Here is a 72,089-nt window from a genome sequence, read left to right on the forward strand (position 1 = left end):
TCTAAGAATGCCTGAGACCAGCATTAGCTGTAAACAATTGCTACAGAAAAGATATATGCACTTTGTCCCTTGTATAAGGGCACAATTTCTTTTATTGAAAAGTCATAGATTTACTGAAGAACGTTTCTGCTTTGGGAGATAATTAAATTTTCAAGTAAACATATCCACTCCAATAAGAAGTCCATTCTTGTAGTAGTAGTAGTGGGATGTTATTACTTGCCAGTAGTTTATCTGTACTATCGAGGTTGAGAACTTTGTAGGAAGATTCTGTGTTGTATGATACTAGAGTGCTTAGATCAAACCATAGATCTCAAAGTTGGTCTTCTCAGCATTTGAGATTATTTCATGTGGAAATTATTTTGAAAAGAGAACAATAAAGAGATTATTTCACATGCAAATTATTTTGAGAATAACCTCCCTGGCCCTCCCTGGTGGCTCAGCGGGTTACAGCACAGTACTGAGAAACTAAAACCACTTCCACATGAGTTTGATTCCAGCCTGCCCCGGAGGTGACCACATGGCATGGCAGACCTCTCCTGACCCGCCGGCTGCTCCCCTCAGCAGTGTACTTCTTCGATCTGCCTGTTCTGCTCCCCACTCTGTCTATGGTGAATCCTCTCGCCGCCCCTGAGCCTCTGGCCTGTACCCCAGTTCTGAATGCACAAATGAATAAATCTTTAAAAAAAAAAGAAAAAAAAAAGAGAATAGCCTCCCTAGAGGCTAAGGAGAAACTCTTGCCTTTCCTTTAATCCTTCTGTTGCTCCCCTAAAAGAAGGAATACCTCTGTTCTCTCTCTCTCTCTCTCTTTTTTTTTTAACTAGAACAATGTAGTACTACACACGTTGTAGGCTGTGTGTAAACATGTACTTTGTGAAAATCATCTTTACTTTCATAGTAAAGATTAAGTCTTCCTCTCCAATTTATATAAAATCACTGTCTTCCCTCCTTGGCCCCTGGGTCTCCTATTTTGTTCCTTGGTTTGGAATTTAAACCCTGCTACCCCCTGACTGAAATAGGGTCGGTATAATTACTGTAGCTTCCCCTTGCATACATTATTAAATTGATCTTTTCATCTGCCAACCCTTTCTAATAATATTTTGATTAGTCAGTCAACATGAGGAGAACTCTGAGGGGTTGGGGAATTTCTCCCTGTGTTCAGACACAGGCTGGACCTGGTTCCTAGGTGCTGAGGAGGGATGGGGATAGTTTCTTGGAAGGCCAGCTGTTCTTAAGGCTGCTGTAAAGAATTCATAACAGGGTGTCTGTATTGCCCCCACCCATCTGGTTTGATTGACAACCATTATTTCCTAATTTCTTGATGTCTATCATGTCCTGTTTTTTATGACTTATTATAATGGGGAATACAGTGGAATACTGGAATGTGAATGCTCCTGTTGCTATTTCTTCCTCACCCACCTAGTGAATTGTCCTTCACCAAAGCACACAATGTTATGGCCTGAGATTGTGTGTATAGGGGAATTAGTCCTATCTGAGACCCATGCAATCTGTGTTGGAAACTTATAATTAGGTAATAGAAAAGTGATATTTAAATAAACACTCTGAAAGATTTCCCTAACATCAAACATTTTCTTCTACCTATCTGCCAAGAATCTTTCACAATGAAGGTATTCAAAAACCCCATATTAAAAAATAAGTGCCTTTTGGGGGTGAAGGATTTAGGTATTTATGATAGGGTCAAAACACTTATGAGTATTGGAGTCTCCCTGGTAGTAAATCCTCCTGTTCTGCTCCCCACTCTTGTCTTTGGGAATCCTCTCACTGCCCATACCCCTAACTCTACATATACCTCAGCTTTTATATGCATACATAAATAAAATAAATCTTTTAAAAAATCCTTACCAGGCCCTCCCTGGTGGCGCATCAGGTTAAAGCACTCAACGAAGAAGCTTAAGCCACTTTCGCATGAGTTCGATCCCCGCCTGCACCGGAGGTGATCCACATGGCGCAGCAGACCTCTCCTGACCCGCCCGCTGCTCCCCTCAGCAGTGTACTTCGTTGATCTGCCTGTTCTGCTCCCCACTCTGTCCCTGGGGAATCCTCCCACCCTCTGCATCTCTTTATTCTGTATGAATAAACAAATCTTAAAAAAAAAATCCTTACCAGTTTTATTTCCCCTTTGGAATCTTAGAAATTAAAGTAGAGGGATGTATGAGGTCACCCTGTTCAGATGTCCACCTAAGGACAATATCTAATAATTACTGGAGGTTATTCATCCAGTTTTAGTACAAACACAGTGAAGACCTAGGAATTAACCACTTAAGGAAGCATTTTTTTTTTCAAAATCATATCAGAATACTGGTATTTATTTTAACAATTGGGCTATATGACTTCACTATACTTTAACGCCTATAATATCTCAATTATTCAAGAAAGTTGCTTTGAGACATAATCTGAGTTGTCTGCCTCCATGCAGTTTTTATCTTTTGATCTTACTTGCTCAAAGCAGCACATAAAATGTGACTTCCATGAACATTCTTCATGTTAAAGATCACTCTTAAGTGCTCTGAGGCTACACTGCAGTAGAAACTTCCCTAAGTATAAAGCAGAAAGACCTGCTGACCTACTGCCAAAAAATAAGTAGTTAGGGGAAAAAAAGGAAAAAAAAAACTCCATATGTATATGATTTTCTTAAATTTGAATAGAAAAATAAAATGATAACTTAGATGATTATTATTCAGAGATTAGAAATAAATATTGTATACATATATTACATGATAAGATATAACTATTATAAATGATGATGTAATGATACATGTTGACAGGAAAGACATTCATGGATTATTGAGTGAAAGAAACACAGAAAACAATTCCATTTTGCAAAATTATAAACATATTTATATACATATTTATTAAAAGATAACCAATAGATGGTTTAGATAGTTAATATTGATTCTATTTGGAGAGTGGGATCTGTAAGATTTTAAAACATTTTTCTTTATTGTTTCAGCATGGACTTTTACATTTTTTCTAAAAGCAGTTTAGCCATTTCTAATAAATCAAGAATAAATGGCTGCTTAGTGCATGGTTGGTATTCAGCACATGTTTGTTGAATTGAAACTTGAAGATTAAAGATGAAACATTGCTTAAGGCCTTTATGATCTGAGAGAGAGCTGTGAAGTATGTACATTTGCTCATACATATACGTGTGTGTGAAAAGACAGAAAGTAAAGGAAAATGATTTCAGGGTGGTCTAAAAGAAGAAAAGGAAACAAATTAAGAAAAAGGTCAAACTGAATTTAAAAAATGTCAAATTCCCCAATGAGAGATACCCTGGATGGTGGAATGGAACCACAAGTAAAGTGTCTATTAGTTGAGTCATGCCGGAAAAAAAAAAAAAAAAAGCAACAGTTCTTTGTGTGTCTTTTGTAGTTTCAATAATTGACCTTTCAGGGACCCATCTCGGTTTCTTCTTTTCATGATGAGAAAATTGAAAAAGGGTGAAAATTATATGTTAGATTTCTCTGAGGTGATTTAAACTTTACTGTGAAGTGTCTCAGTGCTAAAGACTGACCACTTCCTGGCTTATCTGTCAACAGCACGCAGGGACTTTTAACATGTTCTTTATAAAATTCTGCCTGAGGTCCTTGCAGCTGGCTGGGTGCCAGCTTCGTAGATACCTCATGGAAAATGAAGGCCTGTATTGGCCACACGTGGGCTGTATTTACACAGTATGTTATGGCCTCCTGCCTGTGTGTAGGTTTTGAGAAGGTCACAGCACATCTGGTTCGAGTCTACCCTCACAGTTTGAGCAGGATGTAAGCAGGCTCTGAAGAGACTGATTCTAACAAGTTAGAAAGGATTTGGGACTGTCTTTTACAATAAAATAGAGCACACAGATTATTTTAGCATTTCATTTTTCTCCTTATTTGAACTGGTATGTGAAACTCATCATTTTATGGCCTCAAGTATGAAACCAAAAATCAGAATACACCATAGAAGCCGTTATGGCACTCATCAGAGAAATTCGAATACTGATTTCGAAAATATGTAGTCTTCACTCCAAGTTCAAAAGTTTTCTGAAAGCCCAAGAGTCTCAAGTCCTCAAATAAGCCATTTCACTTGACCCTGCTGTCTCTGCAGCTGCAATCTCCTTTACACCTTCTAGCTTCTGCCCCTGCTCCTTTTTTACTGAGATTTACCTCCAACACTTTTAGCTATTTCCATCCACCTTCAACTGCTATGATGTAATTATCAAATTAACATCGTTGAATGTTATGGCTCCATACAATCTAATTCTCAGATTTCACATCCTTGACATCAGCAAAACGTTTGAATGTGGGATCCCCCCACTTCCTAAAACTATTCCATCTCTGTTTCCACAGCAATGCACCTTCTCACTTCTGCTCCTACTTTTCTTCCTATTGTTTTGCTCTGCTTTCATAGCATTTTTCTTCTTCTTTTTTTACTAAAGACCTTTCATATCTTGTTTGCTTTTTCCTGTCACTCTAATCCCCTCAGAGAACTAGCCATACAGACGACCACTCTACCACTCACGCTATGGACTAAATGCACAGAGCTGAGTGTCCCATGGCCATCACAAATACAACTCATCCAAATAAAATTTGGGTTTCCTCATCTGAATCTAATTAAAAATGACAAATGCATTCCCATGTACTTGCTCTGTTCCTACTTTCTCCATCTTGAAGTCTAGAAGTTTTGCATACACCTTATTTTTCTCTTCATATGTCCCTATTTTCATCATCATTGCCTTCTATCTTTGCAATCTGAATCACTATATTGCTGTAGCTGTGGGTTATTCCAAATATATCTTTCCTACACACAATTCAACTGGTACACGGCCATCAGAAATTTCTCTAGAAATGTTACATGTATTGGATTATTCTATTTCTCAAAAACAGTTTTACAGCTGCTGAGTGGAAAACACTAAATTTTCAGTCTAAGTTTCAAGTCTTTCCAAAACCAAATCCTATTTCAATATTTCAGACTTTTACTTTCAGTCCACTACCCCACCACAGAAATTAAGGAAGAGTTGAGTCTAAGGAAAGAATATTTCTTCCTTGTTTTTTTTTTTTGCAAGGCTTTAAAGTCAATAGCTACAGTGAGAAGGAATTTTACTATGAACTGAAGAAAATAATTCTAAATAGGGAATGAAATGTTTTCACCTTACTTTTTGCCTGAAGCATTCGTATATAAATCACTGAAAAAATTTTATATGAATAAAGCATTTCCTTCCTCACATCTGAATTCACATTGACTTTAAAATGAAACTAACAGTAGTAAATGTGAGTTGTTGGAGAAAAAAAACCAATTCAAGGAGTTTTAATAATAATGTCTCTACTCATTTATATTCTCAGCAGGGAGTGAGTATAATAAACACTTTCTGCTTTTATCCTTGAAAAGTATTCTCCATTGCTAGGTCAACCTCAAGGGGACTTTATATATATATATATATATGTATGTATGTATGTATGTATGTATATGTATATATGTATGTATGTATGTATATGTATATATGTATGTATGTATGTATGTATATATAAAACTTTCTGTTTAGAAACCAAATATAATGCCAAACCTCATCTCACTTAGGTTTTAATAAGCATTCAACATTGTGATAACAGAAAAGTGGAAATTTTCTTTGCTTTTGAAAGTCTGGTTGATAAAAGAAAAAGTAAATATTTTAAAGCTAGATATTTTAAGGTTGTTTCACAAGTTGGCAACAGTTTTGACATTGCATTCATTGAACTTTAAAATTTCATGTTAATGATTAAAGGCTCTTTTTAGAAGATAGTAATTACTTATTAAAAACACTCTTGGCTCACAAATGGATTTGAGATGGCAAGTAAGGATGCTTCACAAAGTGAGACACAATCTGGGCAATCTTTCATCTTTTTGTTCTAACTAAATGGTTTCATAGAACATTGCTAGCTAACCCAAACTATTTCCTTCACTCCCAGGAATATCTAAAATTAAGGATGACTAGTTCTACTTCACAAATCTTTGATGAAGGTTAAATAACAGAAAATAGTATATAAAGCACTTTAAATACTACATTAACAAAAATTATGGGTCACATTTTTCATCATACTTTATTCCCTCTTCCTTCTATTACTTTATGAAATATGTTATATGTGCAGAAGAGTGTATAAAATATGTATATGCATATATACAGTTATGAGAATAAACAATAGACATGTGTGAATTGATCTCCAAATTAAAAAAATGAGCATTATCACAAACTAGTAAGCTTATTCGATCCCACATTGTTCTTTCTGGCCTGAGAGGAAGTGCCTCTTGTTCTGCATGTCCTGTTTATGTAAAATTGCTTCTGGAAATCACCTAATAAAGCCTTTATTGGCATCCCCAGCTAACCTGCCTTTATCTGTACTGGTAGAGCATAGACTCTCGTTATTTCCTATTTTGCTTCTAAAAATCTGAATCTGTTTTGTTACTATCCCAGGAAACAGCATAATCAAGTTGGGAAATCTGATTATGAGAGAAACTTTCATTTTTATAAATATCTGAGTACGAGTTAAGAATAGCAATACAGAATTGTAGACTAGAGCCAATGTTAAATTTTAAAAATTCTTTTAATTGTGGTAACATCAGTATTCTCTCTGTCAGATTATTCACCACCAGACCACCCACATTCCACCACCATAGTATATTGTGCTTCCTCCCACCATTGTTGCTATTGCTCTCCTAAGTCCTGCCCACTTTGGATGCTTCAGTTCTATAGTCTGTTATTAAGTTGCCAAGGGTTAGCTTTTAAAGTTGTCTTTCTCTAGTTATAAGCTTGATTCTCTGTATTCTAAGTATACTTAGTGATACTACCTGGTATTTCTCTTTCTCCTTCTGAGGCAATTTACTTAGTATTATCACTCCCATTCCATCCATGTTGCTGAAAATGGCACAAATTTATCTTTTTGACTGCTGAGTAGTATTCCATTATGAATATACAATATGCTCAAAATTCATTCATCTGATTTTTGGCACAGAGGAACTAAATAGCCATTTCTCCAAGGAAGACACACAAATGGTCAAAAGGCACATGAAAAGTGTTCATAATCACTTATCAACAGAGAAATGCAAGTCAAGATCACATTGAGATAACCTCTTACACCACTGAGCATGGTCCATATCAAAAAGACTGGAAATAGTAAATGAAATGGAGGATGTGGAAGAAAAGGAATACTGCTACATTACTGGTAAGAAAGTAATCAGTATGGAATGTTAACCCTTATGGAAAACAGTATGAGCTTCTCAAAATACTTCAAATGTATCTGCCATATGATGTAGCAGTTCCACTCCTTGGTTTCCAATCAAAGAACACAAAATTACAAAATCAAAAGGTAACCAGCACTGTCCTATTCATTGTTTACAATAGCACTGTTTACAATAGCCATATATGGAAATGCCTAAATGCTAAAAAAATCTCAAACTTTTAAAATTTACTTAACTTAGTGATTTACTACATTTGAAGACTCTAGATAGATTCTTTCCTCTTTCTCTAGTGATTATTTCCATTTTGTTGTTGTTGATAATATTTTGAACTCCCTTTGCAATGCAAAATTCTCTACTACTCCAATGCTTTTTCTTTTTTTCCCTAAATAAAGTAGAATAGCACTCTCCACGTGTGGTAAACATGATAGGTTTTTGCAGTGTGATTTGAAACGCGTATTTCATTTGATGTGTGTTTTGACCACAAATTTCCTTGCACTTGAGGGTATTGGGTTGCTTTGTAAAGTTTGTTTATATGGGTATGGTTAAAAAATTGGAGAACTGCTGTGCCATACAATGTCTGCAGAGTTCTGTACATTAAGTTTAAAAGGAACAAAGAAAGAGGTAGATCCTTTCCCACTAATGACTCAGATTCATCTGTGTTCTCCTCCAATAAACCTTCCATGCCTCCTGAGATATTGGGCTCCACTTTCATCTAAAGCAAAATGTGTATTTTCTTCACATCTATCTAGTTTGAGGAAATGATACCAGAGACTAACAGGCACAACAACCCCCCATCGATTGATTAGTGGTGACAAATGTATGAATGTTCTTTCATTCCAAAATATCCTGATGTTTGGATGACACTTAGAGGTCATGCTACTTCATTCCAATTCCTTTTTAGAAAATTAACATTCATTGTCTTCTCTGGCTCTATATTAAAAATAAAGAATGCTTTATATTAAAAATAAAGAATATAAAAATAAATCACAATATATTTTCATACCTAGAGATACTTGGTAATAAAATTTTAGCTTATAGCTCTAGTAAGTTGCCTATGTTTATCATCTTTTACAAAAAAAATAGGAATCACACTTTTTGGAAACCTGTGTTTTGCACTCAACATATTATGAACATATTCCCACATTTATAGTGTTTTGAGAATGTGATGTTAATTTCTATACAATAAATATTCCATCATAAAGATGTACTTTAGTTTCACAAGGCATCTATTGTTAAAAAGCTAGGGTGTTTCCAAATTGTCACTGCAATGAACACTTTCAATAGTATCTTTGTATATCTATTTTAAACAAAACTACAATCAAAGAGACAGAAACAGATTAATGTTTACCAGAGGGTTGAAGGAGCCTGGGCAAAATGATTAAAGAGATGATGAAGTACAAACTTCTGGTAACAAACTACATATTATTGGAATTGGTATTTTGTTTCAAAAAAAAAAAGATCTTTTAAAGATGACTCATACTTACTATCTCTTTAATTTTTATAATAAAGTGAGAAAACTCTGAATGTTCATTAAGTGGAGACGGCATTATTTTTACACTTGCCAATTTGGGAAGTTAAAGTTTTTTTAGTGATCACATTGGTTTATTAGCAAGGTTGAAAACATTTCCAAAAAGTTTATTGGTTATTAGCATATCTTCTTTTGTGAAATGCCCATTTTTATATACCATTTACCCACTTTTGTTTTATATTTTAATATTAGTTTCTTATGCATGAAAACCACGAATCTTTTGCCCATTTTATGTTCCAACTATAAAATACTGGGCTTTACAGACAAGGGTCTGTGTCACAAACAGACATCAGGAACTGTGGTAAAGCAACTAGTCAATGTTTGGGGAAAATTCTGCAGATACAAGAGCTTACTAAAAAGGACCTTTTATGAAGTTCATGCTTATAAGCAAAGGCAGCCATTCACACTGCTATAGTTGAACTTTGCCTTATCTGTTCCTTGACCCAGAAGTTGAAATGTTATGGTCCCTTTGTACTGGCTTACATCTGTCTCTGTCCTTATTTTCAACTAATCACTACAGTCTTCAAGAGACAGCAGAAGAAAACAATTTCCCCTGGAGTTGCATAGTAACCAAATAGTCTTCTCTGATAGTTTATGATTCTGACACGTCATATTAACAAAGAGTTTCCCACACCACAGCAGAACAGTTTCTCTTAAAACTTTAGATAAGCATCTCAACAAATCATGCTAATCTGACACAAGCAATCTGACAACTCAAGTGTCTACTTAAATGCGATACAAAATAGATAACTTGGAATGTGTAGAACAACTTATTTTAGTAGAAACCATGGTTTCCTAAAAAATATTTTCATAATAGTTTTGATCATTCATGCCTTTCCAGAAGTATATGGATTGCTGAGAAATGTTTGGATGTATGAACCTTGGGGCTTCACTTGATTTTGTAGCATTATTACTCAAAAAAAAGATCTACCATAGAAACTTGATACAATTACTTAGTTTTGGTCTCGTTGTTTCAAAAGCAAAATATTATTAAATTGTTTAGCTCTCTGAAAGAAGAAGGTCAGAAGATAGATTTTCTCTAGATCCTTTCTCAAAAGCTTATTAAATTAACTCTCTACTTTCAACCTTCTATGAAGTTCTTATGTCACTCTATTGCTGAGTCAGGATCCAGCTGGAGTAGATAACTGAACCACAAGACTCCTTACATCTTATAATTGTAGCAGAACACTTTAAATCTCTTTATTTTTGTTTAATAATATGCAAAGCCATCATCTAACCCACTATTACAAAGGTATAAAAATGCTAATGTAATCTTTATAAGTCTGTTATTGCTTCTCTGGGAGGAATATGAAGTAAATCAAACCTACAGTGATACAGCAAAATCCAAGGCTTTTTAACAGGAGTTTATTTTCCTTTGTTTTCACAAACAATAATGGTTGTAAACAGCATATGCCAAACATCTGTATCCTATATTCTGAAGAGACTGTCTTACCTTCCATTTCTAATTTTTCTTCCCAAAGTGAGTTTGTTAGCTTTCACATAGAAGTTATGCTTTTAATAACTGCTATCCATAATTAGCACAGAATTAACATACACATTATTTATATGACTCACTTTACAGAAATACAATGTAGTTAGCCCTTTTACTCTTTTGCTTATAAATGTGAACACTGAGAATGTATGAAATGCACAGCATTTCTCTTTACTTTCTTAAAGTATTTGTTTTCCAAAAATGTCAGTAATTTTAATCTTGAATTAAAAATGTCTCATAGCTTTTTATTCTTCTCATTTTCAAAAAAATAGTGTCTAATTTTATATGAAAACTTTATTTTCATGTAACTCTGTATCAGAAAGTTACTCTGATATTCAATGGTATGATAACATTAATAAAAGTGATCATGTTTATTGAACCATACTAAATATTAAGGAATCTGACTGGTCTTTATCCTTAGATCCTTGGAAGAAACTCGAAATCATTGAAATTTGCCAAGTGATAAGAGTGTGTTTGTCATTCACAGTAGAACCTAGGATTGTACATGGGATTATGCTAATTAGATAACTCAGAGACAGCCCTTCAAATGTTTCAAGATGGGCTGGACATGTAGGTAAAATAAACCATGTGACTAAATGGGTGGAGCTTTTAGTCACTGAGGTTCTGACCTGGGAAGAGGGAAGGGGGAACAGAGATCAATCACATAGCCAATGATGCAATCAATTGTACTAATGCAATGAAATCCAGTAAAAACTCTAAACATCAAAACTTGATTGAGGGGCCTTCCTGATGGTTAAGTCTCAACACTGAGAAGCTATCCACTGCCACTGAAACATGAGTTTGATTCCTGGTTAAGGAGCTAATCCACATATGGCTCAGTAGACCTCTCTCGTCTAATTTGTTGCTCCCTTCAGCAGTGTATTGCAATCAATTCACCTGTTCTGTTCTGCTACCCACTCTGTCTCTGGTGAATCCTCTAACCATACCTCTGGTCTATACCTCATTCCCATTCCCCAGTTCTTGCATGCATAAATAAATTGAAAATATCTTTAAAAAATGTTTGATTGAGCTTCCTGATGGGTGAGTGTAGGGAGAGATTACTTGCCCATTTCAAGAGAGAGAAAAAGGTATTAACAAACTTGAAATAGGAGAAGCCATATTTTTTTTCTATCAAGTGGTCAGTCTTGTCTACATTTCCCAGACCCTTTTTCCTGAGCTGATATCCACTCTGTCTTACCATCCGCAATTCAATCATATCAGTAAGAGAGACTTAATGATGATGAAACCTTTTAATCTTAAAATTACTGTGATGTGGCCCTCCCTGGTGGCGCAGTGGGATAAAGCACAGCACTGGGAGGCTGAGGCCACTTCCGCATGAGTTCGATCCCCGCCTGCCCTGGAGGTGACCACATGGCGTGGCAGACCTCTCCTGGCCCGCCCGCTGCTCTCCTCAGCAGTGTACCTTGTCAACCTGCCTGTTCTGCTCCCCACTCTCTCTGGTGAAGCCTCTCGCTGCCCCTGAGCCTCTGGCCTATACCCCAGTTCTGTATGCACAAATAAATAAATCTTTTAAAAAAAATTACTGTGATGTGAGAAGAGAACTTGGCAATATATAAATTACATGCAGATGATAGAGAACGTGCAAATTAAAAATTTGGAAACAAAAGGTCACATACAACCAACATTTTCTAAATAAAGAATAAAATCACTATTTATTTTCCAGGTTGAGAGAGTTATAGTCAGCAGTTTGACCTGGGTAATTCTCAGATGAATGTGTTGACCTTTAAAGCCCTTGAAAAAAGATATTTTATATGTTAATAAAATCATGAGTATTGTAGTTTTACCTACTAATCATGCAATACCAGGAGTTCTGGCACCTCTGAATAGCATCCATATGATCCAACAGTCAGATATTAGAAAATTTCATAATACAGATTAATCTCAAAATGACAGATGAGCAATTTTTCACTCAGGAGTAGCATCACAGGAAATCACCAAGATACCAAATAGGAAATATTAAATTGATCAAATTTGTAAAAGTTTGAAGGGTAGTTCACTAAATCTGAAGAAATAAGCAGTAATGTACTAAGAAGGAGAGAAGCTATAATTTGAGTAAAATTAATGTATAGTTATTATATAACTGAACTTCCAACAAACATCACTGCCAAGTGCAAACTGTTCTTTAAAATAGCTGCATTTGAAAACAAATTATGCAACAGATCTAACCAACAAACTCAGTTTATGATCATGGTCCTTTTAATATGTTGACCTCAAAGAAGAACAATTAGCTAATTCAAGAACAAGCAGTTTATTCAGAACCTAAACAACAAAAGAGAGAGCAGACTGTATTCATGAAGAGATCAACAAACACTTCGATGAATCCAAGGTTATGAACCCCTTACATCACCTCTAGAGGACCACCTCTTAGTTCTACCAGAGTGGGGAACAGTGGGAAATGCAAGGCATGCTGGGTCATGTAGTTTACTGATCTATGCATGTGTGGGCACTTTCTTTGTGGCCTCTAGGCCTTACTTAAATAGGGATGGAATTATTAATATTCACAAGTGATATCCTTATATGTATGGACTTGCCAACTAAGTGCAACTTGGAGCATAAAACCCAGAGTTTGTACTGTAACTTTTTTTTTTTTAAGATATATTTATTTATGTATGCAGAACTGGGGTACAGGCGCAGTGAGAGGATTCACCAGAGACAGAGTGGGAAGCAGAACAGGCTGACTGATGAAGTGCACTGCTGAGAGGAGCAGTGGGCGGGTCAGGAGAGGTCAGCCGCGCCATGTGGTCACCTCCAGGGCAGGCGGGATCGAACTGATGCGGAATTGTCTTCAGCTTCTTAGTGCTGTGCTTTAACCCACTGCGCTACCAGGGAGGGCCCTGTACTGTAACTCTTAAAGACCTCATTAATTCAGAACAACTAGTGAAAGGACCTAGCTTAAGTTTCAGTTACAGAAATTAAAGTTGGTGACCTGCATTAGGCTATGTCAGTGCACATGTTTTTAAGTTTATAGGGAGCCTTCTATACAGAACATCTGAGAGGAACATCTGAGAGGAAATTCTTCATCAGAAATTTTAGAAGAAATAACTTCATCTTAATTCTCCAAAAATAGATTCTTTAAAGTAAGTAAATTTGCATGACTTCAAGCAAGCTCAAGTAGTTTTCATAACATAGCTTCACCTGAATAATTTAAAATGCTACCCGTTCTTTTTGCAAATATTTTCTTTTTTTTATTTCTGACAGGCTTTTAAATTATTGTTCTCTACCCATATGCAATAGGTAATCAGTTTTGATTCCAAACTTCTTACACCCTGATTCTGATTGGAATTGTCCCCCCACCTCCACCCCCACCCTCCTAATTTAGAATCTGCATAAACTTTAACTCTCCAGTTACTCATCTTGGTGAATTTTTTCCTGGCTATAGTCCATGCAATTTTCCTTGAATTCTTTGTGGCTCTCAGCTAGACTGATAAAACTGATAAATTATGTAAACTCTACTTCCATCTATTTTATCTATTTTCAAGTCAATTATGTTACTTCTTACTTCCATTTAATGCAAATACCAGATCTTAAGCTTCTTTGCTTCCTCCACATAAATTGAGGAGAAGACTGCTGGGGATATGACATTGCAAACAATTAACAACTTCTATAGGATTTCACATAGTATCAAAGACATACTATTAATAATTGACAATTAGAATAGAATTAGCCTAAGATGTTGAAAAAGTCAAGACTAACTATTTGTAAGAATGACGGGGAACAGGGGTAGGGAGACAGGTCCTATGAGACCACGCCGTATTCTTCCAGGTGAGCAGAAAGATGCATTAATGCGTGCAGCACAATGCAACCCAGGTCTGAACAAAAGAAGAAAAAGTGATATCGCCAAGTTTTCCAATGACATGATTTATAGAGGCCACTTGAAACTTGGCACAAGAGGTCGGAATAGTGGCACCAAGGCTCCAGCAGAACAATAATGCGCTTGCCTCTCTCAAGCAGGATTAAACCAAAAGTCCCAGAGAGGGAAATACAGGATTTCCCCTTGTCGTCAGGACAGTGAGTCAGCGTTGCCTGCCCTAAACAAAGGATGGACACACAGCCACGTAGAGACTATTCATCTTCATCCATTTATAGCAAAGCCTGGGCTGTATTTTTCATAGGTAGAACCACTTATGTCTCAGCCTACATGACTATTTGCCCAATCATTTGTTAAACCAGAAACCTGCAACATTCATTTCAGTAACTGGAAGGGGTCAGCTGTTACCCAAAACTAAGGCAAAAAAGCAAAACATTTTAACTCAGTTTGGTCTTTCAGAAACTCAGTAAACTTAATGGGGACATGTAAAGTAATACCTGGAAAAATTTACCTAAGCAATCTAAATTTTATCAAAAGACCATGCCCTGGATCGCTTACCTCAAAAAGAAATAGGTTGGTCCTCCTGGTGGCGAACAGCTTAGGACGCAGCACTGCAAAGGAGCCGCAAAGGCTTCAGTTTGAGTTCTATCTGGGGAGCTGACCCACATGGTGTGGCAGTCCTCTCCTAACCCTCCCACTGCTCCCCTCAGCAGTGTACTTCATTGATCTGCCTGTTCTGCTCCCCACTCTGTCTCTGGCGGATTCTCTCACCAACCCTGTACCCAGTTCTGTATGCATAAATAAATAAATCTCTTTTTTTTTAAGATTTTTATTTTAATTTATGCATACAGAGCTGGGGGATAGGTCAGAAGTGCAGAGGCTGCTAGAGGCTTCACCAGAGACAGTGATCTGCAGAACAGGAAGATCTGTGAAGTACACTGCTGAGGGGAGCAGCGGGAGGGCCAGGGAGCAGCACCATGTGGGTCACCTCTGGGGCTGGGAATCAAATTGGTGCTGCAGTGGCTTTAGCTTCTCAGTGCTGTGCTTTAACATGCTGCACCACCATGGAGGGCCCTAAATAAATCTTAAAAAGAAAGAAAGAAAGAAAGAAAGATAGGTGTGGCATGGTTTTCAGCATGCATTTTTCTTTATAAACTCAGAATAAAAAGAAGAGAAAACTAATTCTTACTTCTTTGGACTGTGATTAGCCATTAGCAACTAACAATTATCATTAAATCCACACATCAGAATAGTCCAGTTCCCATATTCTGTATTATAACTTACCACCTTCATTTCCTAGCAAAGACAGAAAGATGTGAATAAATTCCACACATGGACCAGCTAGAGATTTCTGAGTTTCATTTAGGAATTGTATTTGACAACTAGTAATTGTATTCAAAGCTCAACAACATGAACAATTCAGGGCTTATTTATTTTTCTCCACTGAAGATAGACCACCCAGTGTTGTATAGAGACTTCACAATTTCAGCAGGAAGTGAATGTCCTTTAGCTTTGTGCTCTTCCATTCTTAGAGTGGAAGCCTTCTCCTCATGCTCTCAAATGTCCTCAAGAGCCATCGTGAAGAAGAAGGGAGGAAAATAGTATGCCAAGGGTGTTAGTTCCTTTTTTTTTTTAAAGATTTATTTATTGATGCATACAGAGCTGGGGTACAGGCCAGAGGTGCAGGGGCCGTGAGAGGATTCATCAGAGACAGAGTGGGGAGCAGAACAGGCAGATCGACGAAGTACACTGCTGAAGGGAGCAGTGGGCAAGACAGGAGAGGTCTGCTGTACCAAGTGGGTCACCTCTGGGGCTGGGGATCAAACTCATGCTGAAGTGGCTTTAGCTTCTCAGTGCTGTGCTTTAACCCGCTGCGCCACCAGGGAGGGCACTGGTGTTAGTTCCTTTAAAGAGTTTTCTAAGAAGTCCTTCTTAGTGACTTCCATTTACAGCATTGCACACTTTATTATTAGCAAAGCTTGGAGTACACTATCTCAGTTTCTGTTAGAAAGAGAAGGAATAGCTATTTTATAGTTAGGGGTCCTTTGTTATGAAAATATGCCTGGCAATGGTCAGAGCCTGCCTAGGCAGAGGCAGAAGAGCCTCTACAGGTCCTCTCTGTTCACAGCAGTATTGCTCAACTCACAAATGGGGTGAAAGTCTTAGAAACTGTCGTGTATTGAACATCATGTACGACTTCATGTGTTCTATTCTTAAATTTTGTAATAATTCCTCACTTACACAACTCTTTCAACTATTCATAAAAGTCATCATTTTAGTATCAGAAGGACATGAAAGTATCTGCATTACAGCATTTCTTTGTTGCCTTATGTTCAGCGTTCCATGCTGCATTTGGAAGGATTGTCAGAAACTTGATTACAGACTGATGGGTTTAAATATAATGACACTTTCATGTCTGGACTGAAATTTACTAGGCCACTTCAAGATGTCACCGTAAGGACATTTCTATTTGTTGTTGTTTGTTTGTTTTATGCCTTTTCCAAAAGCAAGATCCAGATTCCCTGTGGTTTTGCCCCACTAAATAATCAATATTTCTCTCTTTAAAAATGGCTATCTGATGGTTCATACCATTCCAGGGACACTTCAGCAATCACTAAAAAATATTGCACGTAACTTTCCTCAAAAAACCTCATTGCTGTTTCACTTGTCAAGTTACCATTCTATAATTTCCATTAGGTTTTAATGATATACCTACTTCTTTATTTTTTAGATTTCTCACCTCTGTGGTTAAGCCTTTCACATTTAACAATAAAACCCATTTACTAGGAAACATGTTTTGGAATCATTTGTAATCACTTCCTCATGAACCCATGTTGATGCATAATAAGTGTGATTATAAATATGAGGCATTCAACTCACTTTGCCTACTAAAATTAGTATATAGAGGGTTCATTCTCTTCATTCATGGATTCTGTATTTGTAAATTTGCCTAATGGATAAAATTCATATATCACCCCTCGATCATGGCATTTTTATGGCATTTTCACAGCCATCTGCAGACATGCACAAATAGTCAAAAAATGCATGCCACCAGACAATCACATTTCCTGCTAAGGTTAAACAAGTATACACTCTGATTTGGTCCAGCAATCATACTGTAAACAAGTATTTTTTTTGTGTGTGTGTGTGTGTGTGTATGGTTTATTATGTGCCAAGTGTTTGTGCTCTTTGTTGGTGATTTTGCTCTTTAAAATGATGCCCAGTATGAATTCCCTTATTGATGACAGGTGTGCAAAATATATTTTGTTTAGGCATGCGTTTTAGTGTTGACTGTAAGTTTGATATGAATGTGTCAACAGTGTATATTAAGTGTTTTTTGGTAGACACTTGCATAAACAATGTATTGTTGTTCTGTTGATGAAATGCTGTATCAAACACCCCCAGGAACTTTTAATATATGTCATTTATAAATAATGATGTAAATCACTAATTCAGTGTTCACAAGTGGTTTTATATAACATAACTAACCTAAATGATAAACAATTTTATTCTGTTCCAATTGGTAGTTATAATAGATCTTTCTGTCCACCATCAAATGAGAGAATTAGGTATTTATTGCTTTTAATTTCCTGTCTCCATGGTCTAACTACCTGTACGATTGAAACCTAAAGGCCAGTATTGTCTACTGCAAAAAGAGAACAGAGTGAAAAAAAAAAACAAAAAAAAAACCCAAATGTTTTCCAATCTTTCTTTTTCTGAACAAGAAAGAAAGTACAAAAAACAATTTTGTACTCTATTATGAATCCCTGGAGCCGGCATCTTTTTTTGTGACTGGCTTTTTTGGCAAATATCTTCCTAATTCATACATGCACTTTGATGGTCAAGGTCTGCCAGTAGTTCTATTTGGTCTTATTACTTGAAATGGACAACCGTACTAACTTTTCTCTTCTCTAACAAAACTACACACTTGCATCACACGCACAAACACATAATGTTCTTCCCCTTTAAGATAAGTTTTATTCAATGACAATTCATTTTATGAGCATTTACCTCGGATTTGTTGAGACTATGTAAATCATTATGACATGATGGTGCTCAAGGAACTTAGGGTCTAGTGGAGCAGTTATGACAAGAGATTAGGGAACTTTGAACAGAAAGAACAAAATAACACCGCATATTTATTCCTGGTCATTGTTTTATTACTGCTTCTTAACTATATATAACTACAAGCAAAAATGCACTCAAGAGGGGGTTGTGCATTTGCATATGTGTCTGGATATGTACGTGTCCTACTCACTCCATTTCTGTGACTTGTACAACAATATTTTTAGCAAGAAAAATCTGAAACAAGACCTCTATAGATTCACGGTTGCCATGATCAGTTTTATCTGGGAGCTCTTTCCTCTTTTGCGAATACTTTTAAAATGTCACAAGTTTCTGCTTTGTTTCTAAATTTGGTAAAACTCTGTAATTTACTTAAAGTCACTGGCAATTTATCTTGTCATGTACTGCACTATTAGGAACTCAAGAGATGGTGCTGAATTTATGAGAAGTATCAGCCTATTAATTCTCAATGAGAATCGAAAATTCATCATAGTCTCTTCTTCCTGGTTTTGCATAATGTGATTAACCTACCCTTTTATAAAATAAGGGAAAGCTGAAGACTGATTGGCAAAATGGAGACCTCTGACTCATGGTGTTCACTGGAGAAATTGTGCTGTTTCTCTCTGGGTTTTCTATCTTGCTCCTTGTGTATAAAACTCAGTTAGATGAAAAGGAGCACTTGGACCTTGCTTGAAAAAAATCATACACTGACACCTAAATTTAATCCAAGATTTCCTTTTGATTTTTTTTTAAAGATTTAAATATTTATTTATTTGTGCATACAGAACTGGGGTACAGGCCAGAGGTGCAGGGGCAGTGAGAGGATTCACCAGAGACAGAGTAGGGAACAAAGCAGGCTGACTGATGAAGTACACTGCTGAGAGGAGCAGTGAGTGGGTCAGGAGAGGTCTGCTGCACCATGTGGGTCACCTCTGGGGCAGGCGGAGATCGAAATCATGTGGAAGTGGCTTTAGCTTCTTAGTGCTGTGCTTTAACCCACTGCACCACCAGGGAGGGTCCGAATTCCTTCTGAGTTTTATGAATTGAGATTCGCACACAAAACAGGAAAAAAAAGATACAGGCAAAGGAAGACAGAGGGAGAAATCTCAACCAGCCATAGGAAAGAGGAAGTGAGAAAGTCTTGGCAACACTGTATCTCTATCATGTTAACATATTGTATTTACACTCAACCTATTTACAGAAGTTATTGGAGAGGGCCTACAAAATTAAATATTAAATAATTAAAATAATGAACAAATTAAAAAAAAACATAATGAAGGGGAAGCAGTTATTAAGCCAGAAAACACTAACCAAAGATAATTAGGACAACTGAATCTCACAATTTAAATTTTAGCTTCCTGCAGCCAAAGCAAAAATTGACAATCTATAAAATGCAAATCGTCCATTATTCTATTAATGGCGAGAAAACCATTATGTTAAGAGATTCCACTTCCTCTTGGAGTTTGGTGTCATAATAAAAAGTGCATTATGTAACTCATGATTACAGAAATTAAATTTAAATCAATGTGTGTTTTCCTACTGAGTTCAGCCATATGAATAGAGCACCAGTACCTTCCATGTCAACATTTTTATTGGAAGGTGGAAGTGACGCAGTGGCATTTGCACCCTAAAGGGTGCCACGTACCATGGCACCTCACTTACCTCTGCCAATTGACTTATTCTGGGGGCATGCAGCTTCCAGTGGATCTTAAAGTTCAGCTTCTTTGAGTCTCAAATCAGGTGTGTATGTGTGTGTGTGTGGGGGGGGTGGCTGGGAGGGTGTATATGTAGCAAAAGACCTATTTGCAATTGTAAGTCATCGTTGTCATCAAAGTCAGAAGTGATCGGAAACACAGTGCAATTCTAATTTCTACACCGGGTTCCAGTTTGTCCTACTCTTCCCAGTTATTTTTAGCTTCTCTTCCTGACAGTCAGTCTAGCTGGCCTATGGGGAATTTTATTCCCATCATCAGAGTTAATTAGGCAGACTTCCATTGCCTCCTTCCCCAGCTCCCATAATTCCTCATTACATAGCATTCTTAGTTCTGTTTGCTTGATCAAGCCCTACCTGATACCTAAACTGTTACCTAGACCTGTCAAAGCAATAATACCTGTGGCATTCTCTTTGGGACTGTACGGTGAGCAAAAGTCAGAATGTCCTTGGTAACGCTAATGAGTAAGAAAAACAGTTTTGTGTGTTGAAATAAAATAAATTTGGGGTAATTTGCGTAGTAGTAGAAGCTTTTGGTAACACTGGCCTGAAGTAATATGGAAAAATAGAAAAATATGCCAATAAGAGTGTTAGACTAAGGAAATTTCTAGGCAGAAATTTCAAAATACCAATTAAGTTCTTTTAGTCATAGATGATAAGGCATCAAAAGAGGGAAAAGCTAAAATAAAATGATATGTTTGTTTTTAATGGAATTTTGACCAAGAATAAAGGTCAATTTACACTTGATCCATAGCTGGATTTGAAAATAAAACTATTTCTAATTTCCAGCTTCTTCAAATGGCAAAAAATTATCAAAGTAATAAATAATCTCAGGATAGAAAAACAAATCAGAAATGTAGCTGTAAGTCCTTTTAAAACTTCAAAGGATCTAAGGTTATGCCCCATAAGCCTTCTAAAGTAGACCAAAAAGTGTTTAACAAACATAAAATTGTGTCTCATAAAATTCAGACTTTTAGCTCAAACTTGAGATATGGGTTTGGATTTTATCTAATGGAATAAACCTTAACAAAATTTCTAGAAAATCTGGATCTAATATATAAGTGGAAGCATTGTATACTTAGATTAAAAACGGTAAGAGTCCAGGCCCTCTCTGGTGGTGCAGAGGGTTAGGATATAGCACTGCAAGCTGGTCACGGCCTCTTCAGTGTGAGTTCGATTCACAGCCCTGGAGGTGACCACATGCGCACAGACCTCTCCTGACCCGCCCGCTGCTCCCCTCAGCAGTGTACTTCATCGATCTGTCTGTTCTGTTCCCCACTCTGTCTCTGGTAAATCCTCTCACCCCCTGCACCTCTGGCTTGTAGTGCATATCCCAAATAAATCTTAATAAAAAGAAGTGATAGAGTCCAAAAGTGTTCTTTGGATTATTAAATCTCTGCAAGAAACATGCTAAGAAAGCTACTCACCTACAAAAATGAGTCATGTCATATGAAAAAGGAAAACTATTCCAGAGTGAAGAGTTTAGAGCTCTGAGAGCAGAGTTAAGATAAAATACACACACACAACAACAACAACCTGGAGCCTCCCTCGTGGTCTAAGAGTTTAAGTCAGCACTATGAAGCTATCCGAAGCTGCTGCAGCATGAGTTTGTTCTCTGGCCAGAGAGTTGACCCACATGGCACAGCAGACCTCTCCTGTATCTCCTGCTGCTCCCCTCAGCAGCGTACTTCAATCAGCTGTTCTGCTCCCCACTGTGTGTCTGGTGAATACTCTCATCTTCACACACCTTTGGCCTACACCCAGCAATTTTATGCATTAATACATAAATCTTAAAAAAAAAAAAAAAAACTTTTCCAAGGAGAAACTACTTGAACTAGTGATCTGTTCCTGTATAACTTTCAGTTTGACGGACAAATATTGGATGCTACCCACTTGTATTAGTTTTGAATGAGTGTCTATTTCAACTACTGTATAGTTTATTAAGACTGCCATGATACCGCACCATAAAAAGAGTGGACTAAATAGCAAAATATGATTGTTTTATAGTATTGGAGGCTAGAAGTCCAAGATAATGCCAGAGTTGCTTCCTTCTCAGGGCTGTAAGGGAAGAATCTATTCCAGGCTAATCTCCGTGGCTTTTAACTGACTGTATTATCCCTGTCTTCTTCATCATATCAACTTCCCTTGATGCATATCTATGTCATAATTTTCCCTTTTCAAAAGGACACTAGTTATATTGGGTTAAAGATCTAACCTCTTTAGTATAACCTCATTTTAATTACATTTACACTAACACTATTTCCAAATAACATCATGTTATGGATTATTAAGGATAAGAACTTCAACATGTAGATTTTGGAGATACAGTTCACTCATTACAATTATATCCCTGGTCACCCATTTGGTGGGGGAGAGGGTGTATTTATAGTAGAATATATGTATTGTATATGAAGAGGAAATGTTCTTGAGTTACAGCTGAAAACAAAAACCAAACAAACAAAAAACTCCTCTGAACTTACTCATGATTTGGATGAAGAGATCCTGGACTTCATGATGACACTGTAGTGGGATCAAATTTTAGGAATCTTGGAGGAAGAATAGTGTACTGTATATGTATGTGGGATGTAAATTAATATGCTGGAGGACAGACCAGAACAGAATAGAGTCAAGAAAAGTCACCACAATTTTTCCCAGATCACATGATCTTCTGGAATATAATATTTAATGTTTCCATTAAAAGGTAGAAAGAAACTGGAACTAAGACAGTTATATCTTCCAGTACATTAATAATTCTTACAAGAGACATTCTACTTTATTTTAGCTTCTCCTTCTCTTGGGTCTTCTTCCCTTTATTCTTTCCTGATCTTCTGACTCTCTTGGCCATAACATTTTATACTTGATGACTCTGACTCAGAAGCATATTTGCAGCAAACTGGAGGGGTAATTGTAGCCACCTCCCACACTCCCTCTGTTACATGTATGTCTTCCCTCATTATCAACATCCCTCACTATCAACATCCTCGTTGTCACTTACTACAACTGATGACCCTTTATCAAAACACCATAAATTATCTAAAGTGCATAATTTATATTGTCCAGCACTCTTGGTGATATACAGTCTATATTTGGGCAGATGTGTAATGACACGCATCCACCATTAGAAAACCACATAGAATGTTTTCACTGTCCTAGAATGCTTCTGTGCTTGACCTTGTCACTCCTTCTTTCACTCCAACTACTGAAAATTACTTATCTTTTAACTGCCTCTTAGGCATTTTTCAACATATCACCTAACTGGAATCATACATGTATACTTTCAGCTTGTTTTTGTCACTAACATGTACTTCAGGTTTCCCCATGTCTTTTCATAGTTAGAGGACCATTTATTTTTAGCACTGAATAATATCCCATTGTTTGAATGTATCACAGTTTATAATTCACTTGTTTTGGCAATTATGAAGAAAGTGGCTATAAATATCCACGAGCAGTTTTTCCATAGACATAAGTTTTCAACATCTTTGGGTAAATATCAGTGAGTACAACTGCTAGGTCATATGGCAAGAATGTGTTTGGTTTTGTAACTAACTGCCAAATTGTCATCCAAAGTGGTAGTATGATTTTGCACTTATATCAGCAATGAATGAAGAATTCCTGATGCTCTCCTTCCTCACCAATGTTGGATTTTACCTTTTTATTTCATTCTATCCATTGTTATAGATATGGGTAGATATGTGTATATGTATCTCATTGTTGTTTAAATTTTAATGTCCTACTGTTAAGTTTAAAAATATGTTCACAAAAACATAAAGAATAAACTTAATAAGAGAAACATTTATAACATGTCTGTCAGTTAATATATTAAATATATTATGAATCAAAAAGAAATATTAATAACTCAAGAGTCATTTTTAAATATATGAATAGAGAAATATATAAAGAACAAGTTTTTCTAAACATACATGCCTTCCTTTATTACTGCTATAGTTTCATTCAAAAATTCCAATTTTACTTAAAAATTAAGTGTATGTGTATATGCTGTGGGTATAAAGGAAACTAAAAATAATACTTCTAGAATGAAAGGTAAATTGGTGCAAAAGCCTCAAAAGGATTTATGTACTTTAGCACTACCATTTCATGTATATGAATTTATATCAGTGATGTGTACTAGATTTATGGGCAACAATATTTGCTGAAACATCATTTATAATTTACCAATAGATTAGAATTTCAACAAAAGACTTAATTTATAGTTTTTATGTAATTAGATGTAGAACAGTCATTTCAAGTCATATTTGTGTAAAGAAAAAAATCACATAGAATGTTAATAAAGGAAATTAAGATTCATAGAGCCAAAAAAGAAAGCAGGATTTAAAACCTGTAGATTTTTATGCTGTATGTTCTTAACTTTATAAGAAACTTCCTTATTTTTATGTATATATTTTTTATGAATATGTGAACAGAAAACCAACTGGAACAAAATATACTAACATGCTAACAGTTGTTATTTGAGGCTGGTGAGACTGTGACTAATTTATATTTTTTTGCATTATGTGTTTTGTATTTTCTACATTGCTGTTTTAAACATCTATTACTTTTATGATAATTTTTTAAAAGAAAACAAATGACATGAAAAACAATGCTATGTCATGCTCAGAAAATTAGGGTTATTTACTTGTGATTATGTAATATATTGTGATAGAAAACAGAGGGTTTTGATTCTTGAAGTATGAGTTTTGCCCACTGGAACAAACTTGATTTTTGTATATTAGAGCTCATCTATGATACTCAACACATCTGCAAGGCTTTATACTTCGAAAACAGAAAGTGACATCAGTGCAAACTTAATTAAACAGATTACATGATGAATGAAAGCATAAAATGCAATACTCATTTTAATCCAACCTAAACTCAGCTTCAAAAATGACTTATTTTTGTGAAATTATAGGAAAAATCATACTTGTCTGGCTATCTCCTGTCGTAGGCCTTAAGTAATGGGGACAACTAAAAGTGAACTTGTTAGGTCTTTACTACATGTATATTTGATTTAATTTGCCTTCTCAATTCCTTTGGAATAATAAGTTATAGATAATATTTCAAATCCAGACCTTCACTATAGGAATCCCAGTCAAACATATATTCTATGTCCTTTAACTGACATAAAAATCACATTCTTTGTAAATTTTTCCATTTTTGAGTGTTTGAACAAATGGAACAGAATTTCCCGTTCACAGAATTAGATTTATCAAATGAAATATTGAAACAATATTTTGCACTGAGTGAAAGGTTGCAGCATTGATGATAAAAGTTAATGTTTAGAGATTACTTGACTATAATTCTATTACTGCATTCTCAAAGTGTATATATTCATTCAGAAGATATTTACATAGCCCTATTATACAAGGCAATCTTTTAAGTGTGAATCAGAAAAAAAGTGTTTTCAAATATCCACATATTATATATAGATACAGATATCACAAATGTATAGGAATACATGCCTAATAGTTATCTAAATGATGGATATTTGAGAGTGATAAGTGCTGTGGATAAAATACATTAGAGGAGTGAATAGAGTGTAATTGGGGGAGACTTTTTTTTAAGATTTATTTATTTATTCATACAGAACTGGGGTACAGGCCAGAGGTGCAGGGGCAGTGAGAGGATTCACCAGAGACAGAGTAGGGAGCAGAACAGGCAGATCAATGAAGTACACTGCTGAGGGGAGCAGTGGGCGGGTCAGGAGAGGTCTGCCACACCATATGGTCACCTCCGGGGCAGGCGGGGATCGAACTCATGCAGAAGTGGCTTAAGCTTCTTAGTGCAGTGCTTTAACCTGCTGCGCCACCAGGGAGGGCCGCGGGAGACTTTTGATTGAATTCTATATTAATTTGCAGGACCTCTTGCAAATTATCATAAACTGAGTTGTGTAAAATCACAGAAATTTGTTCTTTCATCTCTGAAGTATAGAAATATGTAGCCAAGATATTGGCAGGATCCTATAGGCTCTGAAGACTCCTTTAGTGGGGAAAGCGTCCTTCCTTATCTCTTCTACCTTCCAGTAACCCAGAATCCCTGGCATTCTGTTTCTTAGATGCACCGCTCCAATTCTGACCATCTCCTCTGTGTTTCTGTGTCCAAAAGGAAACTGTTCTTACAAAGACACCATCAATGGATCAAGGTCCACCCTAAGCCAGAATATGTGATCACTGTATCTGATTGTTTGCAAAGACCCTATTTTCATAGGTCATACTTACAGGCTCCCAGGGGTAGGGCTACGATATGTCTTTATCGGGGAAACTACCCATCTACATGTAAAAAAAAAAAAGTCCTTATGGAAAGAGGACATTAAAATTGGAATCTGATGTTAGAAGTCACAGGCATTCTAGTTCGGGGAACAATTCCATGCAAACAAGAGGTTAAGAGCCATAAAGCTACATGACAGAAAGGTCAGTGTGGCTAAAGGTGTGTGTGTGTGCACATGTGTGTGCATGAGAGAGAGAGGGAAATCCATGTATACAAGCAAGGGCCACACAGCAGAAGTTCAATTTAATTCTATTCAGTGTGAAGTTGCTGGAGGATTTTGTGCAGGAAAACTTATGATGAGCTCTATACTTTGTAAGAAACATTGCAGATGCTGTGGCTATGTATAGACACTTTTGTGAAAGTCCAGGTGAAAAATGATGGTGGCAGAAGCTTGTGGTAGCAGTACATTCAGGAGACTAACCCATCAGAATTGGCTGAATGGAATGTCAGTTGGGGGAGAGTGAGGGAACGGTGGAGGGAGAGAGAGCTCTGGAGGGAGTTGTTACTGTTAACTAAGATAGAAAGACTAGAAGGGAAATAAGTGTGGATTAAGAGTGGAGTGATCATCTAGCTGTAGTTTTTTTTTTTTTTTTCTGGGTCCTCTTCTCCATTAGTATAACTTTCCAAATGGATAAAATGTGGTTCTATGACATAGAATGAATGCTTGAAAACATTTAAAATATTTGTATCCATCTCTCTATGCCTTGTGAAAGTTTTCGTTGCATGCACGACTCTCCTGCCTTTTTGACTGCTTTTATATATATTTTCCATCATAAAACTTCTCTTTCTATACTCTTGGGTCTAACATAGCTACATATTATTAGCATGTGTAAGTCCCTCTTTCAAATGCTTCATGCAAACCTATTAGGAATGTGGAAAAATGAGAAGTTAGGACCCTACAGGGCTGGGACACTCACTGCACCCCAGCTCCTTAATGTTGGTGTACTGCGTAACTTCGGTAAGCCTCGGGTTCCCACAAGTCCAACAAGCTGTTGTTTGGGTTATTTTAGACATTGTTTGCAATATGGTTTTATGGATAAATGCAGATATGGAGAAGGGGGGCGGGGAGAAACAGGTAACCAGACAAGGGCTGTCAGTGAGAGGTGTAGCATAAAAGTCCTCCTGTGAACGAGACTTTGAATTTGGTTATGAACCGAATCTCAGATTCCACAGGTTTCTGCCTCCCTCTTCTATTGGACTCTGGTGACAACATGCAAAGAACTTGGACGGTACTTGGAACAGGGAGCGCTCACGAAATATGACTTCTCTTCAGCCTTCCCTCTGTACAGACTTGTCGTCTGGCTTGCCAACATCTTCTCATTTCTGGTGGTTGTCCATCTAGTGTTTAATTCCATACCCCAATTTTTCAGACTCACTTTTCTTCGGAATTTTTCTAGACAATAAGATAATTCTCCCTCTTCCATTAATATCATCTCACTAAAATTAAGTCAACAAAGAAATAATGCACAGGGGCATGGTAGCGAAGTTAGGAGAACTTCCAATTTGCCTCAAAAATCATGAATGTACGGTCTGTACAAGAGGCAGGAGATGGTGAGTGAGGTGTCCCCTGTCTTTTGTGGTGCTGGGATGAGCTGGGACTCTGCTCTGGATCCACTGCAGCCATGTAGACTAAAGAAATAATAGCAAGCTTGAGAAGATGGTGGATGGAACCCTGCAACCCAGAGTTCTGCCTTCTCCCACATTTTTTTTTTTTTTGAAAAAGAATTTGCAGCCTGCTCCACCCTAAAGTGCAATGATTACAATATTTGGACTTCATGGAAGGGGTCTGGTAACAAGGCCATTCTCAAAATTCCTGTTAAGTAGGTGGTACGATCTGATGCAGTCTTTTACAGTTTTACTGACTTCTAGGCAAACAGAAAACTGAACTAAGCATAAGATTTATGCAGCATTCCATTATTTCTCTCTCTCTTTTTAAAGTGTCACCTTATATCAGTGACTTCCTGTGAGGAGAACAAAGAGGAAGGAAAGTGTGGATGTCAGAAAAGCCAGATTCCATGTTTTCCACAGCCTGAATCTTTTGTGCAACCCCAGGGATTTGGAGTCCTCGCGGAGCACGGAGGGCCAGTGAGCCATTAACCTTGCAGCTGCTCACAGGGCAGCCCGGCTGTCGTCCCTCCTCCTTTCTGGATTAGTTGCTGGGGGCAAGCAAGTGTGCCAAGAACTGGAGTCCACTCTGGGACACAGAGCCTGATTGGAGCAGAGGAAAGTCCTGGAACTCAGCGTTCTAAAGTGTCTCTAAGGTTAGACAAACAGAATGTTGTAAATGAGCTGGGAACTGGAGATCAAGAACTGCCTTATTGCAAGTGACTATAACTCACCAGAGTGCTGTGCACGTGTCCCCTGAAAGTCAATAAGAAGTGGGCATCATGCCCTCAGTCTATTCCTTGGGATTTATTGATAATTACTACTGGTCAGATGTATAATCCTTAAGGACAAATAGTCATACAGCTGAAGTAGAAATTGTGGTCAGGGAGGAAAACTGACAGTATGCTTTTATTGACTGCATGAAATTGAAGATATAACATAATCTTAGGACAGAAATAAGGATAATAGGCAATACCCTTTCTTAAAGAAATAAGAAAGTTCTTATTTGCCCTAGCGTGTAAATTGCTTTCTATCCAAGAGGAGAGTGAGTTTGAATGGGAGGGAAAGGATGAGTTATCTGGAGAGAAGCAGGAGTTGCTGAGATATTGGAAATAAACTTTGCCCACCACCCAGATTTTATAGAATATCATTGCTTTATTTTAACCTTATTAGGCCACCAGAAAATGTGTGCCCCTCAGAAAACTGCCTCATTTCCTGAGCCCAATCTGTCGGTTAGGTCTGGAGGTGCCATTCAGGTCATGCATTCCTTATGGCAAGGCAGAGGTGTGGCTGTGCCAAGTTGCCCATGAATTCATTTCATCGCTGGAGGAATTATTTAATGCACAGTAAAAGTCAGAATATAAATAACTAGAGATAACATTTAATAAGATGTGAGAGTGTGTCTGGAACATAATACCTCCAGGAGAGAAAGACAAAAAACATCACAGTGAATTGATTTCAGGGGCTTTTTAAACAAAAAATTAGGGGAAAGTCAATTTAGTCTGATAGGTCCAGGAAACATTGGTCAGTGTGATCAATGTCCTCGAACCCAGTGCTCAAAGTGAAAGCAGACAAATTCAGGAAATGCAATTCAGCCTCTCTGCAGCTGAAACAGAGAATCTGTGAAGAATTCTTACTGGGTCCTAATCTCTCAAGGATCCTGAAACACAAAATAAATATACAAAAGGTGACTTTTCCTTCCTTTCCAGTCTCTCTAAAAACTTAGATTTGGCATGTGTGAGTAGAGAAGCTGGTTTATCTATAGAAATAAAGCTTAGATTTTATAGCAGTTGTACAACAATGTCCTTCACATTTTAGGGACTCATTCATGTAGCAACAAATAGCTGACGGTCAGTTTTCATTATGTGTGTAAAAAAAAGATGCCTTTGGGAGTGTGAATCAACTTTGCCAAATTTCAATCCAAAATATTCACCTCCACTCAATACTCAGATCCCATCAGTAGCCTCTATCACGGATCTCTTCTTAACTACCTTGATCCTTCAGCTTCTAATTCATTATCCTTTATAAATGTAAGAGGGAACACATTAAGATATTTGGAGGAGTAGCAGACAAGACTAGTCAACATATGTAGTATTTGTTTCTTTAGGACATAGTAAAGTAGATGAGAGGTATTGAAATAAAATTTCATTTTATTTGCTAAATAAACAAAAGAAAGAATGCCTATCTATACTGAACTATGGAATTAGTTTCATGTACTTCCATAGTCTAGAACTGGAGTTTTTAAGTTCCCAAAATTATTATCATGAGGGCAGAAGTACTGTATTGTCTGTCACTCCAGAGTGACTATGGGGAAGGTCTTTCTTTATACAATTGTCAAAAGCAATAACTAGTTCTGCAAAAGTTCCCTGAAGAAAATGATAATTACTCCGTTGCTCAGCATTGGAAGGGTCATTAAATACTATCTAGTCCAGTGGTTTGCAAACTGCTAGTTATGACTCATTAGTGAGTTGTGAAATGAGTTTAATGGGTTGTGACCAGTCATTTGTAAAAGAGAAGAGGATAGAATACAAGAGAATGAAGAACAAAGCAATGCCTACAGCTAGGAAGTCTATTTCTCCTTAAAATTTTTGTTTTAGCTATGTTTCTCAGCTGAGTATTCTATTTCTATGTAAATGTCATATATGGTTAAGTCTAATAGTCAAAGTAAAATGGTTATACATACTGTATGTGTATGTAAAATAGGTATGTGATCATAGGCAAAACAACAAAGATAAGAACTGGTCTATTCCCACTACTGATGTGCTTCTACAATACACCTACTATGTGGATGTCCTGTCTACTTGACTATTCTCCTTATCTTTTCTTTCACTGAGTAAATGTCTTTAATGCTGCTGAGTCAGAATCTATTTCCCAAGCTTACTTAATTGGCCTTATTTATACGCCTGATAAGCCACCCAATAAACCACCAGCATTTAAACTACTAAGTGTGTGTTTCACCACAAAGACTTCTGGGGCTCCCATCACCCCTCCATGGCTTTGAGAATCCCATTTGACTTGATTTCTATATGCTGATCAAATGTCTGGCTGCATATATTCTTGGAAAGTTGGCCAGCAGAGAGGAACGAGATGTGACTGGACCCTGATCAGGAAAAGAAGATAGAGGAGGAGCTTTAGGAGTCGCTGTGGATCCTGGGCAAAATTGAAAGACTTACAAAATCTGAGAGGAACATGCAAGCTCCCCTTTCTCCTAGTGCTTCTACTCTGAGAATGACTGAACTATGCCAACGTCACACTTCTCAGCCAGAAGCACGCAATGAGGGGGCCGCAGCAAGGAGTGGGAGGAGATGGTTCGTAAAGACTTATTTTGGCTTTAGTCATAGATTACAGAAACACACGTTACTATAAATACATATAAATATCGCACGCTCACTTCCTGAGAAAAACATGTTAGTTTATGTTCACAACTGTTTTCTTTTTAAAGAAGCTATAAATATCAGGGGCTCAATATCTGAATCTGAGCAGTTATTAGAATTTAAAAAAAGCAAAGGTTATCTTTAGTTCCTTTTTAGGAAATGTTGCTAATATAAACTGATGCTTAAGCAAAGACAGCTGTTTCATTTCACATGAAAAACCATCATTTAAAAAGAAACACTTAAAAGCGTGGTCTTGGCTGTAATTGTTTTCCATAAAGTAGCAGATTTTTCTCCCTTATATTTTGACTGAAGGCTTTTTCAAAATGAATTTTCTTGTTTTTTTTTTTTAATTTGTCTTTCTTCAGAGTATAATTAGTTCCTTTCTGTTATCAAAAATAAATGTCAGAATCAAAGTTTCTAAATAAAGTTGCCATTCTGTCCCAAGTAATAATTAAAGGCTAAAAATACATTGATAAAATTTACTGAAAGAAAAATGCTTGCTGATTAATTTTAAAACATGATTAACCACAATTACGAAGAAATGGAAATCTAGGCTACGATATCTATAAAAATAAAAGATAATATAGACATTTAAAACCCTACAGAGAATAATTGCCATTTCAGTCATTATGTATAAAAATAAGGAGATTTCAATATCTGATAAAAGAAACAGCATGTCCACTCACCAAATGCTTGAGTTTTGAATGCTACTTAGTCTTGTCTAGGCTTCCTACGGTATTTTCTTATGTAAAATAACTGTGAAAATATTTAAAGTGTACTTGGTGCCAGGCATTGTTCTCAGTTTTGGGCTTATGTATTAATAGGGTTAAGAAAATTAAAATTTTAACTTCTTGGGCCCTCCCTGGTGTCACAATGGGTTAAAGCAAGCACTGCTAAACTAACCGCAGCCACTTCAGCAGGACTTTGATCCTCAGCCAGGGAGCTGACCCACAAGGAAGAGCAGACCTCTTCTGACCTGCCCACTGCTCCCCTCAGCATTGTACTTCATCAATCTGTCTGTTCTGCTCCCCACTCTGTCTCTGGTGAATCCTCTCACCGTCCCTGCACCTCTGGCCTGTACTCCAGTTCTGTATGCATAAATCAATAAATCTTTAAAAAGTTTAACTTCTTGATAATTATTGCAGAAACAGAATAAACTAATGTTACATTTCAGACGTCTCTGAACTCCAGATAAACGTACTCAACAATCTTCTCGGCATTTTCTCAAGCATTTTAGATTTATTGCATAACTGACCTCTTGATCTTTCTCCCAAATCCTCTCCATTCTCACTTGCCACATCTCTGCTTTCCCCATGAATGTGCCCAGGACTTAACCTGGAAGTCACCCTTGACCTTTACCCTATAGCCTATCCCATTCATTACTAACCCCCTTTGAGTTTCTTTCCAAAATACATTTAGATTTATCTAAATATCTGAGACCATAATTGTACTCGTTAGCTGTTGTCTTTGACAAACCAACAGCCAAATTAAAAGATAAATAAGTAAAAATAAAACCTCAGCAATTCCTGAGGTTTTTCAATGTCTAACCTTTTAAGCACTGAATTTAAGGTCAAATTTTAAATCTTTACCAATGTTTTCAATGTGCTACAATATCCAGACACTGTCTTATTACGACTCTGGCATTGTCTACCCTTCCCTCCTCCTGTGACTTCTGTGTCCCGCCACATTAGCATTGTTCCTATATTCCTGCTCTTCAAATTCATTCTGACCTCAGGATCTTTACATGGGATCCCCCTCTGCACCTATTGCTCTTTTCCTGGTTTTGAAGCATGTTTCCAATTTCAGCTTAAATTATGCTTTTTCAGAAAGGCATTTTTCAACTTGAAGATTTTAAATGAAGCCTCCCCTTGTTTCCACCCTGACCATCTGATGTTTTCCATTTTCCAATGTGTATAAAAATGTTCTTCAAATATTTATGTGTGTACCTATGTGTTTGAAATCACTTCTCTACATCTCATGTTCCACAAACAAAAGGAACATGTCTGTTTTGCCCCAAGTGCATTGCACAGGCTTGAATACATAGTGAGTGTGGATCCTGTAATTAGTTTGTGAGTAAGCCTATAAATCACTTAACACATAAATTAAAGAACACATTTTAAAAGAGGTAAAGTTGTGGTGGAATTTTCAAACTATAGAGAAAAGAATGAGCACAATCAGAAAATTAGGCAATGCTTACAAAAACAACATTGAAGTAGAATTTAAAAATGCTAGTTTGCTCTTTCATCTAATTAGCTCTAAGATTTTGAAAGAATTATTTAATTTCTGTAAAACTCAATTTTCTCATCTGTAAAGCAGGGAGAGTAATGTCAGTGAGGTGACAGACAAATGAGATAATATATGTAGACACACTTTGTAAACTATAACACAGTATGAAATATTTGTTGTTGAGGCAGCTATATCCAAGAATAAATCAATTGAAGTTTAAGGAACATACACCAATTGTTGACTTCTATGCTCATATTCTTGAAATTGCCAGTGAAAGAAATTGGTATACAAAGGTAGGCTTGAAGTATTTCTGTGTACTCTTTTTCACTTATTCATGTAATAATTCAATAAATATTCACTGGATTCACCCTATGCACCAGTTTCTCTGTCTTATATCTTCAGTGCTTTACACATATATAAACACACACACACACACACATTGTAACTGGTAATCTAAAAGAGTAAATCTAGAGTATAGGAATGTGAACAGGAGAGGAAAGTAACCCTGCAAAGGTCAGGAAACCCTTCACAGATGAGATTTTAGGAATTAAAAAAAATGGAAATAATTGCAGTTTTACCATTTAACTCAGGTAGTTTGTTTAGCTCAATTCCTTGTTTGGGTTAAAAATGGAGGTCAATAAACTCTATCTCCAGTATTTTTATGAAGAATAATTTAGATATATGCAGAAAATTAAGTATATAATCACTTGATAAATGTCTCCCTTTTTAAAAAATTTTTGTTCCAATCTCTCCATAAGATATGAAACTAATCAAGAACATTTATTACTGGCAAACTGATATTTAATCTTTGTCTGAGGAAAGAAGAAATACAGTGGCCCAGGAGTTGTTTCTTTTCAACAAACTTTATTATCTCCTGTCCTTATGATAAAAAGAAAAAAAAAAATTCCAAAAGTTGCCTCTGTCATAAGCTCCTGTTCACATACAATTTTTGGATCCTCACTAGTAATTTTTCAGAACTAGCTTTTCATATCTATCACTGAAAATATATATACAAAGGAAAAGAACAGAACAGCAGCATTAAAAGACTTTCTAAGCAAAATATGGAGTTACTTTTGGGCAAAGAGGAGCAGTGAATCATAACCTTAAGACTTGTGTCAAGTTTCTGGGAAACAGAAACTGCCATTGTTCCCTTTTGGAAAGCCTTGTCCTCTAAACAATTTTGAAACTCCTTAATCTCTCAAATTCATCTGTGTATTTTCAGGCAGTGCTCAAGGAGAGCTGCTCAATGTCATGCAGAAACATTACTCAGACTTTCAAAGATAGAGTTTGCAGGTGACTTGAGAGCAGTAAAGCAAAGTTTTTGAGATCATGGGTTCCAGTTGCCTTGTGTAGGTGAAGATTTGTAGACTGAATTAGTTTCACATTGTCAGTAACAACTGGCCACTCACCTAGTGACTTAAAATAACACAATTGAAAAAATATTCTAAATGAAAATTAAATTCATTTCACACTTATTTTCATTCTCTTAAAAATATTTTTATTCTGAAGTAACATTGCATTGTGACATTGTATAGGTTTCAGGTGTGCATTATTGTAAATCTATGTCTAGATGTAATATATTAACTACTAAAAGCCCAGTTCTATCTTTTACGATATGGTTGGCCCTTTTTCCCCTTTTCCATCTGATAACCATTCATTTGGTCTTATAATCTAAAATTTTACTTTTTTTTTTTATTTAGCTCATTTGTTTGATTTGTTTCTCTATATACCACATATAGTGAAATAATCTGATGTTTATATTTCTCTCCTGACTTTTTCATTAAGAATAATAACTTTGGGCTCTCCCTGGTGGCGCAGCGGGCTAAAGCACTGCACTAAGAAGCTTAAGCCACTTCCGCATGAGTTCGATCCCCGCCTACCCTGGAGGTGACCACATGGCGAGGCAGACCTCTCCTGACCCGCCCACTGCTCCCCTCAGCGGTGTACTTCGTTGATCTGCCTGTTCTGCTCCCCACTCTGTCTCTGGTGAATCCTCTCACCCTCCACATCTCTGGCCTGTACCCCAGTTCTGTACAAATAAATAAATAAATCTTTAAAAAAAAGGAAGAAAAGAATAATAACTTCTAGGTCCATCTCTAAAATTCTGTCTGGAAAATTTTATCTTTTTATGGCTGAGTAGTATTCTATCATATATACATATCACCACGTCTTTATCCAGTCATCTGTGCATGATCACTTGCATTGTTTGCTCTTGTTTATTATAAACAATGGTGTAATGAACATTGGGGTACATGTATTTCTTTGAATTAGTGTTATCATATTTTTAGGGAAAATACCCAGAAGTCAACCCACATTTTTTACTTTATAGTACAGGAAGCGAAAGTCTAAAATAAGTCTTCACTACTATTTTCCCTTCTGAAAGATCTATTTCTTTTACTTTTCCATCTTCTAGAGAATGCTTTTATTCCTTGGCTCATAACCCCTTCCTCCATCTTCTAAAGTAAGAGTTAGCTTCTTGCTTCCCTGCTGACTTCCTGCTATACTACTTCAGGACTTTTACTGTTACATGAGTCAACTAAGATAATCCAAGATTATCTCTACCTCTTGAGATAGATTACACTTGCAATATTTTTTTTTTTTGCCATATAAACCTTTTGGCAATATATGTTCCTTTATGTTTCATAAGTTTGGGGAATTAGAGCATAGACATTTAGAAGGTTATTACTCAGCACACAAGAGAGAGTAAACTACTGTAATTCTAGCAACGTGTAATTCTGTTGCTAGAATTACAGTAGTTCCTGCTACTTACGTTTGTTAGAATTAAACAGAAGTCCACACATTGTCATTTAACTGTCTACTGAAAACACATTAAATGATCTAGGAATTTTAGGTGCATTAAAGAGAAAAGATCTGAGCCATGCTTTTGGTGGAGATAAGATTAATGTGTAATCACAAAGACACATGTATGTTTAAACACTGTAATAAGTGCTAGGAAGTCAAGGAGGTCTGGACTATACTAAAGGGATCAGAAAAAGGTCTCACAGAGCAAGTAGCCTTTAGCTGAGGTTTTATACATGACTAGGAGCTACCTAGATAAAGTAAAAAATAGAGAACATTTCCTAGAGGTGAACAATAATTCAAAAACTCACAGCAGAAATGAGCATGGTGCATTCAAAGAAGTGGAAGGAATGAAGGCAGAGGCAAGGGTAACTAATTGTGATGCTGCAAAAGTAGCCTAGGACAAAGCCATGTTCAAAAACTATGTTAAGATTTTTGAGATATTCCTGAGTAGTAGCAAAATGATTTGGTAAAATTGTTTACCTGTTTTTTTTTTTTTTATTTGATTCTCTGAGTGCTGGGTATAAAGCACAAGAGTGGGAGCAAGTAAAGAAAGGTCTCAGTCCAGGAAGAAGAATATGAGATGTTGTAGAAGGGGCTTCCACGGATGCAAACTCCAGCATGGCTGTGGGTTTGTTATGGAGAGTCCTGCAATGGGTGCAGATGGGAAAGAAGCAGAAATGGACAAAGGTCTCAGCCGACTCAAGAGTGTTCTGAAGTGTTCATGACTCTCAGAGTTAGGGAAAACATTCTCACCCTAAGTAGAGGGTACCCCTTCTTGATGCTGGAGTGTCAGAAATACAGTCGTGTCAGGAAAGGGATATGACTTTCTTCCCTGGCAACGATCAATAAAAGAGACTGAATGCTGAGCATCTGGGGGTATCTGACAAAGCTCTGGACTTAGGTATCACGATACCATACCCACCATGCAGAGATTTGCCTGAAGAATGGAATTTAAACAGTGACAGTGAAAATACAGAGAAAGTAGATAGGTTACAAAAATATTTCAAAGATAGCATTGACAGACGTTGGTGATAACATGCATGTATTTTACACATATACCTACTATACATATATATGAAAAGAGAAGGTATCAAACATTATAGCTGTATTCCTGACTTTTCAAATTGTAACATATTTGTATATATTTGTATTGATTTACAAATTATTAAATTACTATTATTATTAGATTTCATTCCATGATGACAAATTGACATTCATGTACAATCAAAAGCCACCGTTTCAGGCTGTGCCATGTAAGCATTCCATAGATAAACTCCCATTACTCCATTAGTCTCTCTCCAAATTAGCATCGTCCTTAATTGTTAAATGTTTTCAACAACTCTGGAGTCGCCCTGGGTAGGGCTGTCTAATCGCCCTGATGCGAGTGGCCAAGTGTTTGGATTGCACTTGAATATGTCTCTGGGAATTAAAACTTTCCTGTGGTTAGCAGAAACTTTTGTCTGGGTTGTTTGGAAAGTTTATAGTCTAAGCCACCTTGTTTGTGACCTGTCTTTGCACTTTTCTGCTTTCAGCATTTTTTTTTTTTTTTTTAAGAAAGCGGCCAGGTCTGTGTAATCCAATTTCCACAGATGGAGAGGTAAAAGTAATCCCCATAGCCTATCCCATCACTGACCACAGCTTGTAGTAACATTTTCACCAGAACAGGATATTGGCAGCTCAACTGTTAAACCCGTGTGATTATTCTTCCTTGAGATCACTCTGATGTCATCAGTGTAATTTGAGCCTGTTCACACTTTAAATAGCAGTCCCGGAATGAGTTTGCTACAGACTCTCTGGAGAGCCCGGGAGCTGGATTCCTGAAGATCCCACATCGATGAAAGCAAAGCGAAGCCAGCAAGCCATCATGTCCACATCCCTGCGGGTGAGCCCGTCCATCCACGGCTATCACTTCGACACAGCCTCTCGGAAGAAAGCTGTGGGCAACATCTTTGAAAACATAGACCAAGAATCACTACAGAGGCTCTTCAAAAACTCTGGAGACAAGAAAGCAGAGGAGAGAGCTAAGATCATTTTTGCCATAGATCAAGATTTGGAGGAGAAAACACGAGCCCTGATGGCCCTGAAGAAGAGGACGAAAGACAAACTCTTCCAGTTTCTGAAACTGCGGAAATATTCCATCAAAGTGCACTGAGAAGAACAGGATGGATAAGGATGTTATCCAACAACAGACATTTAAAGACCAAGTGAGTTTGTGAAACCTTAACGCATGCAGCCTGTTGTGGCTGCCTTACAAGCTTCTGTTCCAGGGACTCAGGACTCCAGAGGCTGGAAAGGAACAGAACAGACTGGTTACAGAGACTCCAACCAATTTCACGCCTGTGCTGTTACAGTGGAGAACAAAGTGCTTTCAGTAAGGATTTGAAAACTGTCCCTGCAGGGAAGGACTAATGCTGGTGTCAGAGGAGTCTGGACAGACTAATGAGAACTGAAATTGAAGATTACAGATGGCTGGGGAAAACTGCAGCCAGGTTCCCTTTATCAGGCCCCAAGGACTGAAATGCAACCTGAACTTTTTTTTACTTAACCAACTGGGTAGGAGGAGGGAAGAGGGAGAGGGAAGAGGAGACAGAATACCGTGCTCAAATTGTTTACTTAATTTTTTATTTGAATGTTCAAGAGGTTACCAAGTTTCAATGTTGTCTATTGGTAGAGAGTTTTAGAGACCATTCATTGATTATTTATTTGAATTTATTACAGTGCCTGAAAAAGTGCACCATATGGGTGTAAGTACAAATTCAAGGAAATGCAGTTACTTCAGCAGCTCAGTAAAATTGTATACCACCTTCTGGCTTGTAAAGGGTTTTTTATATATTTCAAACTGGTTGCACATAAGTTAAAATAATGGGGTCCTACATAAATCTGAAGTACTGTGAAAAAAATCTTCTAATTTTTTAATCTTCTAACAATGCTGAGATATAATTAATTAAATCTCTTAATTAATGCAGTAAACATTAGGAAGTGAATACTATGCACTAAATAGTTTATAAAGATGCTATGTTGTTTTTTTTAATAATTTATTCTACAAGACAAATGACATGCAGCCATAATAAATTATTATAAGCATAGTTTCTCTTGGTCTGTGATGATTGGTCTGAAAGGAAAAATAAAATAGTACATTTTCATTACCATAATTTTGATGAAGTTTTACAAACTATTAAAAACGTTTCTAAGGTGTTTAAAAATGAAAGTTGCTCAAAACAAACTCTCACAGGAAATAGCTAAGAAGTTCATCTGTCCTGACATTAAATGTAAGAAATAGACCTAGAAATTCAGAGATTGACTCAACAACATAGTTTAAATAGCCATTGAGAATGAGTCTTAAAAACTTTCTTTGCCATACTTTTCATAATTTTTCCTGAATTAAGATTCTGTGCTTTATCAGTGTTTATTTAATACAAATCCATATGAGAATAACACTTGTCTTTTTGTTTATTTCTTCATAAAATCATAATAAAATATTTCTAAGAAGGCATACATTGATGCCTAATGCACTTTCCAAATAGAAAGAGATTTTAAACAATCCCCAGAAATTAAGCATTTCAGAAATATCTGCAGAGGTTTTTGAAATGGCTGATCATAGTAAAACCAAACAAGGGAATGAATTGAACTCTTTTGGATGAGTTACAAGTTAAAATCGAGTAGTAAAATCTATTTTCAAATGTTAATTGTTTAATTTACTAAAGAATATAAACACTCCATTTATCAGGAACTCTTAAGGTCATCCTTAAAAAGCACAAATTCATATGTAGAATTGTGTGTGTGTGTGTGTGTATTTTATTCTGGGATGATTATTTATAATTTTCATCAGATTTGCAAACATCCAAAGTAACCTAAGGATAGAAGAGGAAGAGTTTTGACAGGAAGAAGGCTCAGCTGGCAATCATATTCGGGATGGTCAAAGAGAATTTGCATAGAGTTGCTCTTTGACTCTCTTTCCCACTTTACATCCTTGTAAACTGAGCTTGCTTACTGACCTCACCTAAAGTCTTCTTTGCTTATGCCAGGGATAAGCTTCCTAACTCTGATAGGACACATTTTCACTGTCTACACAGACTCCTCAAAAGACATCATCAATCTATTTGAAGAAAACAGTAAGTTACTTTTGCAGAAGGCAAATTAGTCTGCATGTTCCCAATTAAACTTACTTTTCATTCAAATAAGGGAAAGGTGAGTGAACCAGGACAACAAACCTGGCAGCACCTGAACAGGGACCTGAACTCTAGACCCTCAGGTTAAGAGCCTCGTGCTCTACCAATGGAGTTACCCAGGCTCTATTCCTTCAAAGACTTTAGCTTAGCTTAGATGTTGAACATTGAAGTTCAAACATTAAATTTCATGTACAGATTTATTAACTATATACTCTGTCTCTGTTTTCAACAGAGCACATGCAGATCTTACCCACTTTTCACATTTTCTTGCACTAAGTTAGTTTTCTTGCTGTGTATTATTATTTTCCGATTGAAAAAAACTATACAGGGAAAACTAAAAGGTAATTGTGATATAATCTACAACAAAGTGAAAGAATAAAAACTCTTCCCCGAGATGACTATATAAGTATGCTGTCTTATCCCTTCATGCTGTGTTAAAATTGGAATCAGCGTCATTGTATAGGAGAGTTTTTACCTCCACATACTTTTACTATCTAATGTGAGGTAAAGATAAACATCGTTGGAACAAGTCAGATTAGTTCAATTCAGAAATCTTTCTATGGTACAAGGGATGAACAGGTATATCCCAAGACATCTCATTAGAATAGAATAAACAATAGCAGTGGGGTGAGATAGATCATTAATAATATTTGTAACATTAAACGATCATAATAATAACTAGTTTTCAGTGAATATCGACTACTACTTGCCAGACAATTCTCTATGTGGTTTTGTGTGTTAAGTCAGTCAGTTACTCTATGTGGTCAGTTAATGCTGTAATATAAGAATGTGTATACCTATATACATGTTTGGGAGGGAGAGGAGAGAGAAAGAGATGAGCCTGAAGGATTAAAATGAAGTAATTGCCAAAAGACACATAGCAAATGAGGAAACAAATCCAGGAAGGCTTGTTCCAAAGGTTTTATTCCTAGCTACTAGGCTAGACTGCTTCCCTGAGAGAAACTGAACTTCACTTTTTCCTTTAAGTTGGCATTTACCTATATGTTAATAAGTCAGAAAGACAGGAAGATTGCGTCTGTTTATTTGGCATTTTCTCTCTGTGGAGAAAACTTCTTAAAATTTTTTAATTATATATGGCCTTTCAAGCCTGCCGTTAAAATAGCACCTAGGTTCACACGGTGGAACACTGTAGAACAAAAGACCACACCTAAAGTCTTTTCCCATAGTCAGTCAACCCTTTAGGTGTCAGTTTGCTCATTGGGGGAAATCAGATGCTATGGAGACATTGTTTTGTTCACATGGTATATAGCTCCTCAGCTCACAGCCGGACTCACAGCAAAGAAGGCTTTGCATTCATAGATGCCTAACCTGTGGGCTTTACGGAGAGAGAGGTGGGGATAGATGACTGCCTGTGTTCCCATTGTTAAGGGTTTTTCCCTGAAAAACCTTAAAAATAAACAGGCGATTAAGCCATGGTTTGGGAATTCCATGTCTTTCAGAGCACCTCATCTATCCTTCTGTGCTCCACAGAAATCCCTCTCTACCCAAAGAAACCTTGTTTTTACATAAATGATTTATGTTCAAACTACAACTAGAACAAGTCAATAAAAGGCCAAATATTGTCCAGTCAATGTGAAATAAGTCATATTCAATATTTACAATTTGAATCTTTACAATATGTATAAATGTTATGTGACAAAATATCACAAATTAGATATAATTTTGTAGAATTTTCCTGATTTATCCTAATTTGCATCCTTTTATTACATGGATTTTTTGATTATTTAACATTTTAATAATTTCCTCATTTTATGCATTCTATTTCTGGATAGCAACATGTTCAATTGTCTTGGTATTACCATATGACAAGGTACCTATATTATTTTGGTCTGCATTCTATCTACACATTCTAAATAAGGGTAAATATGATGCAATTAGAGATAAGAATAAATGGCATTACAGGAAAACATAAAAATAGCAAATATAAAACTAATCAGTAAATAAACAAACCTCACATAAGATTTTCCCAAATGGTGTATTACTTGGTAAACTTCCTTACACATCAGGAATTGTAGCATGAGATCAAGGTTTGTACATGACTCATCGCTGTAAAAAAATTTAGTAAGAACTCATATGTGTGGGCCATCAGAATGGAAACCTGTTCTCTTTGTCAGAGAAAATGTTTTAAAATGAATATATTATTCAGTATGGCCAGGGGCCTAAACAATTAAGAGCAGTAATTAGATTTTATTATTATTACTAATTATGATAGGTGTTATTAAGATTATTTATATCCTGAAGTTAACAAAGATCCACTTAGGACTTTAAATAGAGAAGTAATATTTCCTGCCTAACTACTATGTAGCAGACACCAGGAAAAGCTATGGCTTATATTTGAAAAGTAATTCAGTGTCTAGCAGCTGAACACATGACCCTACAGTGATCTCTTCCAGAACTTTGTTGCCTCATACTTGGTCTACTGAGGTGAAAAGTCATACACAACATTTACAACTCCATAATAAACAGGTAACCCTGTGGAAGCTGAAAATAAAATTGAAGTAAGAGATGATGAAGAAAATTTCTGGGAGTTTAGACTGGGGTGGGGGGGAGACCCAAACTAATGTTTTCCTTAATTGAGTATTTCAGTAGTTTTGACTCTCCTTGAAACTTATCATGAGTCTTACTGTTTAACAAATGTCATAAAGAAATGACCAATAGCTTATTCTTCACTCAAATAACTTTTTCTGGGAACAAATTTTCCAGATATTTTAAGTGTTAACCACAGATATACAAATATCTTCTATTTTAATATGTATATCCATTGACTCGGAGTCCAGCAATACCTTGGCAAAGTTATCTTGTAATATTTTTGAAATAAGCATGCTGTCCCCAAAAGATTTAGCTGATGTTTTTCAAAAAGTGGGATGAGTATTCTGAAGACTTTTGTTGTAGCTACCTTCATTCAACCCCCCCCTTACACACACACACACACACACACACACACACACCACAGTAGATTTAGTCCCACTAGGGGCAATACAGTTACTTTTCTCAGCCTTTATTTTCTTACTGTGGACAGCAGCATGGTATTGATGGTATTGAGAGTCTCAGACTGGGGCTGAGATTGTTTTTTTTTTTTTTCCCTCTAACTCTGCCTTAAGCAAATTTCTTTTTTTATCTCTGGATTTTATCTACAAGGAAGAAAATAATAGATCTGACTGGATGACTTCTTTGACCTCTTCTACATAACTGGGAAATAACAACTGTAGCACCTACCATGTAAGAATTTCTAGCTAGATCTGTTGGCCTTCAATATATGATGGAAATTTGTCTTAAGTAAAATGCAAACCTATTTTAAAAGCTTTGATCATTTACTAATGATGGCTGTGGGAGGCAGAATAAGAGGAAAACATTACAGATCCTCGATCTTTTATAGTCACCTGCATCTTTGCTGGTTGATGTCTGCCCATTTCAGGGCTGCTTGTTAATATCATGGCTATCTTCAAGGGTTCCAGGGCTTCTGACACCCAGAAAATAGACTATACATTACATGTGCAGAACATAGGAAATGTGGAGGGAGTAGAACAAAAATTAGGCTAGCAGTTCGTTCTTAACCTGCTATTCCATTGACAAACGTCGTGAAAGACTGTCATTTTATCTGTTTCCTGTTTCATGATCGTGTCATCTTTCAATATTTAGGCTTTCTCAAGTGACTGCTGATTCCTGACTGTCCATTCATATTTAGGAATATTAATAAAAACGGGTTTGGAGCTCTATATGCAAGGGTGTGTGTATGTGTACACGATCAACAATATCGTCCCCCTCCAGTTTAGCAGAGTCACTGAATCTCTGATGAGTAAGAATCATAATGACCAGCACACCTTAAAATATACATTCCTGATTCCAAACTCTCGAGGCCTGGGGCCCAGTAATTGGTAATTTTACAGAGGTTCAGAATTACCTGTTTTGGACAATGGATGTAAACTCATAAAATGTGGAACACCAACTACACCTTACTAAAATGGAAAAGAAAAAGAACATTGAATGTAGGATATCCATTTCCTTGATGGTGACATTTCTTACTAGATATCCAATAAAGAACTTGCTTTTATGGCATTAGTTTTCCTATCACATGGATTTTGCTGTTAATTGAAAATGATATTCTAAAAAAAGGACATATTTGAGGAAAATATTTCTCTGGGTTTACATAATTGCAAAGTGTGTATATTAATACTTCTGTTTTTCTTCTGGCATTTCTTTCTTTCTTTTTTTTCTTTTTGCTTTCCAGTCTTATATATTTGCCTACTTCTTTGATATATATTTGCATTTACATCAGAAGAAAAACTGCTTCCTGCCCTTGCCTTTCCTTCTTGTTCTACAATTAACCATACTTGTTATTTACACTGATTTTGTTATCCGAATGATTTTGGAGAATGTTGCTGATCCAGGAAGATCTTAGGAGCCTTCTCTCTCTGAGGCTCTATTTAGAAAGCCTCCTGCCCTCTGGATATTGCCAAATACCCCCACGAGCTCACTTGTTTCCAAGCCTATGATAGTCAGAATTTACTGAGAAGCATTTTAAAACCCAGACCCTTGGATTTAATGATTTCAGAATTTGGGGCTTATCACCTGCTATCTTTGTTCCTAAACCACTCCTCAGGTGATTGTGCTGCAAAAACAGATTGAGAACCACTGACCTAGAGTAAAGTGGCCAACTGTGCACCAGGTGAGCACATAGTTCGTTCCAATTCATCCATGTCTCCCGGGGCACAGTGCAGACCTCAATACATGTGTCACTAAACAAACTGTTGACACAAGAGGTGATTAGTGCCTCATCCTGGCCTATGTTACTCCTGTTCTCCTCCAAATAATACCTTTATTTTGGCTTTTCTCAAAAATTCTGTTTTATGTAATCCTACTTCGTCACCATTAGCCAGTCTCCCCGAAGTTATGTTGCATTCAAAATACAGGCTTTAAATGGGTGGAAGTCTCTGCCCTTTAAATGTACTACTGCTGCTATTCTGAGAATTTCTTAGACCAGACAAGTTATCCTTTGCAGTTACTTTTTTTTTAGAAAGAAAGGCATAGCACTGATCCTCAATACTCACCTAGATAACTTGGTATATTAGCACTTAATACAATACTTTCTTCCTCACAGCAAGTAGACTTCACTGAGATAATGTGGTTTTAATTTTAAGGGGAGAGTGGGCAGAAGGACAGGGAGATTAAATGGGAGATAAGGAACTATGTGAAAATATTAAAGAAGAAAATAACCCAAGGAGGTATTGCCTGAAGAAAGGCATCTTCCGCCCAACAGATTATTCTTAGTTCTAGTTTTGACTCTTACATAAATTCATTGTTTGATGTACAGTGGTAGACAGTAGAAAATATAGTGTGCAGGGTATAAGAACATGCAGGTGCTATTATTGCCTCAACCACTTACAAACTATGTGTTAATTTGAGTTAATCATTTAATCGCACATGTATAATAATATTGTGCATAATTTTGTGAGGTGATAAATATCACTATGTCAATCATCTTATGGGATATAAGTGTATCAAAATAACACACCTTATACTTTAAATTTATAGAATTTTTATGTAACATACTGTCATAGATTAATTATGTAATTATCCAGAATAATAGAATATATCTAACATTTAATGGAAAACATTCTGAATTAAAAATGATCTGCCAGATGATCCAGCAACTTCACTCCATGTTTATCCAAAGAATGTAAAAACACAAATTTGAGGCCCTCCCTGGTGGGCGCAGTGGGTTAAAGCACAGCACTAAGAAGCTTATTAAGCCACTTCCGCATGAGTTCAATTCCCGCCTGCGCCGGAGGAGATCCACATGGCGAGGCAGACCTCTCCTGACCCGCCCGCTGCTCCCCTCAGCAGTGTACTTTGTTGATCTGCCTGTTCTGCTCCCAACTCTGTCTCTGGTGAATCCTCTCACCCTCTGCATCTCTGGACTGTACCCCAGTTCTGTATGAATAAATAAATAAACCTTTGAAAAAACAAAAAACAAACAAACAAACAAAAAACCTCACAAATTTGAGGGGACATATGCACTATAGCCAAATTATAAAAACAGCCTAAGTGCTCAATAACAGATGACTGGAGAAAGACCAAGTGGTATATGTACTACAATGCAATACTATTCAGCTATCAAAAAATAACATGAAATCTTGGCATTTGCACCATGGATGGAGCTGGAGGGACTAATGATAAGCAAAATAAGTCGGAAGGAGAAAGGTAAATGTCAGATGATTCCACTCACATATGAAATGCATGCACACATACACATACAAAACAAAGGAACAAACAAGTACAGAGTCAAATCAAGCCATTAAAGTATGAGTGCAAAATTGAGTCTAGAGATGGGAATGCGTAGAGAGAGGGATAAATCCAGGAGGGAGATAAACAATCTTGGTGGAGGAATCGGTGGCTGGTGTGGTGTGGGACATTTACATACACAAGTGTGAACCTGTACCTCTAAATCATGTGCAGTGTTATAGGCCAATGTTGGCTTATTTATGCTCTTTTTAAAAAATCTCTTTCAGCTTTACTTATCAAAATTGGTCTTCGCTAAGATTTCCATGACAAAGTATCACAGCATGTGAAGTTTAAATGACAGAGAATCTATTTCCTTAAAATTGTCCAGGCTGGCCCTCCCTGATGGCACAGCGGGTTAAAGCACAGCACTAAGAAACTAAAGCCACTTCCACATGAGTTCTATCCCCGCCTGCCCCGGAGGTGACCACATGGCACGGCAGACCTCTCCTGGCCCGCCAGCTGCTCTCCTCAGCAGTGTACTTCGTAGATCTGCCTGTTCTGCTCCCCTCTCTGTCTCTGGTGAATCCTCTCACCATTCACATCTCTGGCCTGTACCCCAGTTCCATATGAATAAATAAGTAAATCTTAAGAAAAAAAAAAAATTGTCCGGGTTAGAAGTCTAAAGTGAAGGTGTCAGCAGTCAGTTTCCCCTGTAACATCTCTTCGAGGTTTGTATTTGTCTTTCTCTTTTCCATGTTTTCACATGCTTTCTCTCATTGTGATTACAGTCTCCTCTTTATGATTACAGCAGTCTTATTAGATGGAGGTCCATCCTAAGGACCTCATTTCCACTTTATTACCTCTTCCCATAAAGAGCTCATGTTGGTGAACATGGCTGGAGTTATGTAACTGCCAGGTGAGATGCTTAGGAAGAGGAAGGTGCTTTGCCGATGTTTGAACGGCAAGCTTCTAGAACAGAGTCCAACATGGGGTGCATACTTAATAAGTCTTTCTTGAACAGGAATACAGACATTTATATAACCATAAGGTATTTATTTGATGCATCAACTTATCAATCTTTGAAATCAACATTTGATATTTGATCCTCTGCATCATTCTCTACCTTAGCCTCTCAAAGGAGGGCTTAGCTAACAGAAGCCAGTTCATGTTACATAACTGAACCGTGGCCTGAGCCATAGTTAAATGTTGAAGGCGTCACATGGGCAAGGCATTCTGTTCTGGGACATTCTGCCAGTAAGCACCCTATTTGCGTTTCATTACACATGAATGGCTTCAAAATATTTAGTAGAAATGTACAAGGTCTCTGAACACCTGTGAGCTCAGTGTTGTGTCTAGTTCTGCTGTTCTTGAAGTATTTTTCTATCTTTGGTTGTAAATCTGAAACTGAAAGGTATTGTTTTTCCTATTTTTCTTCCAATTTCAGAGTCATATTAAAACCAATCACTAACAAAGCTTAGACATTTCACTTGAATAAGTACAAAGAAGGAAGGGGATGATAGCATGAAGGTTTACAAACTCCAAATGATACACAAACTGGAAAAAGACTGCTGCTGATGAAAGTAATTCTATACATCTAGCCTTATATAGCAAGAATTTCAGAATGAAAGGAACAGATTTAGAGAGCTCTATAAGCTGTGCTTGAGAAGTGTGGGAATGTTTGAGAAATAAAGCCTTGTTTTTAGGAACCAAATGCCATTAGCTATTGTCTGATTACAATCAGAAAACAAAACAAAAAACTAAATACATATCACACTGACAATTAAGATCATATTAATGTGATATTGGGATAATATGACTGCAAAATAATTTGACTGTCCACTTTTAATACCTTTGTGAAATTTCTCTCCCTTTATTTTATTATTTCTTTAATTTTAAAAAATGTATTAAAGTAACATTGAGTTATAACATTTCATGTTTGAGGTGCGCATCATTATAGACCAGTGTCTCTCTCTCTCTATATATATATATTCTACATTAAGTTCTCCACTTTAAATCAAGCATGGACATGGTGAGTAGGCATGACTTATTGTCTTTTTCATTTTATATGCATTTGAAACATTTTATTTGCATGCATTTGAGATGAGCCACGGTGCCCCTCAAAGAGGGATTGCTACTCTTCAGTGAAATACTCGCCTAGCACACCTCTGAGATCCTCTCCTTTTGGTTAGTATTCATAGCCATTATCATTGAACTTTTACTCTTTTAGAGCCTTTTCTTATTATTTTGAAATTTATGTAAGATGATTAATTTTTCTTTTTTCAATTTTGAAGGCCTAATGTAGCTGTTAAATAGATTTACTGAAATTCTAGGCGAGTGGGAGCAAGCTGGTTATTTGGATAGATATATTTGGAGAGATAATGCTGGAAACATTACTATGGGAAATTCTACTGCTGGCTAAGAAAACCAGAAACTCAGTGTTCTGGGCATCACAATCAAGACTCTCTAACCTTGATCAAACTCACAGCCTGCAAGGTAAACTAGGATCACCACTTTATTCGTTTATGGGAGAAATGAACTCCCACCCTGGAAGACACATTGCAGACAAGAGCACAGGGAGACGCAGCACCTCAAGAGCAGTTTTTCTTGGCTGATTAAGAAGAACTAGCCTCACGGTGCAGACCTTTCTCTATCAGTCACTGAAATATTTAGCATTTGTTTTGTAACAAACCCTCACCATAAGTAAAACCTCCAATAATTGCCTTAAGATGACAACCGTTCAAAAAGATGTGCTGCATATACACAATGGAATATTACTCAGTAGCCAAAAAAAGAAACACATGTCATTTGCAACAACATGGATAGAGCTACAAAAGATCATGCTTAGTGAGATAAACCAGAAAGAAAAGGAAAAACAGCAGGAATAGCAAGAATATAATGGAACAGGTGAAAAAATAATGATAATGATGAAGAGCTATATACCAGAGACATTTTGTGGGGGTGGAGTAGGGAATGGGATAAAAAACAGTGGGGGGAGGAAAATGCACTGGACTATGGTGATGGCACATGGGTGATTTGGTGATGGGAAGCCCAAGAGGATTGCAAATGAGATGTAAAAATAAACTATATATATATAAAGATCACAATTGTTCAATTTAACTCATAATTCGGGAAGGCAGTTGGGGCTTCCTTCTGACCTGGAGCAACTCGGCTGTCTCCTGTTGGGCGTCATCTGATCCACAGTCAGCCTCAGGCTGTCTGGTCTCTCGTGATGCAGGGCTGCCTTCCTCACCTGCCTTCCTCAGGACATCTTGATTTTCCTTCACTAGTTTTTGTAGCCTATCATGGGGGCTCTCAACAAACATGCCATATGCAGACAAGATACAAAGTTAGCAAATTATGCCCTTTTTTTTTTTTATAAAAAAGCTACTGAATTGTGTACTTTTTTATTTTTTTTAAGATTTATTTATTTACAGAACTGGGGTCAAGCCAGAGGTACAGGGGCAGTGAGAGGATTCAACAAAAACAGAGTGGGGAGCAGAACAGGCCAAGTGATGAAGAACACTGCTGAGGGGATCAGTGGGCCAGTCAGGAGAGGTCTGCCATGCCATGTGGGTCATTTCCGGGGCTGGGGATAAAACTAGTACTGAAGTGGCTACACTAGCTTGCAGTCCTGTGTTCTAACCCGTTGTGCCACTAGGGAGGACCCATTATGCCTTTTTGTCTCCTTTATTTGCACCACCTTCTTTGAAACATGGTTCTTACCAGAGCAGAGTTACAGTATAGAAGACTGCAAGCTAATCTTATTAATGATCATCAATCTCCAGGCCTGTGTCCCTAATCAAACAGGATAGTTCATGAACTCAGTCACTCATTTAGAAATACTTTTTTGACTTTCAGGGCTAGTTTATTTGCTTCTCCAAACTCAGTCTTTGACTTAATTTTTGGTTCATCAAACTCATTTAGAAATATCTTTGAATTGATCCCATAACTAGCTTATTTCTTCCATGATATGTGAATTTGGCCAACATAATACTCAGAGGTAGTTGTTTTCCTTTTTTTTTTTTTCTTGATGCTGCCAGGAGAGCAGAAACTGCACTGTTATCTCCATGTACCAATTGCTATTGATGCCAAACTGCCAAAAACAGTTGATGGATGTGAGCAGAATTCTGAAATACCCTAACTGCCTACCCACACTCTTTCACTGCATAGAAAACACACAAGGACTTATCACTGTGCATCTGTGGTAGTTCCTCTCCTTTTAAGCCACGTGGCTTGGAAAGGGTGCAAAATTTACTGCTAAAAATGTCTGTTCTGTTCTCTGGGACAGCGAACATTGAGAGACATTCGTCTGAGGGAGACAGACTGACTCAGGGAAAAGAATTAATGGAAGCACATGGCTCCTGCGGGCAGGAAATGCTTTGATAGGCCTTTTCCTCTTTTTGTTACCAGGAGTGCCGTGACAATAGACTCCACCTTGGAGCAGCTGCTGTCACCCCTTGTGATGATCACAGCATATTTTCCTTGTCAGACTTGGAGTCTGCACCAGGGAGTGCTCAGGAAGGCACCACACAATGTGGGGGACCTGCCCTTGAGCCTCTGAGCTGTGGGATGGGTGGAGACATCACCCCCAAGACACACCATGAATCCCTTTGGCACACACTTCAGGAAAGCCATCTGCTTCTGTTGTTCCTCTGACCTTTTGTTAGAACCCACCCAAGTTTGGGAGAAATAACCAGATGAAAACTAAGCCCAAGGCAATTTTAGACCTTCTTGCTTGTCAAAGCATGTCAAATTTGCAAGCTTTGGTTTAACATTTAACATGAGTCCCCCATTAAGCTAGATTTCAGGGGCAGAGGGAAAATACTTATTCTTTCAGAATTTACCGTGTCAGAATGATAAATGATTTAATTTAATCTTGTTAATAATTTTTGTATGGCAAATTTTATTATCCCCTTTTATAGATCAGAAAACTGGGCTTCCAAAAGGTTCACCAACTTGGCTGATATTACTCTAGAGTGGTAAGAATGTACGGAAGTACAAAATAATTTTTTTACCTCAATCTTACATTTGATTGGACTTCTGCTTCTGGTATTGCTTACTTAACTGTCAACAATTTTTATTGTCCTACTCTTTGGTTTAAATCAGGAGACTGGGTTATAGCCCTAATCTGTTGTGTGACATGGGCAAAATCACTTACCTTGCTAGGTTTCCAAACTTCTCTGTAACTTAAGGAACTGGTATGAAATGACATATGGCCCTTCTAATTTCTAAATTGATGTATGTCTTATAAAGTGCTATAATGACTTAGTACTTACTAGAATGGTTACTGTTAAAAGACCTAAAATTAGTGTTGATAGGATGTTGAAAAAGCTGGAAACTTGGTGCATTTCTGGTGGGATGACCATCACTCTCCAGGCCTGTGTCCCTGATCAAACAGGATAGTTCACAAACTCAGTCATGCATTCAGAAATACCTTTATATTGTGGAAAATAGTATGGTGGTTCCTAAAATAAAAGTAAAAAGAATTACCATGTGATTCAGCAATACACCCATTTCTGGGTGTATACCCAAAAGAATTGAAAGCAGGAACTAGAACAAGTATTGATACATGCATGTTTATACAAGCATTATTCACACTAGCTAAAAGGTGGAAGCCACACAAGTGTCTTTCAACAGATAAATGGATAAGCAAAATGTGGACGTGCTACTCAGTCTTAAAAAGAGATAAAGGTCTGTCTCATTCTACTGGACCAACATGGACCAACTTTACAAACATTATGCCAAGTGAAATAAATCAGTCACAAATAGACAACACAATGATTCCACTGATATAAGGTACTTGCAGTAGCCAAATTTTATAGAATAGGACTGAGGGGGAGGGAAGAATGGGGATACACAGTTTCAGTTTGGGAAGTTGAAAAGTTTCAGATCTTAAATTTAAGTTTTTAATCCATTTTTGAATTAATTCTGGGAAATGGTAAAAAACAGTAATCTAGTTTCATTCCTTTGCATGTGACTGTCAAATTTTCCCAGCAACATTTGTCAAAAAACCTTTCTCTTTGTCTTCTTTGTCCTGAATTAGTTGCTCATATATGTATGGTTTTATTTCTGAACTCCTGAATTTATTCCATTGATAGGTGTGCCAGTTTTTATTTCACTATCACATTGTTTTGATTAGTGTGACTTTGGAGTATAGTTTGAAGCCAGGGATCATGGTAACACCATTGTTGATCTTTTGTTTCTTATGATTGTTTTGTCCTTTGGGATTTGTGTTTCCATACATTTTGTAATATCTCTTGCCCTGTTTCTATAATACCATTGGGGTGCATAATATGGATTACACTACATTTGTATATTGTTTTAGGTGAGTGGCAATTTTGACAATATTGATCCTTCTAATCTGTGAGCTTGGAATATCTTTTCATGGCTTTTGCCTTCTTAAATTTCTTTCAACAGTATTTGTAAAAGTACTTCTCTAATGTGGTTAAATTTATTCGTAGGTATTTTCTTTTTCATATGATTTTAAATGCTACCTCTTTTTTTCATGTCTCTTTTATTCTATTTCATTGCTTGCATATAGAAACCCAAAAGACCCTTGTATATTGATTTTGTAACCTGCAACTTTACTATACTCATTTATTATATCTGTATTTTTTTTCTTTAGCCTTTACTACATATAATATAACAGAATCCACATATCATAACAGCTTTATTTCTTCTTTTTTTATATGGATATCTTTTATTTCTTTTCCTTGCCTAATTGATCTGGTCAGGACTTCTGTGATTTAAAATTTTAGCAGCTCAATATAACATTATTTTGTGGCAACAGCATAAAAGTATCTACCCTTTAAGTAACTATTATAATTGTTGGGATAAGAGTGCATAGGAACTGATATGAAGAGAAATCATTAGACTTTGGAAATAATACGAGAGGAATTTCCAACAGGATTGGGAGGTGTACCAATTTACTCCTGTGTCCTTTCTCAAATCAGTCATTTACCCCCAGTTCCACAGTCACCTACCTAAGCTTCTAACACTTTCCACTAGAGTATTGTTACCTTCAATCCTTTCTTCTCAAAGTATCCTTTTCTTGAGAGCTATATTTATATTTAAAAAAAAAAATGCCATTCAACACATGTAACTTCCCTGATCAAAATTTCAAGATTTACCCACTGCCTATAGTATCTATTCCAAATTCCTTAGTCTAGCTTTCAAAGTCATCTTAGGATCCAGTCTCTATTAATGTAGCTATCACATGCCCTTATTGTGTCCTCAGTCAAAAATTATTTGTTCAGCATACACTAGGGGTTAGATTTATGACTAGCAGCAACTTGTCAGAAAGCATTACTCACCTACACTTTCACTCATTCTGTGTTCAAGCAATGCTGTCATCCTCCTCACTTCTTGTGTAGATAATACTTTTCTTCCTCTTGGATCAAAATTTATCTCTTAGGAAGCTTTTATTAACCTTTAACTCATACTGAATATATTGTCTCTACCACGTATTGTTACTAACCTACTTATATGTTAGTGGACTTGGAACTTTTCTTTTCTTTTCTTTTTTTTTAAAAAGATTTATTTATTCAGGGCCCTCCCTGGTGGCACAGCGGGTTAAAGCACAGCACTGAGAAGCTAGCATGAATTCATCCCCGCCTGCCCCGGAGGTGACCACATGGCATGGCAGACCTCTCCTGACCTGCCCGCTGCACCCCTCAGCAGTGTACTTCGTCGATCTGCCTGTTCTGCTCCCCACTCTGTCTCTGGTGAAGCCTCTCACCCTCCGCACCTATGGCCTGTACCCCAGTTCTGTATGAATAAATAATTTTTTTTAAGATTTATTTATTTGTGCATACAGAACTAGGGTACAGGCCAGATCACCCTCCGCACCTCTGGCCTGTACCCCAGTTCTGTATGAATAATTTTTTTTAAGATTTATTTATTTGTGCATACAGAACTAGGGTACAGGCCAGAGGCTCAGGGGAGGCGAGAGGCTTCACCAGAGACAGAGTGGGGAGCAGAACAGGCAGATCGACGAAGTACACTGCTGAGGGGTGCAGCGGGCGGGTCAGGAGAGGTCTGCCATGCCATGTGGTCACCTCCGGGGCAGGCGGGGATGAATTCATGCGGAAGTGACTTAAGCTTCTTAGTGCTGTGCTTTAACCCACTGCGCCACCAGGGAGGGCCGGAACTTTTATTTTCTATTGAGAGAGTGTTTATCTCAGTTTGTTGCTGATGATGAATAATCACATAATTTTGTTAGAGGGGTAAGACAACCTTAGGGACCAGAAATGCTAAGATACAGTAAAAGGAAAAAATGTTCACTCATCAAAAAGGACAGTTAGACAATACATTGCATTCAGTAAATAATTATTAAAGAGAAGAATAAATGATATTATTTAATTGTATTATTTAATAAATACATTAAATAATACATAATTTGGGAGAAAATTATGTCCTCCCTCTTAATTATGACATAGCTATACATTTGATAATTCTATTCAATCACCTCTTGAATACTTTCAGGATATATAACAATGAATAGGCTGTTTTAAAATATTAATGGTCTTAATTCAAAGGAATATATGCACACCTATGTTCATGGCAGCACTATTTACAACAGCCAAGTTATGGAAGCAACCTAAATGATCATTGACAGGCAGTGTGGTGTATATACAAGATGGAATACTACTCAGGTTAAAGAAAGGGATGAATTCTTGTCACTTGCAACACTTATGCTAAGTGAATTAAATCAGAGAAAAGACAAATACCGGATGATTTCACTCATTTGTGAAATAGAGAGAGAGAGAAAAGGGAATAGACAAAACTAGCCCAAATGATCTGCAAACTTAAGAATTGAAGCTTCTAGATGGGGAGGAAGTATAAAGGAGGGAGTGGGGGTTTTATGGTCTAAGGTAAAGGACTTTGATCTTTGATAATGGTGCCATACATTTGGGGAGGTATGAACCTATTCCCCTAAATCATAGACAGTGTTTACTGTATTCAAACAGGCAAATGCTTTTCAATCTTTGTGTCTAACACCATGCTTCTCAAACTGAAATGTGCACACAGATCACCTGAGTACCTTGTGAAAATGCAACTCAAAATGCCTACTTACAGACCTGAGATTCTATATGACCAACCATGTGTCAGGTGATACCAGTGATGCTGGTTTGTAAACCCCAAGTTAAAGCAACAAGATTACTCTTGCCTTCCTGAAAAACCGTGTTCCACAACTTATTTAAGTTCTTTATATTTTTATGTGCTAAGTCCATTTTCTACCCTCTGGAAGTACCTCCTATACCTCAGGATTGATTATCTATGCTTTTTTATTCTCTGCAAGACTTGGATGATATTTCTCTCCAAGTCTTTTTTTTTTTAAGATTTATTTTATTTACTTACACATATAAGAGATGGGTATAGGCCAGAGGTACAGGGGATAGTGAGATGATTTACCAGAGACACAGTAGGAAATAAAGCAGGTAGATTGAAATATACTGCTAAGGGGAACAGTGGGAAAGACAGGAGACGTCTGCTGTGCCATGTGGGTTAGAACCCTGCTTGGAATTGAAATCATGCTGCAGTAGCTGTGGGTAGCTTCATAGTGCTGAGACTTAACCCCTTATACTACCAGTGAGGCACCTCTCTCCAGTGTTTTCCACCAATTGTTAGTTTCTTGGTCTAATCTATCTATATTTGATTTAATTTATTGAGATTCCAAGATGGGATTTGATACAGATTTGGGTTTTAATAAATATTTGCTTGGTTGATTGAATTGGACTTAAAATATTGTAAATGGAATAAATGTGTGTTTGTATGTACATACTGTTCAATGTAGTGAGAGCCAATCACAATACATATAATTCAGATTATTTTGTTTTATGTCACTGTGAATTTTAATTAAACATGGATTAAAGTTATCAGGCCTGTAACAGTAACTTAGAATATAAGTTTAGTGGAAGCTGAACAATTTTTTTTTACTTGTTAATTTCTGTGTCCTCATAGTCTAAGTTTGTGATTTGTACACAAAAATTAACCAGTAACTATTTAGTGAATGCCAAATGAAAGACAAGAGAATGAACTTCAACTCTGCAAATGATCACGTGAGATAATTTAAGTCTTGTTAAGATTTTTATGTTTATGGTATAAAATAAAAAGAGATAAATGAATAATTACCTGGGCATTTCTATTCAAGTGAAGAACAGCCAAAATAACCTGAAAATCTACTCCTTAAGTGAATACACTGAGTGTAACTTCATGTATAGTAGCCAAGTAAAATCTAAAACATTTTTCCATGTGAATTGTCTTTTTTATCTAAAATACAAAATTATTTTAGGCCAACAGAAGATTTTGTTTTTTCACTATTAAATATCAAAAGTCACCCACTTAATTGCAAATAGAAAAGCTTTTCCCTTGCCTCTCCCTTCACTTTTGCTGATGAAGAAGATTTTGCAGCCTTACTTGGTACCAAAATAGCTGTGTTTTGCTGACCATTATCATCTTCACAGGGCACAGCAATGATAATGAACTTGGAACACAGGAAGTTTACTATTTCACAGTATTAAAATAGAGTTTATTACAAAGATAACTTCTACAAAAGAAAAGCAACTGAATTATTATTGCTTGAACTTGTTGACTTTACTGTGCTCTAATGGTATATTAAAGTATTCTTATAATTCATACTTGTGAAACATTGCTTTATTGTGTATTTTCAATTGAATGATGGTTACCAAAATAATTCAACAATTTCCATTGCCTACACGCATTTTATTCACCAGGGTTTAGCTGACACCAGTGGTACAAACAATAAACCTTTAAGACTCCATATTTTCCTTTAAAATATTAAGTAGAAACACATTTTTTAATTAAAGGGAAATTTACTGATTTTTCTTTGATTTATAATAATAAGTAAGTGTCAGGAGTATGGTTTCACATAGAAGTAAATGTAAACACCACACTGAATCCATCATCAAAATTCTAGTACCATGCATAACTATTTAATTGACCCCCTCTATCCAATCCTTACTCCTAATTCCCCCTCTATTTCCACTTGGGTAGTTACCAGTTTGTTTTCAGAATGTAACGATTGTTTCTGTTGTGTATTGTTAGTTCCTTTGCTTTATTTATTTCCCAAATATTATTTTTAAATGTTGATTTAAGAGTAGAAGTGCGGGCCTCCCTTTTGGTGCAAGGAATTAAGTCACAGCACTATGAAGCTATAGAGAGCCACTGCAGTGCAAGTTCAATCCCCACCCAGGGAGGTGACCCACAGGGCACAGCAGACCTCTCCTGTCTTCCTATTGTTCTCTTCAGCAGTGTATTTTAGTAGATCCACCTGTTCTTCTCCCTGTTCTGTCTCTGGTGAGTCCTCTCACCCCCTACACCTTCGGGCTACAGCCCAGCTCTTGTACATAAATCAACAAAGTAAATCTATAAAAAAAGAAGACTAGAAGTGTGAGTCAGGAATAATATTTTTAGTAGTACTACTATAAAACTGGCCTAGCAGAAATTGAATCTCATTCAATTCTCAGAGTAATCTTTGCAGGTATCTGCTGTCATTCCCATTTTACAAATAAGAAACCTCAGGAACTAGGGTGGAGAGGTGATTTATTCCACAGCTCACATAATGAGTTCTTATAGAGATGAAAATTTGACTGATGTCTTAACTCCAAAGCACACACATTTCTTCTGCATCAAGATACCCTCAAAGAGCTCTTTGCTATTTTATCAAAATGCTATGTCTCTATAAAGTGTGTAACATTAGAGGATATCTGAATCTCCAAAAATACACCTCATTCATTCCTTCAATAAATGTTTACTGGATTTCTAATGTAATCAGCATGTGTTTAGTGCTAAAAACTTTTAGAGAAAATATAGAATGGTGTTAGGAGAGACAGACAATTTAAGTATAAGTACTATTTGAAATTCCCAAGATTAAGCCATTTTGAGTCACAGAAATCTCATAGTTTATGTTAAACTGTATTAAACTCATAAAGAGAAGGATATGTTTATTCTAATTATTCTAACAGTATTTTATAATGAAAAAATTTCAATGTTATTTCTCAACATTGTGATTATAATGTATATGGGGCTAATGGCTATGGAAATAACTGTCTCTTCTGGGAAGCCCATGTTAGCCTAAGAAAAAGGCATTCAAAAGGAGCTGGACCAGAGTAAGCCCAACTCAGAGCTTCCATCCTGGCTGTGTTACTCATTAACTACTTCCCTGATTGGGAAAGTCATTTAAGCTCCCACTTTAATTTTCCCTATTTGAACAATGGGGGTAATTTCATGTATGTCAGAGATCTTCAGTGAATGAACTAATGCTGATGCCTACTTACTCACAACTTCTGTTCCTTTTGATTCCAACCTGTTCTCCCTTGTCACTCATAGGAGGGATATAGGGGAACCAAATAAGGAATCAGGGAAAAAATAACAACAATAAATGAAAAATACTAATAGAAAACTATAAATAGAGACAAGCTGCAGGGGAGAGGGAGAAGGAGGGGTCAAAATGGGAGGGAAGAGCAGAAGGGACTACAATGAGGGTGCAGGGGTGAATTGGTGGTGGGAATTCTATGGGCACTACACCTGAGAACCCACACATTGAACAAAATGAACAATGATATAAAATATATAAAAATGCATAAATTATATAAAGATAACACATTGAAGATAGAAACAATCAACATTTCAGACTCCAAAGACTTTAATTTTCATATTTCACTATGATTAAAATTCCTTTTGAATGGGTTTGTTCTGTAATTTTACCACTGCTCTAGGAAAAAAATAAACAAGAAAAAAAAAGTTTATCATCACGCCAAACAGTTTTCAGAGAACCTCTCTTTGGCACACTGTTTTACTTAGTCTCAAACTGACTCACTAATTCCAAATCCCAGGACTTCCCTGAGCAATGAATTTGGATCATGGAGGTTCTCACTGCTACTCAGACTAACGTCACAGCAGCAAACCAACCTGCTCGAAACTAGATCACTCCCAAGGAAGTCTGGCACTTCGCTCAAGCAGCTACAGAGCCAACAGGAAATGATTCAAGACCAGGGTTAACCAGAACAAGTGTGGTTGTTTCCTCCGTGCATAAGATAATAAATTGCATCACAACCCTTCCCTGAATAGCCTTCTGTGTAATTCAATAGGCCCCAAACATTGTGAGATAAGAGATATCTTTTGCCTGGTGTACTTTTGGAGTATCTACCTGAGGACAAGTAGTACCAAAAAAAAAAAAAGCCAATATAAAATGGATTTGTGTCACCCTGCAGATGTTTTAAAGAACAAACATTACTACAAAGCATAAACAAATGTTATTTCAAAATACAATAGTGGGTTAGAACTGTAGAGTGAAATGAGGGAGAAGGTCAGGAGAGATCAAATTTACATTGCTTATTACTCAACTACTTCTAAATGAGATCGAAAGGACGTCCCAGGTAGGTAAAGAGTGAGAGGAGGAGCCAAAAGGGTCCAGTGTGTGAAGACCCTGGAAGTCAGAAAGCCTGGTAAAGGAGGTAGCTTTGCACGTCGGAAGAGTAGAAGGTGAACATGGTGTCTGGGGTGGACCTCATGCTGTGTGGAGTCTGCTCTTAGAAGAACAGAGACAGTGAAGTATTTCAAAGATAAGGGTGACAAAATAGATCCAGCTTTTTAAAAAAAATTCACTCCGGTTGCTACGTGAAAAGTAGACAGGTGACAAGTCCAGAGAGTAAGGGGAATGTGGTGAAAAGCATTAAGTAGCGGAGCTCATTAATGATGTAGAAAAGATGAAATGACAGGAGAAGTGGATAGAAGGACACGATGAGAAAGAATCTGTCAAATAGAGAGAATCTGTGTCCAAAGTCCTTGAGAGAGAGCAAAAAAGGTCAGCAGGACTCCCAGGCAGAAAGGCAGCTGATTGTAACTTGTAGCGATTTAGATAGTGGTGGTGATTTTCATGTTCTTTGTGAGCCTCTGGTTTTCTTGTCAAAAGATCTAGAGCAGCCCCTTCATTTTCTTCTCTATATCCACTGCCAACCTGTTCCAGTACAAATGAATCTGGCTCACATGGCAATGCTGATGCCCACTCCTGATTGTCCAATTTCCGGTGACGCTGATCCCAAACAGTCACTACGTACAATATGGTCAAGTTGTAACGCTAGACAACATTCTCCATACCCACAAGTAACCCTCCCTCAGAAAGCAGGGCCTTTGGAGGGAGTAGCCCATGGTTGAACAGTTGGGAGTCCCCATTGTTCCCCATGGATGAATGAATAAGTCTTGGTGATCCCACTTGGAGAGCCCTTTGTCCTTTGAATGTGGTTAGTAAGACAGAGATGACTATTCTTTAAAGGTCTCCCAATGACCAAATTTGGCCTCTGAGAACTGGAGAAAATATTTTGTATGAGTCATGTCTGTTTGCCTCTTTTCTGTCAGCAGTTGTTATGGAAACTACACAGCACAGCCCAAGGGTTCAAAATTCCTGCAGTTAGCCTCAAACTTACCCATAGTTTATATAGCAAACAAGTTTGCTTACTTTGTTAATCTTTAGCTACTTCCTGCCCTGTTCAAATTGGAAGCTGAAATGCTTAATTCTGCCTAGAGCCCATGTTGCTCTTTTCAGGTGAATCAAAATAACAGGCATGCCCTTGTGGTCTGCCCTAAGGATGCTATAGATATTGAGAAGAATTCCAAATTACATCCTGGGTTATCTGATGGTTAGATCAAAGTGACTCCTTTGGTAACAAAGAAACTATACACATGTGAAAGGAATTTAAAAATTGTTCACACTGTCTTTTTTGGGTTCATCCCAATCTCTTGGCCAAAATCTCCAGTCAGATCTAATAGCCACTGGGTTTACTTTAGGAAATATGCACTTGGGGGAGATGCTTGACAGAATTTTGCTACTTCAACTTCTTTGATGATATCTATAAATCTTTGAAACTCAGACACAAGAAATTGTATGTCTATCGTGCCTCCTGGTTATTCAAAGACTGATGGTATGCTTTGTGGCTTCTTCAGCAAGGAATTTGAATCCAACAGACCTGAATCCATAGCTTGACTCCACAACTTTTTGGGGGTGTGTGTGTGTGTAGAAGAATTAGGGTGTAGGCTAGATGTGTGTTGGGGTGTGTGAGAGGAGGCATACCCTCATCTGCCAGAGGCAGAGTGGGGAGCAGACCAGGCAGATATACTGAAATACACTGCTGAGGGGAGCAGACGACCAGGCAGGAGAGGTCTGCTGCACCATGTGGGTCAGTTCCCTGGCCAGGGATCAAACTCAGTCTGGAGAGGTGATAGCACTGAGACTTAATCACTAGGCCACCAGGGAGACCCTTGGTTCCACAATTTAGTAGTTTCTTGATTGGGAAAATAACTTGCCTATGTTAATCTCAGTTTATCCATCTATTAAACAGTGATATTTCTTTTTGCACAACAAGTTGTTGTAAAGACTAAGCAAGTAATTTAGGTGAATTACTTAAAACAGTTCCTTACACGTAGTAGACACCTAACCAATGCTAATAACCTTTGCTTTTCTTTTTGAATGGCTTCTTTGTGGCTGTTTTCCTATTCTCCCATTTGCTTAAGGGCAGAACAAATATTAATTCAACAGATAGAGAATATGAAATTAAAAAAAAAACACAATTAGAAAAGCTTGAGTACCCAGGCATTACACCTTACTTTAGCTGTATGATTTTACATGGGCAAATAGCTTAACTTCTCTGAGGTGTGACCAAAACTGATAAGGTTAAAATAGTTAATCCCAAATGCAGATATTCTGACAATGTGAGAGAAGCAACTTGCATGACTTCTAGCTCCAATGAATGTAAGTATATCTTTAATCTAATGGACAAAAGAAAGAAAAATACAAGGTGGAAAAGAGATAAATGTGAAAGACAGTGACAGACACATTTAATGGAGGGAATAAAATTAGAATTACAATTCAAGTTTTCTTTATAGCCCATGCATCCTAATGAGTCACATTCAGAATAATAAATTCAATCTGACTGACTGGTACTCTCTCATAAGAATTGGGTCCCTTGCAAACCTCACCCAAATATTTCTGAGAATCAATATGGGCTATTTCACCCATGCTCCCTATAGTCAGCTCAGGTGCATGGGTTCACACTTCTTGTTGATATTGGCTGCTCATAAAGTAATTTATAGTAGCTATGTAGGTCAATCCTCGTCTCTATTAACGCTGTGGTTCACGTCCTTCACAGAAGTTTTAAAATACTTCTCCAATGAAACATTTTCTGCTGATTTCCAAACCAGTCTGTTGGGTCCATGCTCTTGCTATAATCTGCATGGTTACCTGAAGAACTGCCTTTAACATACTCCACTTAAAAATATATGAGCTGGGTATTCTTCAGGCCCTGGGTATTACAGCTTTTCTAGAAAAGCAGTGTCTCAGAACTTCTGCTAGGGCCCTGTGTCCATAAAGCTCTAAGCCAGTGTGTGGGTCAGAACAGAGGCAAATACTGTTTCAGACCCACATCTTTGCCTCTGTTATGAGTATTTATGAAAATGAGTGCCCGGAAATGTTGCTGTGACAATGAAATTCTCCTTGAAGAAAATATCATGATGGGTTTGAGATCGTGTGGTTGGAGTCCTGAGAGATAATAAGAAATAGGGTCAGATTAGCAAAGACAGCAAGAGCCAGGTTAGTTAGTTTATACTGACCCTACCTAGCTATTTCAGGAGCCATTATAGAGATAAGGCAGAAATAGTTGAAACTCAAGTCAATTTCTAATGTATTTTTTATAGTTTAGTGACTTAGAATTAAATACAAATGTAGTGTTATTGTGTACCTTTGTACAGATAATATGCCCTTTCTAAGCATCGATATATTCTTCTGTAATATTGGGATAATTCTGCCTTGGTGAAGGATCACTGCAAGGAGAAAATCAGTGATATATTTGAACTTGGTTGGCACAGAGCCTAGTGCATAGTAGGAGCTCAACATATGTATCCTTTTTCTTTCACCTTAGTAAAAGATGACAGTGAAATTATTTTTAACTAAAAAAACTTAAAAACTAAGTCTAAAAATGACCTGCATATTTTAAGTACTCATACATCAATGATATACACTATCCATGAAGATAACTGAGAAAAAATTTACTGTCAGAACTTAAGAACTAAAAGGAGAAAATAGTAATATTTATGCATGCAAGGCTTCTGACCCAAGTTATTTTTTTTTTCTTTCGTCCTCTGATAAATTACATCAATCCACTTATCTCAGTGCAGCGCACAGGATGAGAACAGGAAGTCTTCTGCATTGAAAGAACTGAACTCAAGGTATAATAAATACTGAAGAAACTTTAGGTTTGGTTTTTATTTTTCCTTTAAAAACGATCACTGGGGGAGTTTTGTTTTTCTGTACTCCTGGCTTTAAAACATGAAGAGGCCTCCAAGAAAGGAGAAGTCCTAGAATTTCTTCATGCCACAAAGCTGCTTAATTCAGTACTTAAAATGGCAAAGCTATTCACTAGTGAAAGGCTCCATCTACATAGCAGCAGAATCTTTTTCTCCCACCTGAGACCCGCAATTGGCCGATGATATGAAGGAGGCGGGTAACAAAGTTATCAGTGGGACTGGGGTGTTCCCAGGGTGCTGTGATGGATAGTCGTGTGTTCTCTGGGGTGGGCGGAGGGTCACACATCTCTTTCTATCCTGGTTGCCTTCACACATTCTTTAGTGACCTTCTCTCTCCCATTTGGGTGATTTAAAGTTCTCTTGACATGGGTGATTTACATTTTCTGGCTTGGCACTTTTTCCTTTCTGAGTCTCTAGGAATAGCATTTTTTTTTTCTTGCTTACGCAGAACTTCTATTGGAAAGTTGTGGATGTAATTTTTACAGATGTGTCTGTATCTGGATCACAGAAAATACTTTGTAGCCATTGCTCCAAAGAAGCCAGACCCAATCTAAGCTCCCCTCAGCTCATTTCTCAGCTAAAGGGAGCCAGTTCTCACTTCACTCTTTCTACTTCTCAAACCAGTCCACTCTCCCTCTCCTATCCTGCTGCATTGTAGGCCGAACCTAGTGTCCTCAGTAGTTTCCTTAAAGTTCCCCTCTTAACCTGAGATGGTTGAAGAAAATTCCTTCCTCTTAAACATGCTTGTGTGTCTGAGGTAGCTAGAAATATTCCTCAAAATTCTTTTCTCAAGCCATTTACTGCAGAGGCAAGAAGTTCGAAAGTCATGAATCTTTGAAATTTGCATCTGTTCTTTCTGTCCTGTTCCCTGCTCTGGAATTTTATAGAAATACTGTGTTTTGGTGTCTTAATGTAACTTCTAATTTAACATTGAGGTTACAGCTGTAAGTGCCTGCAGGACTATGTGATATAATAAAAGAAACATTGTTACAGCGTGATGCTAGCCATCATGTATAGACCTCTATCTCAGACACCATACTAAATTTATAAATGTTATTTCATTACTTTCTTATAATAACTCAGTATCACAACATTATAGCTATTAGGATATTCATTTACTAAAACATGGAACACAATCTTCAAAGTTTATCACTTAGAGTAGGATGCTAAGTGTACCTTATAGTATTAACAGAATCAAGTTAATGTACACAGTGGTAGTGTAGACGTAGGGCAATTCCAGTGTGGGTTAACTTAATGGATCAAAGAGCCGACAAGAATCTGGATTCTTTCCACATTTATATCCTGCATTCTTCATGTTGAAGTCTATTCTAAGCTCACTGCTTTCATGATCACACGACAGTTGCCACATTTCAGAAACCATACCCAGGTAAGACAATGCTTAGCAGAACTGTTTCTCCCTGTTGAGAAAGCCTATGTCCTCACCCCAGGAACTAAGTAGAATGGCATTCTGCAGAAAAGAAGAAAGGGGAGTATGCTCTTAGAGGCAGAATGGACAGACAGCCACAGGGCTTAAGCACTTTGCCTTAGATCACACAGCAGGGATCGAATTTAAACCCACTTTGATTTTGTTCCAAAGGGTATTCTCTTATCAGTGCTATGTTGTATGCTGTATAGGCTATATATCCAGAGGGTGATTTGGGTTAGAGTTCTTGTAGTTGTGCAACCTCAAGGAATTCTTAACTTTCCAGATCCTCACTTCTCTCACCTGCAAACCAAAGAGTTGTTCAGGTGATGGTGTGCTTGCCTTTTAATTGCAGTGAGACTGTCAGTATTTTTGCCATCCTCTAAGAGAAGCAAATATTTAAGAGTACATGAATTTAAGTTTAACAAGACTGTTCACTGCCCTGCAAACAAAAGCACACACATTTCAATTATTATTTTATTTGTACTGTCTGTGATGACAACATAATGTTGACAAATAGCATGGGTAAAATATATAGATTTATCAATCAATCACTATGGACATGTGGAGAGTGAGGAGAAAGTAGATTTAACTAGGCCCATACTGAGCTATCACCCAGGCCAGCGGCCAAACCTGGACTGCAACCCTTGAGAAAATGCTGCCAGGAGGGTCACACATGTTCAATGTACCTTTTGAGCTCAAACCAAGAGGGGGTGACTGAGGGGTTGGGGATACCAATCTTCAGTTACATTGTTGCTAATATCCTGTTAGTATTCACTGGTGTGGCTAAACTTGTAATACACAGAGGTATTTGCTCCCTTATCAGTGAGGACATAAGTGGAACAATTCATTTCCTGCCAGATCTCTCTTCTCAGCTCCTTACTTGTGCATAAATCTAAAGAGCTGATCTTTATACCTCCCTACATCACGTGAAGAATACTCAAACATATGGAATGTAAAGTCCCTAATAGTAACTAGATATTCCAACACCAATTTAGCATTCAGGTCTCAATACATTTTCTTTGTTTAATGCCGGGCACTTCACCAATCTGTGTACATCATGAGGGCAGTGGCTGTCTCTTTTGTTCACCATTTTATGGCACTGGCATGGCCTAAAGTGAGCACACAGTATGTATTTGTTGAATTAATGAAGGACAATGTATCATATTTAAGCAGTGTGGAGATGGGAGTTTTAATATTTGACATAAAAAACCCATTACCTTTTGCAAAAAGAAATTCCTGGGATGAATCAATATCTAAAACTTTGCTGAAGGATTTGCATATTGAATGCAGTTAGAAAGAGATAAAACACCTGATAATGAGGAAATAGTACAGTATGCTAATCTTAATTCCTGTCTATATATCTGATATTTTAGGATAAAACCATAGTAATACTAGACAAATACTAGACAATTCAAAGACAATTTATTAATACTCATTTACCAGGAAAATACATTTTGTCTACTAGATTTCTGGTTTATTAGAGATCTGTAATCCCATTATTTTCAATTTTAAAAAGTCCTATTCAGATAGATGACTTTACTGGACTTCTTTCAGCTTGGGTTGAAAATGCTGATTGTAGATCTTTTAATTTACAGCTCAACACTTACTCTATTTTGCTACACTTAAAAAAAAGTTATGAGGACATATACTATGTTATTTGGGGATATAATTTCAGAAGAAAACCATAGTATGTGGAACTTTAACGATCTTATTGTAAATAGTTAGAACCTTAAAAGTGACTTTTTTAGTAAATTGAATTTCTTTACTGAAAAGAAAAACTAATTTTTTAACTTCAGAATTTACAAACTATTGCATAAGCTGTGGTATAGCTATAAAACGGACTATTATTTATCATTAAGAGAAATGAACTTCCAAGCCACAAATAAAAGGAGGAAACTTCAACGCAGATTGATAAGTGAAAGAAGCCAATTGAGACGGCTCTATTCTATGTGGTTCCAATTTTGCCATTCTGAGAAGGCAAAGCCATGAAGACTGTAAAAGATTAGTACTTGCTGTGGGAAGGAAGGAAGGAATAGATATAGCACAGGGAATTTTTAGGACAGTGAAATTATTCTGTGTGATACTATAATAGCAGGTCCACGTCATTATACTTTTGTCACAACCCACAGACAGGGTACCAACAAGCCTAATATCAACTGAGTGTGATGTTTGGGTGCTGATGCATAACTAAAGTTTTACCACATGTGACAGATGCACCACAGTGAAGTACACTTTGATGGAGGTTGTACCTGTGTGGGAAAGGGCATGTGGCAACTTCCCACACAATTTTGTTGTGAAATCCAGATTTCCCTAAAAAATAAAGTCCATTAATTTTAGGTAAACAATACTGCTCATTCATTTTGTTTTCATTATTGGTCATCCCCACAGCTCAAGTAACTTTGTGGACGGTACTGTTCTAAGGGAATATGAAGCAACATGGTGTGGTAAAGCCCGTGGTCAGCCCAGCTGGGCAGGCTGCACACTGACTGACTCCAGAGGCTCCTTCCACACAGACAGGGATGGGCTTATCTCCTCTGAAGTTTTACAACATGGCTGCCCTGTTCAACTCCTTCCTGCTTCTGATTACTTTAGCCAATTCATTTCTTGTAAAAATTGGGATGGCAAAAAATACTTACCAGAATATGAAGACATATCTCCGACATTTCTATGTGGGAGAGAGACTTTTAAACTTGTGTTGTTCAGGCTAACATTTGTCAGAAATGTAATTTACCCACTAACGTAAACTTCTCAAGTTTCTTTCTTGGAAAAAGAGACTTAAATCCTCGTGAGAACAAAAATTTTGATGAGTCACATCATCAAGAACCTCCCCCCCACCCACAGAAAAAAGCAAACCCAATATTACAAGTGTGATTCCAGCCACCATTTTAGCAGTGTGAACTGTATAGACCAGCGGTAAAGTGTTCTAAATCAAGTTTTAATTTCTCCATGTTTGTGTCTTCTTTGGTTGCTTTATCTTGTTGCTGTTAAGACATTTACTTTAACACGTCTCCAAGACTGCCATGGGAGATCACAGCCTTTCTTGGGCAAAACAGACTCACAAACATCGGGGGATAGCAGCCTACAGAGTGGGGAAGTGAGGCTGGAATAGCAGGAAGAAAGACATTTATTGGTAGTACAAATTGGTAGCGAGTGTGACGACAAACAAGGAAACAGGAGATAGAGGGCAGATAGAGTGCATTCAAAGAGGAGAACCATGCGTACCCCCTAATCCAAGCCTGATAACCCCTTTCTAACTCTGCAAAACTACTCTCTCTAGTCTCCTGGCAGAACAAAGAGTGGGAGACACAGATATGTTGAGCTCTGTAGTTTGCTAATGTACACAAGTGTGGGAATCTCATTCCATCCTCCCAACTTAAATAGAAGTAAAAATATGACAGTTCCCAGTACCCACGTTGATTCGAAGAAGGAACCCCCATATTCACTCATGCTCATCCCCAGTTCAAGTCACATGCATAAAAATATTCAAACCGAGTTCTTAGTAAAGACAATCCTCCCTGCTCTCCCTTGGAGACAATATTATCAAGTTTCTTAGAAAATGGTTTTTGTTCTTCCTAATTAGTCTATTCTTAAATATAATAAGATTTTCTGCTTTGGTACTATTCCAAATACAATTTTATATAAAATGTATTCCTTTAGTCCCGCTGAATAATGAAATAGAGTTGTGGTATTTATAATCCAGTGGCAAATAATTTTAAAAACTAATCCAAATGGAGGGTAGATTTAGTGATTATGTTCAGCATAATTCTTTTACTATAATCAACTTTTACTGGACATAGAAATAAATCAACAGAAGGAGAATGACAAATGTCCATCCTGATCTGCCCAAATGCTCAGAACCCTCCCTAACTACCAGCCAAGGAATGTCAAAAGGCAGCCTCTTCTCTCATCTTCCTTCAAAGAAACTTGCACTATTTATTATACACATGATTTTTTTTTCCCTAGGAGAAGCATTATTTTCTTAAATTGATACCCTACAAAAGTAAATTCCATTTGGATCATTTGAGAAAATTAAAAGTTTATCCATATAATTTTATCAAAGCCTTTTGGCAAAGTTTGCCAAAAACAATTTATTCCCAGGTAATCCAGAGTTAACTGTCTAAGAAATCTCCAGATTATTGAAAAACTGAGTAAATGACATTTCAACTGTGTATAGGTGTCCTTTTCAATTAATTAAATCTCAACTTCTATAAAGAAAAAGGGAAAATGATAGACTATTTAGGAGTCCATCAAATCTATATTGATTCTCAGGAAACTGGATGCAGGCATAAGTTTTAAAGCATCAAACCAATGGGTCTAGTATGAATCTAGCATTCCTTCAACTCAAAATCTGTTAGGGAGATTTCTCCAACTCACAGATCTTTACTAAACTCTATTATACAACAAACACTTAAGAACTGGGGGTAGAAATTATTGATTAACACAAGCTCCATCTCTACTTATAGCATACTTTCCTTTTGGGGAGATAGAGAAAATAGAAAGGCCAAAAATAACAATGTAAATATAAATTATGATATATGAAGTTAATAAACTGGGGACTAACATTAAGTGTTAGTCTTCAGGGAAGGGCTTCCTAATGATTTGACCTTTATGAAACCAACATGATCAAAAGAAGCTAGATTAAAAGGAATTACTTAGGTAAGTGAAAGGATAATTTTATATATAAACTATACATTTCCTTTATGCAATTCTAAAAACTCTTGAAAACATCCTTGTAGGGCAGTAATTCTTAAACTTTAGCATGTGTCTGAATCACCTCCTACAGGGCCTTTTAAAAGTTACTCTTCCGGGCCCTCCCTGGTGGCGCAGCGGGTTAAAGCACAGCACTGAGAATCTGAAGCCACTTCCGCATGAGTTCGATTCCCGCCTGCCGCCTGCCCCGGAGGAGACCACATGGCGAGCCAGACCTCTCCTGGCCTGCCCGCTGCTCCCCTCAGCAGTGTACTTCGTAGATCTGCCTGTTCTGCTCCCCACTCTGCTCCCCACTCTGTCTCTGGTGAAGCCTCCCGCCGCCCCTGAGCCTCTGGCCTGTACCCCAGTTCTGTATGCACAAATAAATAAATCTTTAAAAAAAAAAAAGTTACTCTTCCGAAGTTCTGTGTTAGTAGGCCTTGGTCTAAAATGTCTGAGTATTTGCATTTTTCAAAATTTCCCAGATTCAGTTGTTCCTGCTATCTTTGGACCACCCTTTGAGAAATACTGCTGTAGTCAACAAATTGCAAGGAGGCACAGGTTAATAAAATTAAGGCATTTCACACTTGTGCTACTGTAGCTTACATAGCATTTGCATATATTTTAGCTCAATTAATTACCATGATTTTATCTCTGCTTTATTCATTTATTCAGCAAATATATTTTGAGGATTTTTTTTAGGTGGTCAGCACTACATAAGATGTGCTGGGATATGGTGACAGCAAAAGGAATATGGAGTTCAGAGTGGAAATGAACAGGCATCTATTAAATCTACTATTTAATAACATATCTGTGTTAAGTAATCACATTATATAGATGACAAGTGGCATGAAGAAAATGTATTAAGGGTGAATAAAACAGAAGGAAACTATTTTATATTAGAAAATCCTGGCATGTCTCTCTGAGACTTCCTGGGTTATGCCACTTGTAGGCAGGGAAGGCATGGCAATTTCCAAAATTCCAATGCTATTTTTCCCTTTACCAGAGCTGCCTCTCAAAATGCACAAGGCCAGGAAACCACAAAGTCCGGAAGAGGATATGGCACTCAAATCAGGAAGTGTTACTGTCTGGGACTGAATCTAAGGAAGACCCACACCCTCTGGATTGGACTCACCAAGTACAAGACAGGCACCAAGAACAAGTCATCCCCTAGGGCAGCCAGAGACACATTATCGGGGAGCCTCCCACCCCAGCAGGAAGAGCTCGTCAAGGGACAGAGGAAACACTAACTTTTTTGAGATTCTATAACTTATTATGCATATTTTCTACCATATTGGTGCTTATTGTTTCTTTCATACAAATGAGTAAATTCAGGTTCACAGAGGTTAAAGAACTCAACCAAGATTGCATAGCTTGGCAGAAACAAGGTGAAAATCCCTCTTTGTCTGACAGTAAAATCTGACTGGTCGTCCAGCGTTAAATAGATTCAGAGTCCTAAAGAACAATGACTCCCAGAGGAACTGGCTTTGCAGAAACTCTTGTCTCTGACACGAGTTTAGAGATTAGTTGGAACATTTACTTCAGGGATTTTCAGATATTTGTGAACAGAATCTAAAGAGGGATATTCTTGAAAGGGATGCTGTGATCGATGCCTACAGAATCTGAATCTGATTAGTGAGCTTGGTACTTGGCCTTGATTAGACACACAAACATACACACCTTATATGTTGTTGCTTGTTTTAAACTAATTTCCAAGTCATTTGAAAGGCTGGTTAGGTTTTGTTCTACATTTGGCTGTTTTCAAACCTTAGGGTAGGTAGATCAATGTGACTGGAACAAGTATAGGCATAGAAATAAGGATATGTTTTAAAATTTTCAGGAATAAATAAAATTTTTATTATTTCATGCCATATAGCACATTTCTTTAAAAATTCTATGGTTATCAAACTTAGAGAAAACATTTCTAAGAATCTTGACACTAAGAAAGACTGTCCAACTACCCTACCCTGGTTCTCATGTCATCCTTTATAAATTATTTTTTAATGAATTTTGCTCAGAGACTTTTATCATTTCAACTTTGCTACCTTTGAATTAAATGGCTAAAGATTGGTTTTAGGGCTGTGATCACAATGACATAAAGCCTGGTGGGTATATAGGTTTGATTAAAACCTCAGTGAATCCTG

General features: G+C 37.1%; 1 protein-coding gene across 1 annotated transcript; it reads left to right on the forward strand.

The window, feature by feature from the left end:
* The first annotated feature begins 37,322 nt into the window (after nucleotides 1-37,322).
* On the forward strand, nucleotides 37,323-39,245 carry LOC101631352 (chromosome unknown open reading frame, human C8orf4). The gene has a single exon (XM_012724949.1). It carries the CDS (start codon nucleotides 37,934-37,936, stop codon nucleotides 38,249-38,251), a length of 318 nt encoding a protein of 105 aa, XP_012580403.1. The 5' UTR covers nucleotides 37,323-37,933; the 3' UTR covers nucleotides 38,252-39,245.
* Nucleotides 39,246-72,089: the final 32,844 nt, after the last annotated feature.

This window comes from Condylura cristata, unplaced genomic scaffold, assembly GCF_000260355.1.
Source record: "Condylura cristata isolate star-nosed mole 26May11 unplaced genomic scaffold, ConCri1.0 scaffold00014, whole genome shotgun sequence".
Classification (NCBI taxonomy): domain Eukaryota; kingdom Metazoa; phylum Chordata; class Mammalia; order Eulipotyphla; family Talpidae; genus Condylura; species Condylura cristata.

What these genes read in the sequence shown, in the direction of transcription:
- LOC101631352 (XM_012724949.1), top strand. Translation starts at nt 37,934, where the DNA reads ATGAAAGCAAAGCGAAGCCAGCAAGCCATCATGTCCACATCCCTGCGG.